We start from the raw sequence: 72,089 nt of genomic DNA on the forward strand, positions 1-72,089 counted from the left end.
AAGTACTTCTTTGTGTCAGAGCAAATTACTCTCTTTGATCTTGGAAGAATGTTTCAGAGGAGAAATGAACATCCCAATGACTACGTGAAAAGATTCAGAGTCCAGGCCCTGGACTGTCATGATCCAAACGTCACGGAGCAACAAATGGTATACTTTTGCATCAACGGCATGATCCCGGTCTACAAAGCTTTATTGGAAAATCTTCGTTTACATACCTTCTCAGAGCTTCATGAAGCGGCAAAGAGATCGGAAACTACTGCACCGCTTTACTGGAAAGAACAAAATCTATAAAGGCTGAAGAACCGCGAGACACTCGATGTAGCTGTAGATGGTGGATTTTAGTTCAAGGCTAAAATTGTAAAACTGAATTTATACGCTGACATCCTACAGAGGATAAAGCTATTAATAAAGTGATGAATACTTCTTCATTTTCCTAATTCACCTAGAATGGAGCATATGGCAACAATCCCAGTATTCTATGAATTTATAACATTATCAATTAATGCATGACCATCCTTGCATTTCCTGTGATGTTCCTGCTGAACTATCATTATTGGTGCGGCATGACGACTGAGTGCTGCTCTCAGCAGAGTAACACGAATCTCCAAGTGTCACTAATGAGGCATGCACGAAATACCCGTACAGGCTACAACTCTCGGTGTGTTATACTAGCCCGATTGAGCATACATCTCTCGGTGTGTTATACTAGCCCGATCGAGCATCTGGACTGTCCATCTCAGTCTCAGAAATAATCACGACCACGCAAGTTGGCCGCATGATTTAACCATCCTAGACGATCCTCAGCAGGAGCAGGCTACCACCTTAATGACCACCAGTGGGCCCGCTTATGCCCTGGTTGGTCGAATACCTACCATGCCTCCCAAACTACCACCGAACACCAGCCTAAAGTTGGACGTCCAGGCTGGTATGGAGCGGCTTGGAGGAGTCGTACGAACAAAGGCCACCTACGACAGTCTCAAATTCATCACGTCCGTCCAACTTCACCAGCATAGTTGGACGGCGTAGATCATCCCATGGACGGTTTGACAAGAGTTGTCCTGCACATCGGCGGGCCCCCTTCATGCCTGCATAATCGATCCTCCCCTGACCTAGCCACATAATCACGTCAGTTGCCCGAAGTTCGGCCAGTGTGAGGTCAAAGGGTCGCAGGAAATTCCACTAAAGGTCTTAAATTGATCACGACCATCCAACTTCACCAGCATGATTAGATGGCTTAGATCAGACCTATAACCGCCAGACATGTATTGGCGTGTTCACCACTGGCCCAATGTGGGTCCCACACGATCGACCTCTTCAGATGAGGAGTGTAGGGTGCAATTTCGGTCGGCCAAACTAGCATGCACGCAACCGGCCGGAAACCCTAATTAGGGTTTGCGACATGCATATGTCGCAAATTGATCGCAAGTGTTTGTTTTTGCCAGCTTGGATGAAGGGTCCAGGAATAGACTAAGCAGGTCCGGAGAGTATCAACATGATCAATGTGGACCCATCTATCTCCATGTCCGACCGACCAAGACAAACCATGGCTAGGTGTCTCGATTCGTGCGCCCAAACTAGACATGGTCGCGCGGTTTTCTGTTGCAAACTGATCCCGACCACTCAACTTTACCGGACAAATTGAGTGGCTTAGATCGCATATCCATGGGACAACGAGGTACGGACGTGTACACCGGAATGCCGTCTACACGCATGACCAATCGGTCTTGCCAAAAACGCGTCCTATACTTTGATTCTACCAAGCTAAAGGTTGATGTTTGAGCACCTCCTAAACCCTAATCCAACGGTCGCAGATGTGGGTCGCAAGTCATCTCGTCCTTCCAACTTCGCCAGCTTGGACGGACATCCTAAGACAGGAGTTAGGCGACCAGTGAGGCATCACCACGATCACCGTCCACCACTCTTCCACACAGAGTAATCGGCCAAGTCAGGGCTTACCTGTAAAGCCTCCAAACGATCACTCGAAGATGGTCGGACGTGATGCTATTTTAAGACGCTTAATCGTGACTTACTCCGTTAAGCCTTAAAATAGTGATGGTGCATACGTGCTGAATATATTCGATGCATTACATGCATAGAATACACACCATATTTCATAAAATATCGACTTCCTAAATAACTTAGTTATTTAATCTAGCATCATATGCTACCTTTTGTGGGTCCCAGGATCCACACACTCGAGACATTAATCATGTCACAAACTGGGGGATACTTACTGGGGTATTGTCCTGGCGGTTTACAGCATGCAGCACACAACGCGCCATCATAAGAACGTGTCAGGAAGTCATGGACGGTTAGTGATGATGGGAGAAGTGGGCTTTACCTGATCGTGTGACAATTACCACGACTCCACTACTCCATCACTCCACTTCCTCCACTTCCCATGAGAAACGTGGGTTAGGCGCAATGAATTGTATAAATAGGTTCTCCTCCCTATTTCCTAACAAGACAACGAGACATAAGCCAAGTGTTGATACAATCGTATTCCAACACCAGAACTGATAGCTTTCATTCTGCAAGCCAGTTCAGCTTTATGATACTAGTCATACACATCCAACACCTTCACAATCTCAACACCTTCTTCGCTTCCCTCTCTAAGATCAACCCCATCTCCTTCACTTTGTGACCGAAGCAAGTCTGGAACGGCCATTTCTTGGTTTAGGACAGAGTTTTACAGATTGATTTCTCGAATCACAAGCACTCCCGTGCAGTGCATTTGTTTAGGGTTTAGATTCATTTCTCATCCACATACCCCAAATTACCAAAACCAGCAGAAATAGTTTTCACCCATAAACAATTGGCGACCACAGTGGGAGATTAATCTCTCGGTTGCAAAACTGAATTCTCAATATTCATTCCAACCTTCTCGATTTTGGGGATAGATCTTGGTTTCGATTCAATCATTAACCTATTCGTTTTCGGTTTTCATCTCGATTTTTATCTCACGATGTATCTTCTCACGCTAGATTCTTCGGAAACCATAAATGATTCAGATATCTTGGGAAGTGTGGCTAGAATGCTGGAGGATGTCCTGGAAAATCAAGCCGGTATCTCTAGAAGGCAGAGCGAAACATTTCGCCTTTTGAACGATATAGCAGCCCAATTACAAGAAGGATCGGCAAGAATTTACCCAGACGGTGCAAGAAACGCTGAATCCTTATCTAGAAGTCATTCCTTTACCAGCGGAGATGCAAAGAGAGCGCGTAGCCACAGGGGACTCAGGAGAGACGAGCAACATGGTCCAGATGGCAACGGAGACTCGAGACAACTCCACAGAAGAAAAGACTTATCTGGTATGCCACAACGTTTGCCAGATAAGAAAAAGAACCTGCAGCTTATGGAGCCTTGCTGGAAGATTTGTACCTCAAGACTCCTGCCGAAGCTCATAAGACTTCCCAATCCACAACGACCTTTCAGCCAAGTGAAGAAATGCTCGAGGATGGAGAAATCAATCAAGGAACACGTGAGTGCAGAGGATGGTAGCGTTCAACTCATTCACCCAGCAATGATATTATGATGCCTTCCGCATTCCGTCATCCAGTCAAGTGAGCCGCAGATATGATGACACACACTGGTTTTCCAACTCTGTCTCCGAAGCGTGCCCCACATCAAATCCACAGAGAGACGTCACAACGTCCGCTAACGCAAGAAAGGCTGGACTCAAAGTATCCTCGTTTCCCGTTCCCAGTGAAGAAGATCTTGGAGCTGTTGGAGGCATGGGTGGGAGACGGAGAGGTACAGCTGCCTCCTGTATGGCGTCAACCGACCGATCAAGAAGTGATAGATCCGAGATATTGCCACTATCTTCATCACCCTACCGGTGAATGCAACACCTTGAAGCGCATTATTCAGGAGAAGCTTAATTCAGAAGAGTTGCCTTCCCTCTCTAGAAATTAATGCGTACGGCTTCCTTGAAGAGATTACTCAGGAAGATTCAGTTTCATGCAAATGAGGTTCCAAAGAGAAAGTAAGTTATATTAAACGATTCTACAAGAAAGATAGTTTTAGAATTTACTGGGGACTTGGCATCCCACACGTGGAGAAAGAAATTCAATGATCAAACACCATGATTATTTTCCTTCATGTTTCCTTTTTTCACACGATATTTGCAATTTCATATGACATATGCAATCATTCATAACCAAGATGCAAATTCCATTTTAGAATAAACTCTTTCGGAAAAATCAATTCACAAAACTATCTCAAAAAATAAACCAGTTCAAAATTCAACCATCTATTAGTTCAAAACCTGAAACCAAATTGTGAAATAAAATCCTCACAATCACTCAAAAAAGCATCTAAAGAAAGAACACAAGTAGGCGACACGAATCCTTCAAGGAAAGTCCTTCAGCAGCAACTCGTCCTTCTGAGAAAGAGCGGCTTTCATCCTTTGGAGCGCGGCATGTTTCAGCTTCAACTTCTTAGACAATTTTTCAACTTCTTCTTCCTGGCGAGCAATACATTCTACAGAAGGAACTTCGCCTTGCAATTTCTAAAGCTCCTGGATTTCAGAAAATCCTTTGAAGAACCAAGGAGCGTTAAAATCGTACTGCACAAACACGTCTCGGTGGCACTTCCAGTCTTCAATCAGCTTCTCAGAAATACTGCGACCGGTTGTGACGCTCATCCCGTGAATGGAGAATAAAGCTTCTTGGACGCGATTGACCAATGGCGACTTTTGAGCTTCATAGTGGTAGCAATGTGGTCGTGCTTCTTCCATATCACCGTGTATAACTCCTCGAACTGAGCCGGCACACTGAATCCCCCAACCAACACATGACCTGCATGAGGGGTATCAAAGGGAGGATCGAAGATAGCCCCATGAACAACAGGTTGCCTTGCCAATATTTCATCATGAACCTTGTCAGCTGCAAGGGGCCTTTCAGAAGAAGTTACCATGACTGCCTTATCAATTGGAACCTTCTCAGGAAGATCTTTAAGGGGAGCCGCCTCAGCATTAGCAGATATTGCCTCTCCTACATTCCTCCGGATGTCCACTTCACTCTGAATGATGATTTCCGTCACGACCTCGTCTACAAGCTTATTAAGGTTACCACTTGGGGAGGCACTCCGTTCAGTCGATCTTGCACCATCTTTGTCATTATCTTGAAGAGGATCAGTATCACCAGACCTCTCCTTAAAAGGATCGCCAGACTTCTCATGAAGACCGGCATCGCCAGACTTCTCATGAAGACCAACATCTCCAGACTTCTCATAAAGACCAGTATCGGCAGACCTCTCGTTATGACTACGATCCAGTCTTGCGAAAGCATTTTCTTTTGAGATTCCCTGATCGCCAACAAAGGATTACCTTTAGTGAAAGTTGCTCAGGAAGAACGAAACCAAGGGATCAAACAGAAAGAAATTTAAATACCCGCATATTGGAGGAATTGAGGATCACCGAACCACATGCCTGCTTCTTAGACCTCACTCCTGCTTGGGGACTGCAGTCGTCAGCTCTGGTTCATTTACCTGGGAGTGGTTTCAATCGAAAATGCTCCTTCAAAACGTCAGAAGATGGTTCGCCGCGGGAATCTATCACAACCTCCTCCGAGAATTTCTGAAAGGTTAACAATTGCTCCCTCCAAAATTCCTTATACCTGTCGGTTACCGCTGGGTTTCTTCCGATTGGCCAGAAAGGAAGACTCTGCACTGACGAAAATGTATCAGCATTAAGAATGTCCGGGAAAAGTTCTTTTGGAGCCTCCAACGGACGAAGAAATGGAAAACCCTAGTCAAATCCCATTTTCCGGGCATCCCTGTCAATATTGTACGGAGTCACGGTGAATGCTTCGTCAAATAAAGATGGGATATATCCCGGAATGCAGCTTCGCAAGTAAATAAATTCCCCAAGACTCGCGGTTTCGGCATCAGTACGCAACACAGCATCAGGAACAGTAGCAAAAGTCTTTGGTTGAACAATGGAAGGGTGGATCGGTCCCCATGGACGGAAATCTATGGATTGCACATTGTCGAAGACATCCACGAGCTTCACACTAGCCCTGGGACGTCTTTTCTGCCAACGAAGTATTATCGAACCACCATACAAATTGTTGAGTGAAGTTGCAGCAACAAGAGCATAGCTTTTTAAATGCTCCCACAAACACGCCTGAAGAAAAGCGATGTGGATATGCGACTCCACCTTCTTATACCCGTTGGAAACATGCATGTCCGCTGCTAAGGCGTCCAGATGAGAATACAGTGATCCAAGGAACAAGGCACCTAGAGGAAGACCTCACCTTTTGCCAGCCTGATAGAAAACCTAACAAGATCACCTCTTATGGTATTCCTTCCAGAGCCGTCATCAAATATGTCCCTGGATAGCCACAAAGAAAGGAATGCAATTAGGCTGAGCTCATCTTCCAACTCCTGATATGGTTTCGGGTCTGCAGGAGACCACTCCGACACCGACCAAGTGTAAAAGCATTGTGTATCCTTCTTCTCCAGGTCATCGAATTATGCCGCCTTTCGAAGTATAGTGTCATAATCGCGACGTTCTGCATCAGAAAACTTGTAAAAGAAGCTTCCAGCGACATGCAGGTTCATCAATGCAGCTACGCTTTCCAGAGTAATGGTCATCTCTCCCCATCTACATATGGATGTATGAGTAGATGGACGCCACCGAGAAATGAAAGTGATCAAGCCTGCAACATCCTTCTTAATCTGAAGAGTGGTGGATGCCATGACTGCATCAAGGATTTGCGCCTTAATCAAATTAGCTTTAATACTCTTATTATTCAGCATGCGTCTCATCCATCCTTCATAAGGACCCAGCGGGGTATGACATATCTTGAAGTCAATAGGTGAAGGTGGATACTCATTTATCCGAAGACAGAATCTCATCACAAGTGTTGAAGAAGCGGATGGATCGGCTTCCATATTTTCTGAACCAGAGAGCAGGACTATCTTGTGAGAAGGATGCTTTATAATGTTCGGAAAAGGCACGGTGAAAAACTCATCATCTATGTTCGGCATATCTTTGAAGCTGTCAACACACCCTGACTTGGCATCATCATTATCCCCAGAAGACATCTTAGCAGGAGCCCTTTTTTTCATTCTACAATAAAGAAGAAGCAGGGGAGTCAGTACTTGTACGCGTATCATGTATAGTCCCGGACGAGAAGGACACACATTCACGTTAAAGTACACCAAGCTGGGCAAAGCAGGCAAGGATGGTATTGGGTCCAAACAAGGATGGTATTGAGGCACGTCAGCAAACGAGGCCGGTGTTGGTAATTCCACGAAACCGTTCGAGATTACAGGGATAATATCCCCAAGCAAGACTGATATCACGTCAGTCAAGCAGGTATTGGGCCACGCAAGAAAGACTGATATCATGTCAGTAGGCTAGTGTTGGGTCACGTCAAGCCGGTATTGGTCAAGGCCGATCAAGGTCACAAGTCTGGTATTGGGCCACGTCAGCAAGTAAAGCCGGTCAGGACCGATCAAGGTCACAAGTCTGGTATGGGCCACGTCAGCAAGCAAAGCCGGTCAGTACCGATCAAGGTCACAAGTTTGGTATTGGGCCACGTCAGCAAACAAGGCCGGTCGAGATCACGAAGCTGGTATAAGGTCGATGTTCAATCAGGCGTACATAGTGGGACTCACGTTCAACCGAGCATATGGTGGGGCCCGTATTCATTTGCACGTATTATAACACGATTTTCTTTATTCATGGGAATTGTGTCAACGAAATTCAAGCCAAGGGTTTTTTAAGCTATAGCCTAAAAGTTAGGTTTTGCATGCAACAATGGAAAAAAGAAGTAAAAACAACATATTCGTGGATTCACAGCTTGTTTTACTAAGCAATCCTAGAAATATTCGCGGTTTTGCTATCAACTTCATCGAAATTAATCCTACGAAGAAGTTTCATCTACGATGGGATGTTTTCATCAAGAGCGGAAGAGGTTTACCTAAGAACTAGGGTTTTACCTTTCAAAAAGAAAAAAAAACGTGAGAGCAAGGAAGAACGGACGAAATACGTACCTCATACACGTGCGGCGGCAGCAACAAAGTCCGGCAGTAACAACAAAGTCCGGCGGCGGCAGCAAGTCCGGCGGCGTTAACGGCAGCGTCGGCGGGGGCGGCAGCAAGGCCGTGGACGGGAGCTGACTAAACAAAAAAAAATATGTGAGAAAAGAAAAGGGGTCGGTCCCTTTTATAGACAAATAATTGGAGAATCCCAATAGAAGAAGGATTCCTCTTTTGATTCGAACGCCCAAGGAAGGAAACCGGTCCCACCCAAAATTTTCATGCTTGTATTGGCAGTTCACATGGACAATTGCTAGTGGCCGGTCAAAGATTCTTCCGGGTAAGATTTCTTTATCTCGTCTTTCTCACACGTATACGTCACCATCTCATGCCTACCCCACAATAGTGCAATCATTATGTGCTAGGCAGGGGACTTAATGTTGATGGTGGATTTTAGTTCAGGGCTAAAATTGTAAAACTGAATTTATATGCTGACATCCTACAGAGGATAAAGACATTAATAAAGTGATGAATACTTCTTCATTTTCCTAATTCACCTAGAATGAAGCATATGGAAACAATCCCAGTATTCTGTGAATTTATAGCATTATCAATTAATGCATGACCAGCCTTGTATTTCCTGTGTTGTTCCTGCCGAACTCTCATTATTGGAGCGGCATGACGACTGAGTGCTTCTCTCAGCAAAATAACACGAATATCCAAGTGTCACTAATGATGCATGCACGAAATGCCCGTACAGTCTACAACTCTCGGTGTGTTATACTAGCCCGATTGAGCATACATCTCTCGGTGTGTTATACTAGCCCGATCGAGCATCTGGACTGTCCATCTCAGTCTCAAAAATAATCAAGACCACGCAAGTTGGCCGCATGATTTAACCATCCTAGACGATCCTCAGCAGGAGCAGGCTACCACCTTAATGACCACCAGTGGGCCCGCTTATGCCCTGGTTGGTCGAATACCTACCATGGCTCCCAAACTACCACCGAACACCAGCCTGAAGTTGGACGTCCAGGATGGTATGGAGCGTCTTGGAGGAGTCATACGAACAAACGCCGCCTACGGCAGTTTCAAATTCATCACGTCCGTCGGTGTAGATCGTCCCATGGACGGTTGGACAAGTGTTGTCCTGCACACCGGCGGGCCCCCTTCACGCCTGCATAATCGATCCTCCCCTGACCTAGCCACATAATCACGTACATTTTCCCGAAGTTCGGCCGGCGTGAGGTTCAAAGGGTCACAGGAAATTCCACTAAAGGTCTTAAATTGATCACGACCATCCAACTTCACCAGCATGATTGGATGGCTTAGATCAGACCTATAACCGCCATACAGGTATTGGCGTGTTCACCACTGTCCTAATGTGGGGCCCAAACGATCGACCTCTCCAGATGAGGAGTGTAGGGTGCAATTTCGGTCGTCCAAACTAGCATGCACGCAACTGGCGGAAACCCGAATTAGGGTTTGCGACATGCATATGTCGCATATTGATCGCGAGCGTCTGTTTTCGCCATCTTGGATGAAGGGTCCATAAATAGACTAAGCAGGTCCGGAGAGTATCAACATGATCAATGTGGACCCATCTATCTCCATGTCCGACCGACCAAGACAAACCATGGCTAGGTGTCTCGATTCGTGGGCCCAAACTAGGCATGGTCGCGCGGTTTTCTATTGCAAACTGATCTCGACCACTCAACGTAACTGGAAAAATTGAGTGGCTTAGATCGCATATCCATGGGACAGCGAGGTACATACATGTACACCGGCATGCCGTCTACACGCATGACCAATCGGTATTGCTAAAAACGCGTCCCATGCTTGGATTCGACCAAGCTAAAGGTTGATGTTTGAGCACCTCCTAAACCCTAATCCAACGGTCGCAGATGTGGGTCGCAAGTCATCTCGTCCGTCCAACTTCGCCAGCTTGGACGGACATCCTAAGACAGGAGTTAGGCGACCAGTGAGGCATCACCACGATCACCGTACACCACTCTTCCACACAGAGTAATCGGCCAAGTCAGGGCTTACCTGTAAAGCCTCCAAACGATCACTCGAAGATGGTCGGACGTGATGCTATTTTAAGACGCTTAATCGTGACTTACTCCGTTAAGCCTTAAAATAGTGATGCTTCATATGTGCTGAATATATTCGATGCATTACGTACATAGAATACACACGATATTTCATAAATATCGACTTCCTAAATAACTTAGTTATTTAATATAGCATCACATGCTACCTTTTGTGGGTCCCACGATCCACACACTCGAGACATTAATTATGTCACAAACTGGGGGATACTTACTGGGGTATTGGTCTGGCGGTTTACAGCGTGCAGCGCACAACGCGCCATCATAAGAACGTGTCAGGAAGTCATGGACGGTTAGTGATGATGGGAGAAGTGGGCTTTACCTGATCGTGTAACAATTACCACGACTCCACTACTCTATCACTCCACTTCCTCCACTTCCCATGAGAAACGTGGGTTAGGCACAATGACTTGTATAAATAGGTTCTCCTCCCTATTTCCGAACAAGACAACGAGACAGAAGCCAAGTGTTGATACAATCGTATTCCAACACCAGAAATGATAACTTTCATTCTGTAAGCCAGTTCAGCTTTCTGATACAAGTCATACATAGCAAACACCTTCACAATCTCAACACCTTCTTCGCTTCCCTCCCTAAGATCAACCCCATCTCATTCACTTTGTGACCGAAGCAAGTATGGAACGACCATTTCTTGGTTTAGTCCAGAGTTGTACAGATTGATTTCTCGAATCACAAGCACTCCCGTGCAGTGCATTTGTTTAGGGTTTAGATTCATTTCTCATCCACACACCCCAAATTACCAAAACCGGCAGAAATAGTTTTCTCCCATAAACAGTAGCAGACGTCTGATTAACAAGGAGTACAACCTCCAGCCTTCCACAAACTTTGTTGCAGAAGGGAGAAAACGGAAATCCGAACCGTCGCTCAAGCATACCTCATCCCAAGGAAGGATAATCAAGATGCACAAGCCTCTGACCAACGCACAGGAGTTCCTAATCAAGAAGCACCTGACTTTCCATTTTCCATTGAAGATGTGATCGAACTCCTGGATGTCTGGATCCAATATGGTCCAATCAAGTTGCCATATATCAAGAAAGAACCAACTGAAGAAGACATGGAAAGTCCTCGTTACTGCCGCTTCCACGGGTTCGTCAATCATCCCACAAGCAACTGTAGAGTTTTGAAACGCATATAGGGAGAAGGTTGAATCAGGAGAGCTTCAACTGGGGACTGAAGGAGTACACAAGAATCCTCTCCCAATAAGAATATTTACACTCTCTGAACAACCTATCAAAGAGGCAGTTCAATCCTTGGTCGAACATGAATTGCTCTATCTGTCGAAGGCACAAAGGAGAGACATGTTCACAACACTGAATAACATCGTGTCAAGAAGTCCATTCCGGAAATACTTCTTGAGCCTCCATCCACAGACCAAGAGATGTACGATTGGGGACTGCTTACCACAGTCAATCTCAGAAGAAACGAATTTGGAAGAACGTTGATCGATGCTGGCACCGCCATCAACAACATTCTACTGAATACCATCGGATCCACAGGCATCACTCGACGAGAAGCTACTCATTCTCCCATATCAATCAGAGACCTGTAAGGAACGCTCGGAAATACTTATGGCTACATCACTCTCAAGGTGAACATAAGTTCAACCTGGACAGAGACCAAGTTTCACATAATCAGGAAGATCCAGGATATGACATGTCCTTCAGACGAGCGTGGATCCGCGCTGAAAAATGGGTACTTACAAAGCGCCTTTGGTTACACATCTCTCCAACGAAGAAAGTTCCGATCCAGAAGATTTGGCGGGCGTTCCATCATCAGAGCACTTGGAGGAATTTCGAACTTTGACAAGGTTGAAACAAGAACCTGCAAAAGATGCATAGACATTCATCAAAAGGTCATGTACTCAGTCAAGTCTCATTCCTCCCATGTCTATGTCATTTATTTCTCACATGCTACTCTAGCATGGGAATTCAACTCTGCTAGCATCTCTGCCATTGCAAGATGCTATAAGTGGGTAATCTCACTTCAGCGATATTTTACCAAGTGGTAGAATCTGACGTTTCTCCGAGAATCTCGCTGAGACATTCATTTCCGAGATGATATTCAAGAACGACAAATAACAATTAGACATTTCCCCATAGCCTTGCAGGAGTGTTCATGTGTGCCACGAAATCATAAAGCTCTGATGTCTGCACAAGTGTTGAATACCACTACCGCGACTGAGGGAATGTTTCATCAACAGAAGATAGTTGGGACCCAAATGATCAAACCTAAGACATGCTCAAGGGATATGACGCTTCAACGCTCAAGCATTTAAGAAGCCTTCAAATTGTACTCCCAATCAAAGAGTACACCTCCTATAACGGCGCATCTAGCTTCAACGCAAATATCTCGACGATGACACACTGATTCAACACTAGCGCAATCAAAGTGTAACTAAATTACAATCGCTAATTCTTAATTATCCCATGATAAGACTCCTGAAGCAGATGCAATATCATTCATTCATGGATGGCACAAACTCCTTCAACATACACTGGGACTTGATCTTATTGGAATTTGCAATCTGATGTGATTCCATGAAACTTCATCAACGGAACCTCTCTACATCACAAGCCTTGCACGACCAAGGAACTTTTCTCCTCACATCCAGAATGGAGACTGCCGATGTTATCTGCCACAACAACATCGATTCCCTGACGAAGCCACTTTACAGTAAAGTCATATTCAGGAGAATTTGGGTTGAAATCCTAGAACATCTTCATCTTAGGAATGCTCAACTCACCAACTAGTTCGTGCATGTAAAGGCTCACTGGATGGAAGAGCAAAGACTATCATTTTCGGTCTCTGGAGGAATTCCAACCATAGTATCGTCATCAACAAGGACATGTGGAAGAACCCCATTCATGGTATCAGCATCAACAAGAATTTCTGGAGGAAATTCAATTGTGATCTCATCAGTCTCAGGCACAACATCCGGCTTCATCAACTATCCATTCTCTGAAGCGTTACTTTATGGATTGTACTTCTTTAATCCCTAAGGATTCATGTCAAAATGTTTAGACCTGAAAACATAAACGCCTTTCCAAAGCTTACACGACAGACGGGAACAAACCAAAGTCTTCTACAAGATGTTCTCATCGCCTCCACAAAAGAGATACAATACATTTCAGGCCATGGGTTTACAAAAACGTACCAATGGTAAGGAATGGGACAATTCTTCCTCAACAAAAGATGTTCGTCTATGTCTCTGCTACAACATACCAAAAGGGCGCATCAATCGTACATACGAGCTGAAAGATACGGTCTTTACCGTCAGGCCTACGAAATCTGAAAAATTTATACGGGATTACAAATTACAAATGTGAACGCTTCGTTGGATGACCTTTACAACTCCAAATTGAGTGATTCTTTTCTCATGTGATAAATCAGTCTCTTAGCTTCAAAAGTTGGGGTCAAGCATCGAATTCCGACGTCGTATGAGGTTCCCACAGTTTCCAGAGCATACAACATGCAAGCAGCAATTCTTAGACGGGATTCATAACTTTTCCACATTCGATCGGTGTCCACCGGGTCATTCCGCTAAGTCCTTCATCAAGGTACCTCCAAATTCTACCACCTAGGTCTTTACATCAATTTTTCTACCTGGGTCCTCTATCTTGATCTTGCCAGAAGAAGGGAAAACAAAAAGAGAGATTTAACAAGATACTGGGGACTGACGGTCCACTGATCATGGCTATCAGTTTCACAGTCCAAGACTCGTGACACCAGACTCTCATGTTCTGGTCCTTCATCATAAAAGGAATGTTTCCACCGAGACATGGAATCAAGTTCATTACATCACCCCCTCTTGAGAGCAACCTCAATAGTGGTCACGTGACCAGGGTTTCAGAAGTGATGTTTCTACGACTGACAGAAACAAGATGGCACTGCAATCACCATGCTCATGTATCAATCAAGGAGTCCTGATCTATATTGAAACAATGACATCAAAATCCTTCATCAACCGTTCAAGACACAAGCAAATGGTCTAAAGACACAACATGGGTGTTTTACAGCAAGCTCGTCTGAGATGATTTTACACTGTCCTGTACAAACCAACGAGCTGGGAGAAACTGGTGAAGAATCTAGGGATGTGTCATATACTATTCTCTTCATATGGATGTCCTATACAACATATCCAAAATTCACAGCAATTTAAGAAATGAGCAAGGAGATGTGGCCAAAACATTGGACAACATACAACCTGAAAAGTTCTGAAAATCTCCTGGAAGTTTACTGTTTCGCCTTTTTCAGGCCCTAAACATGCTCAAAACTCAAAAATCTTCTTTGATAAAGCTTGGAAATTTTCTGAGGATGAAGAAACATTGGTAGATCATGAAAATCCGACATCATACGAAGATTCTACAGCATTTTCAATGAAGACCTGACTTCTAAATTTTCTGATGACGAATTATGACGAAATTCTTCATTCATCTACATCTGAATCAGAAGCTACGCCTTCCGCGCGAGATCAGACTTCATCTTCATCCGCTAGTCTCATTTGCTGCAGCCGGCGGCGTTTTGCTGATAAGATGCAAGCCTTTCATCTTCAGCTTTGCTTTTCAGTAATAACTCATCTCGTCCCTGCTTCTCTTTTGCATCCGCTAAGGCTAAGAAAGTGATGATTCCACCGCGGACGACTCCCAGATGATCGAAAGATATACAATGCATCATCTTTCCAGTGTATATGAAAGGATTGATTCACCTTAGCATGAACATCTGCAGAAGTCTTCATCTTTGACTTGATATTTCTGGAGCGTTCCCCGGAAGGGCTAGAAGAGTGGTTGTAACCAGAGTCACTACTATCTGAGATGGGTATTTATAGCATTCCTAAATTCCTTTCAGATCTTCTAATGCCTTTGTAGATGGTGGATTTTCGACAAGGGTTAAAGTTGTAAAACCCTAATTATACATGCTCCTGATCCGGAAATCGGACGAGTATTGAGACTCATGTCTCTCATTAAAGCGTGAAAGCTCATGCCATAAATCTCTGACTGCGAAGGCTGTCTCTCAGAGTATATGTAGATGTGTAGTCTCCCAGATGAGGCCATGGCACATCTCATGAATACTGAGCAATTTCAGTAATTATTTCTGTATAGAATCGAAAGATTGGGCGGCTCCTAGACAGCATGCCTGCTAGTATAGAGCAACAACGTCTTCAGGATGAAACCAGGTTTTCCCTGACTATATAGGAGAAGTATGACACTCCAGCAAGTTCATATTGCTCAAGTCTCAGATAATTAATGCTCCTAGACAGCATGCCTTCTAGTATAGAGCTATCAATTAATTATCTCTGATCGTAACTGAATATGCAGCTATATTCTACGATTCTTCGAATATTTCGTTACTTCAATTTATGATTCTTCCCAGCAGAGTTCCATGGGTTAGTAATAAATATTCAACGTACAGGCATCTGAGCATCGACTAAGCCCTGACTAAAATGGTGCAAGTGTACTTAGCGATAATGCACAAACCAGCATCTGAATGCACAAATGAGCATTTCAGAACACGAAGGAACGATGAACCTATGCAAAATAGGAAGAAAAACAATAATAATAAAATATTAGCAAAGGCGTCAGCACACTGGGCTCACCATACGTCCAGTCACGCCGTGACCAGTCCCACGCCCAATTTTATATTTTATTATTTTTCCCTGATCTCATGAAAATTCTCTTATTTGAGCGAATCTCCTTCGTTTCAAGGAAACTCCCAGTCCCATGGTGTTTCCACACATCAAGGAAATAATAAAATTAGGAAAAGGTGTCGCGTGACCAAGCCCACTAGCCGGTCGGCCATGCCCTAGTCGTGGCTGGTCCCACACCTCATGGTTCCTTATTATTTTATTATTTTCCTCATCCCATGAAAACTCCCCGATTTCATGATTTTTCCCTAAACCCATGAAAAATATTATAAAATTAGGAAAACCGTGGAACCGGGCTCTAGCCTGCCGGTCATGCCCTAGCCGGTCCTACACGCCCCTTATTTTACTATTATTATTTGTTTTGTTTTCATCATTCCATGAAAACTCTCAGATTTCAACAAAATACCTTGGTTTCAACAAATCTCTTTGATTTTATAAAAATTCCCTAAAATCATGAAAACTATATAAAATTGGGAAGAGTGCTCTGGGACCGTGCCCGTTGGCCGGCCGGCCATGCCACGGCCATTGCCGGTCCCACACTTCATCATTCCCTATTTTATTATTATTTTATTTCTCTAATCCAATGGAAGTTTCCTAATTTCATAAAACTCTTCAGTTTCATGGAATTTCCCTCAATTCAGAGAAGATACAATTGGGAAAAATATTGCGGGACCGAGCTTGCTAGCTGGCCGGTCATGCCCTAGCCATGGTCGGTCCCACACTTTGCAATCTCCTATTTTATTAATTATTTTCATCATTTCATGAAATTTTTCCTAGTTTCAGCAAAACCCTGAATCCTTCATATTTTCTCAAAATGTTGCTCAAATGTGCAGCGGAAAATATCGAAACTCTCAGGACTAAGACAAGGACATTATGGTGGCACGGGCACATCCTCTTGACCGACCAAGGGTGGCCTTGAGACTTGCAAATAGCTGGTCCCACATGTTTTAATTATTTTGACCTAATTTGCTGAATTGCCCGTATTAGGTCCAAATTCTTTTCAAACAATTGAGGGTTTTCTCAAATGACTATCAACTGGTCCCACGATCACCAAGGGCCGGTCTCATGACCTCTTGGTCGGTCCCTCATCTTTTCATGGCCAGGTTTTACCACATGTCGCTCACACGAGCATTATTTTAATAAATGATTAAACCATCATTTAATCATTCTTTCACCTGGTCCTCAAGAGACTTTGGTATTTTGATCATTCGAGCATCTGGGTATTGTTAGATATTTTCAATATTTTTTGCCGCTACGAAGGGGGGGTCCAGGGGGCGTAGCCCCTCCCGGCTGTATTCGACCTGACCTGTCTAGGGGTTTTTTCTGGTTTTGAAATTCAAAACCTAATTCGGTTTCCAAAATTTTCTATAGTCGCGTCTCTTCCCATTAAGGATGACGACCTTTGATAGCGTCTTTTGAAGATGAAACTACATCTCCAAAAGGCATGAAACCCTCTATAAATAGCGAAGGATTCTTCCCATTACAATCATCAAAAAAAAAAAACTCTTTCTCTCTAAGCATCTTCAGAAACAAATACAGTGTGTTCTTGGTTGGGTCAAGGGAGTACAACCTTTGAATCCAACAACGTTGTTAGGGCTTCATTGTATCCTGACAGCAATATTTCGCTGACCGATTTTACTCGCCAATTTATTGGGAAGGGTCGAAATAATTGCTGAAAAGAATCGCAAGGCTTTGAAGCTCCAGTGATACAAAATTCTTTTCGTCCTCTGGTTTTCATCCTCTGTTACCCTGATTTTCCAACAGGTATTACATGGTGGACTCATCATCCCATGTAGTCGGTCCCTGATTCGCTCTGCGGTTGATTTTCAATAAATCATCAATTCTTAAAATTAGGGTTTTGAATCCAGAACTCTGCAAAAAAATGATTCTGAGTAGATTCGAATACTGATAATTTTATGTTGATTCCATGATCAACACTTTTGTTTATTATGCTCGACCCAGCAGTCAGTATCTTAAATTAATATTTTATTTGGTCCTGCTACCAACAATTCATCAGACTAGCAATATTTGTTCAAATCGGCAATATTTGCTCAGATTAAATAATATTGGTACTATCAATATTCAACAATTCAGCAACACGGTTTGCTCAGGTTATCAATGTTTATTTTGTCTCAGCAGGCATGATTCAATCCATGAGTCTCAGAACATTTGCAAGTTATGTTCAACTCAGCAATACAAGGACTCATCGTCCCATAAAGTCAGCAACTGACTCCACAATCACGAGAAATCAGTCGTGTCATATGGGAGGATATTAACTAGGGTTTTGGTCTGGCGGTCTACGGCACGTGTGTCTAAACACACAACGAGAATGTGAGCAAGTCGTGCAATCAGTTGGAAGAGTCAACAAAGTAGTGGGTGGAAAATTAACCAAGTCTCCGCACGATGAGCAACTGGTTTTGACATGATTTCCCACTTCCCCACTATCTGACTCCAGCAACTGTCACGCTTCATGGGATCATGGTTTTTATAATCCCAGCAATATAAATGAGTCTCTGAATCCTGATTGAACGACCAAGAATTTCTCGACAAGTTCATACAGAAAATCTTTCGTCTACACGAACTCATCGTCCGAGCAATCACTCTCAATTGAGTAAAATTCAATCATTCAGAACTTTCCTGCGCTGAATTCACAACACACCTACAATCTCAGATCATCATTGATCCCACACATTTCTCAGCTTCCCTCCTACAGATTAACCCATCCTCTCTTATGACCGAACTGACTCTGGAACGTCCATTGTTCTTGGTTTAGGCCGGTGTCCTACAGATTGATCTCTCGAACTTAAAGCACTCCCTTCTTGCAGTGCATCTGTGTGAGGTTCAACATTTCGCTCAGTTCAAGGAGTCTCCAGACGGACGTCTCCTCAATTCCGTAAAAACCAGCAAATCGTTTTTCCCCATCTACAGCCGTACACGTGTACTTTCTTGACTTCTTCACTACTTCTAGGCGTTGAGACCCTACACTTGTCTTGATGGCAGCTTCCCTCTTCTGGCACCCATCCGCTGGATATTGGGCACACCGTCTGGGCCCACCACTGCTGACGAGTACACTTTGTTGTACTTCTTTTGACCGTTGACCTCTTTCCACAAATCTCCATCTCTGGTTATGCCCATATTGCAATCCCCTTGCACTTATTATAATATTTTATGACTTAGCCTATGACACAGAACCATCACGTGGAACAGTGGTTCTCTGGAGCTCACGGCGGTTGGAGGTCAGTGCCTCAAATCCCACCTTCATCAGTTTTTGGGATTTTATGGATTGCCTCACTGCCTTGGTCATCTCCTTCCCATGGTCCTCACTGTCTTGGTCGTTGCCTCACTTGTGGTCGCACTTCTGGTCATTGCCTCCTTCTCGTCATTTTCAAGGTAAATTCCCATTTTTTTTTCCTTCTATCAATTTTGGGGTATCTACAAACACACACACAAGTAATTAGGTTTCTTACTTTTTCTGCAAGAGGTGTTAGCTCTACCCCACTGTAGAGCTGTGCATCCATCATTATTCGGATTTTAGATAGAGTGAAAATAAGGACAATGCAAATGAAAGAATAGACACATTTACATTCATATATGCTTTTGTTTTTATCTTTTGAAAACTGTTATCTTCAGCTGCTGATTGATATTATTATGTATTGTTCTTGCAAAAAAATACCAATTGTTTTAGACTTTTAGTAATACTTATTGTTTCGTATAAGATTTTGTCGTCTGCCTTATTTATTATGCGGATGACAATCATCTGATGCATGGTTTTTAAAAGCGTACGCTTCACGCTTCGAAGCGCAGCTCTAAAGCGGAACACCCAAAAAGCGTAATTTTGATTTTTCTTGAAGCGTTGACTAAGTCAATCACTTGAAAATCAAAAATGTAAACTAAAAAAAATATAAAGAGCATGCTAAGGATCGAGCCTAAGAGCTCCTCCTGCTCCCCAAAGAACACCCTATACGACTGTATAGTACAATACTAATTTTTGATGTTAAAAGTGAACATAGTTTTTTTTGGACAAATAATCATAAATTAAATATGGATTTCTTATATAATTCAATGATATTTATAGGCGTATATTTTAAAATATAGCGCTTCAATAACAAATCATGAAGCGTCGCTTCACGCTTCAACATACGATTCGCTTCTTAAAAATTAAAAACGCTTCACACTTTAAAAACCTTGATATGATGGCTGAATTCTTGAATGACACTATAGCCAAGAATTCTTTTTAGTGGATGTGCCAGTGAATGATCTTAGAATTGTAGGCTAACTTGGGCACAAAAAGTCCAGCACTAGTAGTTACAGTGTGAACATTAACTGTTGAGTATAAGTTTTCACTGACTGTGTTGCACCACTCTAACGAGTTCAATCAATCCTGTTTTAGAGCATGGTTGTGTAAGATATTGACCTAAAAATGAAAATCCTTTTTAAAAAAATACTTTGGGGTCCTTGATTATTCTTGTGATCTAAAAAATTACCTAGTTGTGAAGGTAGGGAAATAATTCTTATATATGACCTACCCGTTGGGAAAAATTGACAAATATGCCTTAATTATCTGTTTTCAGGTGTGGTTCCTTAAGATATCTTCGGCTTGTATCCTGCGACAAAGTTAGCGACGATGCACTGATTAACGTTGCCAAGAAAGCTGTCATGCTGGAGGAACTTGAAATATGCCACTGTTCTTTCTCAGAGGATATGATTAAAACTGTTGGGAAAGCATGCCCTCAGCTAACATCGTTCCGGCTCAATTGTCGAGGCTTCAGGCTGCCACGCTTAGAGAGTGATGAGGAGGCACTAGCCATTGCAGAGAACATGCCTCAGCTGCGTCATCTTCATCTTTTCGGGAATAAATTGACCAATGTGGGCTTGAGGGCCATTCTCGATGGCTGCCTGCACCTTGAATCTATCGACCTCCGTCAATGCTTCAACGTTAATCTAGAAGGAGATCTACTGAAGAGTTGTGAAGATAGGCTTATTACAGTAAGGCTGCCGAATGACTCCACAGATGACTATGAATTTGATGATGCCATGGATGAATCCTCTGGAGGACAAGTGCTACTATGATTATCCTCACCACCCGGAGTAATGTTCAGAATGGGTTTCTTCTGGCAAAATGGTCGTGATTTTTTTTGGATTACTGTCTCTTGTTTATCTCTTGATATACTTTTGTTTCATTTTATCAAGTAGTGTTATGGGTTTTGCCAGTTTTGAAGTACTTTTTCTTGGGCTAGTGTAGTAACTCTAAAAAAAAGGGAAATTGTAATTTCTCTAGGACGTAATTAGAACTTCCTGATCACCTTTGAATGAAATATCTGTTGAACTGAATCCAGATTAAAATGTTTGCCGCTAGTGATCTAGTGTGCATTTTATAACATTTTCGAAACAATTTGTGAAGCAAAGCTGTAGTGGCATTTCTCTCCATCTCTACTACATATGTAAAAGAATACAGAGGGAATTTTAACGTTTTTAATTGATTTAAACAGACAACAGACAATGATAGAATTATAAGAAGAGTACTGCAAGGGAGTTCCAGGTTCTAGATATTCGAACAGAATCCATATTTAGAAATACAATACTGGAAGAAGAAGCAAGATCTATCAAATAGTACTTTAAAACTGAAAACACTATTTGATAGATCAAGAAAAAAGAAAAGTCTACCTAAGAGATGAGAAAGACACATCAGAGTACACCAAATTACTCAGTCATTCATCAAAACTTGGTGTGATAATCTTTGGACAAATCAAAAGTCGTCACAGTGGCAGTAGTATTCACCAGAAGTCATAGTAGGCGAATGCATCATCATCATCACATTCGAATTCGGAGATATAGCTGCCTCCAGAAAATTCATAAAGTCCATCGTCAGATAAGAAGTCAATGTCAGAAAATCCAGAGGGGTAATCTTCATCATATGATCCACCATCGATTGAAGCATCAAACTCATAGTCATCAGTGGAGTCATTTGGCAGCCTTAGTTTTATAAGTCTCTCTCTGCAGCTCTTCAGTAGATCCCCTTCAAGATTAAGGTTGAAGCATTGACGGAGATCGAGCGATTCAAGGTGCGGGCAGCCATCAAGAATTCCCCTCAAGCCTGCATTAGTCAATTTATTCCCAAACAGATGAAGATGACGCAGCTGAGGCATGTTCTCTGCAATGGCTAGTGCCTCCTCATCAGATTCTATGTGTGGCCGCCTGTAGCCTCGACAATTGAGTCGGAACGATTTTAGCTGAGGGCAGACTTTCCCAACAGTTTTAAGCACATCCGCTGAGAAAGAACAGAGGCAGATTTCAAGTTCCTCCAGCATGACAGCTTTCTTGGCCATGTCTATCAGTGCATCGTCGCTAATTCGATAACAAGATACAAGCCGGAGACATCTCAAGGAACCAGACCTGAAAACAGATAGTTAACACTAAGGAGTCACAATAATGTTGTCAGGCATACAAACAAGTCAATGTTTCCCAACGTGGGTTCTTAATTATAATAATTCCATGACTTGGTATACTATTATGTCACAAAATGAAATTTCTCAATTCATCTGCAGTTAGACAACAACAGGGTACTTTTTTATATCATCAGATTATCAAGACCCCAAAGTATTTTATTTTGTTTAAAGGGTTTGATATGCAAGAGTAGTATCTTACACAATGGATAATAAGCGTTAAAATAGGATTTATCAAACTCGGAAAAGTGGTGCACTACAATCAACGAAAACATATAGTTAACAGGCAAAGTTCACACTGTGATTTTTTGAACTCAAGTTAGTCCACGATTCTAAGAGCATCAAATGACTGACTGAACGCACTGCACTGGCTCATCCACAGATAGAATTCTTTGCTATAATGTTATTCATTTGCTTTAAAATGTAGAGTGAAAAATAATGGACCGTAATCTAGCAACAAAGAATCCAGATGGAAGACTGCGTGCATATTTTATATACTGCTTGTCCTCTTTTCCATTTTGCAATGTCAGTAACCTTTATCAATCATCTGATGGTTTGTCATCTTCAAAATATAATACGCAAATGGCGAAATTTTCTAAGAATCAATAACAAGTACTATAATGTGTATATTTGCAAGAACAAATGCATACATAATAACATCAACTGGTAGAGGATGACAACAGTATTCAGAAGAGCAAAAGAACAGCATATACACGAATGTGAGTGTCATTACAAATGTTTGGTTTTAATTCCAAATATTTTTTTTCAACACAGTTATGCAGGTTCTATTGTATTGTCCATAAATCTACTTAAAAGCTGAATGATAATGACATTTCATGGAGCAATTCTACAATGGGGTAGAGCTAACACCTCTTGCAGAAACGGTAAGCAACCTAATGATTCATGTATGTGTTCTAAATCAGTCAACAGTTTAGCGGAAACATCATTATCCTTAGCAAGCCATAGACCGGACATAATACTTAACAGTTAACAGAACATTTATAAAACACTCAAATGAACAACTCGAAAATCATAATATTAATAAGAAGCAAATTGAGGGATATGATTGACTTACTTATCAGCAATATACTCTAAAAGCTCATCGGTACCAAAATGTTCCATAGAGAATTCAACCAACTGTCCACAACTCCTATCCACAGCTTCTCTTGCCATCTTTTCCATATCATAGAATTCATCATCGAACAAATCCCACCTATTCCTCATATCTACGGAACGAAACAGTAGAGGTTCTTTGGAAACTTTTCGCCACACAGAACATACAGATTGTGCCCTAAACAAGATATCAACTCCCCCCAATTTAAGAAATATATGAGCAAGAACATCATGAGGTAATTCAGCCCAATTTCTAAATTCTTCTGATAAACTTGATTCTTCCGTTGAAATCGGAGTTTGATTCTCCATAATACACTCCATCCCTTCAAAATTTTAGACCCTAGCTAGAAGAAATCACAAAAGAGAATACATCAAGAAATGATTATCTGAATCTCTGAGGTTTTAATTTGGGATTTCTAATAACTTGAACCCTTTTTAAGAAATGGAGATTCAGAGAAATGGTGCTGGTGGCGCTGTTGGTACCGTTTTATAAAAGGAACATTATTTAAATACCCTGGTATAGGGCTCCTTCCAAAATATCTTTATCATCTTTGCAAATACTTCCAAAATATCCTTATCATCTTTACAAATACGGCTAGGTATGAAAAAGCCCAAACCCAAATTAGAAGATTACCAAAATAACCTTCAAATAAATATAAAGATTCAGGAGAAAACAAGTAACGGTCGGCCATTAATTCATTTCTCTTCTTATCTTCTTCTCTCACCCACTTTCCTTTCACATTCCAGATAAAAAAAAATAAAAAAATTCAAAAAAAAAAAACTGCAAAAAAACTGCAACGAATTGACTACAAAACTAGACAAAAACTGAAACAAAACCAATCAATTGTTACAGAAAACAACAAACTAGATCAAGGAGTAGATTAGTTCAGAGATTTTGCAAAAAAAAAGAAGCAACATATAAAAAAAAACTTCAAAATCTAACGGCAACATCATTTTCAGAAGAACAAACGAATGTAATCAAAGATTCTGTGTTTGAATTAAGTTTGAATTTCACTTGATTTCAATTTTTAGGGTTTAATACATGATTTATCTTCAAAAAAGAGTTTGATTCATTTGATTTCAGTTTTGAAAATGTTCGTTACTGATATCTGCTAGATTCGAACTAATTTTCTTTGATTTTGTTGCATGTAATGAAAGACAACAAAATCAACTGATTATTGTTATTGATACTAATTTTATTCAATTTGATGTTGCATGTGATGAAAAGACAAATCGAACTGCTTTTGTTGGTGTTTAAGGAATCGAATGCTTCTGCTGGTGAAAAGAAATCAGTAAAGGTAAGAAACCTGCTGGTGATACTAATTTCATTCGATTTACTTTGTTCTACTTCATAGTTACTTTGTTCCATTATGTTGAATTAGAATTGTAGTTTATTTTGAATCGCTGCAATCATTCTATAAGAAAAAGGTATTCTAAAATCATTCTATAGGAAAAAGGTATTTTACTACAGATTTGGAAGCAACTGATAGTAGTTGTTCCCATATTTGGAAGCAACTGGTAGTAGTTGCGTTCACATTTTACTATTGGTTTTCAACTAATGCTAGTTGTTCATATATTTTGAAGCAACTGGTAATAGTTGCCTTCATATTTTGAGTCAGTTGTGCATCTATGCCTTATAAGTTGAAAACTAGTACTTGTTGTATGCCTTTGGAATGCCTTATGAATACGATGGAACATGTTAAATGGTTCTGAAGACATCATGTACTATTTTTTACTGGACTTATGCTAGTTGCTCCCATTATGTTCTGAAATGAATTGTGCTTTTGGAAACAACTGGTATTAGTTGCCTTCTATTTTGGAGGCAACTTATGCTAGTTGTTCCCAGTCTTTGTGATGGTACTTCTTCTATGCTTTAATATTTTAATTAAACTTGTTTTTAATTCAGTTAGGGTGTTGAATTTAGTTGTCTATTTTGTTTCTGATTCAAAGAACAGTAGTTATTTATGTTGATGAATTAGTACTAATTTATGTAGAGGGTTTGATGGTTTGTGTGAGTGTTTGGTTTTAATCTATAATTTTTTAGACTTCAAAAGCACAGTAAGTGTCACAGAACATGTAAAATTAGTACTTGCACATGGTAATGATGTCAAAGAAATTAGCACATGTTATTTGTCAATTCTCTGAGTTCTAAACATGTTTGTAGTCCATTTTGCTGGTTAATTATGCTTTTATGATAGTTGTTCCCATTATATTCTGAAAATAATTGTGCTTTTGGAAGCAACTGGTACTAGTTGCCTCTGTATTTTGGAGGAAACTTATGCTAGTTGTTCTCAGTCTTTGTGATTCTACTTCTTCTATGCTTTTATATTTCTAGAGGCAACTTAAGGTAGTTTATCTCAATTTCCTAAGACAACTTAAGATATTGGAGTCAGATTTTGGTAGTTTCTCATATATATGGAGACAACTTGAATTAGTTAGATCTATTGAGATTTCATTCTAACTATTTCTATTCTCTGAACAACACTAGTATGAAGAAGACATCACCAAGATTGAAGGCAATGGCAACCAACTCTGCAGATAATGCTCCCAGCAACAAAGCAACAAAAACTGCTGATAAAGTTCCACTCGGAAAAGGCATGAAAAGAAAACTTATAAATCTTCTTTTAATTAGCTGTCTGTATTTGTGTAATAGATGTTAATTGGATAGCTTGCATGATTGCAGGTAAAAAGAAGAAGATAGAAACAACATTAACATATAAATCTGGATTATTACCATTGTTAGATATCAGTTACTACTTGCATAAAGTATTGAAAGACAAGCCAGACCATGTGAAAGCCTTAAGAGAGTCTCTGTATTGGGGTTTTATTGAACCATTCTTTAAAGAAAAACCAGAAAACAAGCCTCCAAAAGACGTAACGGCTGAAAGAGATGTATACACTAAGATTCCTCAAGCTATAGAGATGCTTCTCAGTTCCCATGATAGCGTAGTAGTAATGCAGTTTTTACAAGTAGTAAGTAGAAGGTTCGATTCTCGGACTTTTAAAAAGGTTGGTTTAAGACAAATAAAAGAAAATACTAACTAAATGTGATTTTTGTTACCAATGAGATGGAGAACTAGGGTTGGGATTCCACTATTTTGATGTTGCAATTCACTAATTAAGACTTCTACACAATACTCCAAATTACTCAAGGCAGTTTTGAACTCAATCTCATGCCTTGGAGGATAAAACGTTACAAGCTCTATATTTATGACTCTATCATTAATCTTAGGCCTAAATCTCCTTCGCCTATAAAAAATCTATAGATAAACTATTCAAAACAATTTAAATGAGGCATGCAAAGAAGAGAGAATTTTTAAGGAATTATTAGCACAAAATAGGAGTAAATATGACAAAGAAAATAATTATTTAAATAAACTCATCAGAAAATAGCTTCCTCCCAACCCTAGAAAAGAAACTTAGCTACCCATGAATCGAACAATGGAGAAATATTGATTTTTCATTGTATTCAAAAAGTAATTAAAATAGCTTACAATGATTTCCAGTCGCTAAATATATCAACCACTACACAGTTGCAATTGTTCAGCAGCAAAAGACCTAATGCAACTAAAGGGTAAACGATACAGCGCTTGTGTGGTTATAAAACGATAAGTTTCTGCGACTGTCTGTAAAAGGTGTATGTTCTTCGTGTTCTTGAGTTTGCAACAGCAGGTAACTTTCTGGAACTCCCAATTTCTCTCGATTCTAAGCACTACTTTCTTCCCAATCTCTCCGTAACTCTTATTCATGTCCCAACAGGCCCTTATATACTCATAGCAACATTAACTCTTCATAATATATCGCCTTTCATTCATTATTCTTCACGGAATATTTTTTCTTTGTTTTACAATATCCTGCGATTTTCTTTCCTTCTGTTCCTCTTTCACGTATCTGTGGTACACAGAATTGCTCCAACATGTTGCCATCACCTTCCAGGTCGTCTCGAATTCCTCCAGCCACACGCAGTCTTCCCAAGTTTAGAAAACCATGCCCGATAAAACTCTTCTTCCCTGTTTTGCTTAAAGTACGTGGAAACTTCCCTTTTTTTCGAATCTAAAACTCGTACCAACCCTGTTTGATCCTAACATGCTTAATTAAACCCAGGTCCATGAGAAAATCCGATAAAATCACGGCCAAACCAATCCAGAAACTCGGTAACACATATCCTCCCCTGTTTTCTTCTCCGGGATTATTTAGCCCAACTGGATCAAATCCGTCAAGTACATCAAGCCTGTTAGGCCCTAAAGAAGATACCCAATTCTCAAACCCTAATTCTCTGTTTTGATAATACTTCTTCCCGCCAAATTCCAGGATTTGAATTGTTGAAGATGGTTGCCCCCTATCCGAGCTGCTGGGTTGCCGATAGCAATCAGGGTCCCCTTAGTAATTTGGGTGCCCCTTATCCATTTTTAAGTACCTTTAGCTATTTTTCGAGCCGATTTCTCCAAAAATGTTTCTTTTCCGAAAACACCTACAAAGACATAAAACACCATAATAAGTACAAAAATGAGCACTAACAATATAGAAAATAGTGGACAATTCAGACACATAAATGTGTCTATCAAGTAATGAGGAAGAAGGTGGAAGTTGGATTTCTTTTTAATAGAAAGGTTTATGTTCCAAAAGCAGATGACTTTGTTGTTTTCTTCAATGTGCAAATGAGGCCTGAAGATGCTGAATTGGAGAAGAAATTGAGTAAAGTAACTAAAGAGTACATAAGATTCTTGCATAAACATTTCCCTCAATAGAAGGCAAAGACTACAAAGTTACAAGGCAATAAATTGATACGATGTTAAGAGAAGAAGCTGAAAATGGAAAGGACCCTGCGTTGTTTCTGATTTTCTTTGGCATGTGGTTGTGCACCGTGTTCTTTTTCACATATACTAGTGGAGGTTACTTTACCCAGAGATGGTTACCATACTTGTTCTTCATGCATAGAGTGTCGTGGCCAGACCACATAGTGAAATATTTGATGGATAATATAAAGAAACCAAAAGGAAAAGATGGTCTTAAACGTGTACCTGGGTGCACACTATTTTTTTTGATAAAAAAGAAATGAAAAATTGTTGACAAGTTAATCTTGATCTAAAATTTTTTGAGAAACTTAACTAACATTTTAAATGTTTTTTGCAGTATTGGTTTTTGGAGCATAGCAACTACCTCCCAAAGCGACAAGGATTTGAACATTCAACTCCGAGATTCACTAGGTGGCACCAACTGGAATTGTGCAATAAGTTGACGGTAGAAAGTAAAGATAAAGACGGGAATATGGTGTTCCCAGATGGATTTACTGTAAGTAAAAATTCTTATGCTACTTTAGTCATTACTGTTTACTTTAGGCTTTATTTCCTAGTGTTATGAAATAACATATGTGGAAGCAACTTGCTCAAGTTGTCTCCATAAAATGAAAGCAACTTGATCAAGTTTGCTCCATAAATGAAAGCAACTTGATCTAGTTGGTTTCAGAAGTTGAAGCAGAAAGTTTTCTCTATTTTAGTTGTATATTAACTTGCCACTGATTTTGAAGAAAAAAATGCTAACTAATTTGGAACTTTTCTGTTTACAGATGGCATTCGAGACGAACTGTCACCACATGAGCAAGGACTAACTTACTTGAAAGAATTGGAAGAAGAATTAGAAATAGAAAAAGCTTTCAACAACCTATTATACGATTTACTTGCAGAAGAGAGGCTCAATGGCGCATTCCTTGAAGCCGAAAACGTTGCACTCCAAGAGGTCTTCTATAGGATTGAAGGGAGAGATCAATTCTTGAGGAAGTTCATTGTTGACAACTACTTCCTTGGAAGCATTTATGAAGATAACAAGGATAAGATTAATTTGAGAGCTGATCAACAGAAACACATGGCTGACATGTACAAGAACTTGCAAGATTGGGAGGATTTGAAGAACACAGCAGAAAACCTCTCAAGGGAGCAGAAGTACAAGGAGTGGAGCACAATGTTTCATGATAAAACAACCAACCAACAGTCCTCCGAACATGAATCTAAAGAAGATGATGTGTAAGTAAGTGAAACTGAGGAAGGAGATAATGTAGGTGACAATAAATCAACAGAAAATGTAGGTGATGAGGAAGTCGGTGAAACTGATGAAAAAGATAATGCAGGTGACAATAAAGCAACAAAAAATATAGGTGATGAGGAAGTCGGTGAAACTGAGAAAGAAGATAATGTAGGTGACAATAAAGCAACAGAGAATGAGGGAGGCAATCTAAATGCCGATGATACAATGGAGGTGAGCGAAGAAGAAATCTCTATTATTGAAGAGGCAACACCATTAATTGCAGTCAAGGAGCCGATTGAAAGGAAAGATTCAGCCGAGGTAGATATGCCAGATAGTTATGATGAGTTGATGCAGGAAGTGGACATTGATGGTATAACTGGCAAATATTTCTCTAACATAGCGGAAGTAAAAGGCAATATACAAGAAGAAACAAAGGAAAGTCCAGATGCGCCAGTGGAGAAAGAACCAGTTGCAATGGAGGAAGAGCAAGAAAAGGAAAGTCCAGTTGCGCCAATCGAGGAAGAGCAGAAAAAGACAACTCCATTTGCAATGGAGGAAGAGCAGGATGAAAGACCAAGTGCAGTTGCAATGGATGAAGAAACAGTTAGAGACGAGAAAGAAAACACAACTCCAGTTGATGAAGAAGATGCATCAGAAAGGTAAAAATCATTCATTTACTTAGTAGACTGCTAAACTTAATAGTAAATAATTCTTGGATGGAAGCAACTTGCATCAAGTTGTCTCCATATGTGGAAGCAACTTGCTCAAGTTGTCTCCGTATGTAGAAGCAACTTTCTCAAGTTGTCTCCATATGTTTAGGAAGCAACTTGCCTCAAGTTGTCTCCATATGTGGAAGCAACTTCCTCAAATTTGTCTCTTCTACTTGTTTTCAGTGTGCTGTTGTTTTTAATGATTTTTTTCCTCCCTCCGTGATTTGCTGAAATTGCAGACAAGTAGCATATTCTACACAAGAGAATGAGGATGAAAAGAAAAAAGCAGATAAAATGGTTGTTGTTCTACACACTCCAAGAAGCAATAACGAAGCATGTGTGCAAACCCAATCCTTTGAAGGTCCATCTTTTGATTTGAATTTTGAGTCTCCGGCAGCACCAGTCCCAGCTTCTCAAAAAATGAACAACCAAAAGCAGACGAAGAGAGTGACTTATCAGAAACTAGAGAGCAAGGAATTGAGGAGAAAGCAAAATATGTTATTGATTCTATTATTAGAAGAGTCAAGAATGAAGGGATTGGAAGACGGATTCACTGGAACAGGTTTACACGCAAAGAAGAACAAAAAACAACAGGGGAGTGAAGTTATTGATTTGGAAGCAATAGAGTACATCGATCCAACACCTCCTCAACCAAAACCACTCAAGCGTCCACAAAGTCTTGAGCTTTGGGATAAGTGCAGCGAAGATCAACAAAAAATACTCCAAGACTTCTACGAGGACGCCACAGAAGGGTAAAAAACACTAAACGTTTTATTTTCAGATAATGCATTAAGTTACTTCATTAATACTCCAAAACAAAACTAGGAAGGAACCTGCTTCAATTGACTAAATAACTTTCTGGTCCGAATAATGATGTTTGTTGTGTTGTTGGATTATGAAGGGAAATGGCTTATACTAGGCCGAATAATGAATTTCATATTCAGAAAAAGTTCATCCAAGATCTGTTGGATGATCTTTATATTGATAGTGACATCGTAGACTTCTACATCAGTATTCTAAATATCGAAGATGGAAAAGGGTTCTGCTGAAAATGCATACACCAAGCATGTAATAGTAAATACCAATCTTTTGGTAAGTAAATTTTTCATATGATAAATTACACACTAGTTAGTATTACAACATTGCATATTAGTTTGAATTGTAAAAACTTTTTGCAAAAGTAAAATGTCTTTTTCTTTTTGATTTTTAAAAACTTTTACAACGATGCAGAGGTACGTACAATTAGCCATGGAAAACGGAGACGAGAATGCAATAAAAACAAGTTGCGTAGCAGATTATGTGAGGCCTAATTAAAAGTTGGATGCCAATAAGAAAATGTTGATGTTTCCACTGTGCGTGAACTCCCACTGGGTGTTGCTGGTATTACATGAAGGAGTATGGAAGATATGCAACTCTATGTGGCAGAGTTCAGTGTTGTCAGGTCAGTTGCATACACTTACAAAGCCACTAAGAAAATTTTTAAATGAGATTGGATATCGAGACAAAGACGGTGGAGAAATCGTTTATACATTGAAGGTTCCAAAGGTACTTCAACAACAAGAACACCCTGATTGCACAATTTTTGTGTGCGTTTTTATGAAGATGTTGGTGAAATACCAAGAATGGCGTATGATGGCAGGAGGAGTAAAGAAACATTATATTGACAAGTTTAACAAAAAGAGGGTCAAGATGGCGTTCCGTATACAGGATGCAACTGTGAATGGAAGAAACAGAAAGGAACAAATTCAAGTCATATTGTAATATATTCCCAGTAGTACTGAATGACAGCGACAACTTGTTGGTATTATCTAGAGTTATCTAATTATCTAGTATTAGTATTATTCTGATTGAACAACAGATTATTATTGGTTGTAAACATTATATTGGTATTATCTAATTAAAGTACATTTCTTAATATTGTCTAGTTAAAGTTTGAATGGTTTTATTATTTCTCTTTGATTATATTCAGTGTTGCAATATTTCTATATGGTTGCAGGTATGCATAGGTAAAAGAGCAGATGGATAAAAAATACAGACAGACACTTGCACAAGTTGTGTACTTAAATGGAAGCAACTTGCTTCAAGTTTGTACCAAAATTGGAAGCAACAAATAAAAGTTGTCACCAAAAAAATCATGCAGGAACTGAAATGGAAGCAACTAGAGAAAAGATGTCTTCATAAATGGAAGAAACTTGCAGAAGTTGTTCCCAACATGGAATCAACTAGCAAAAGTTGTCTCCATAAAAACAGAAACAACTAGTAAAAGTTTCCTCCAACTAGAACAACTTTCCTTCAAATCTGTAGCCATAAAAACATAATTTCCATGAAAAAAAAACATTACAGACCTTGCAGCAAACTGAAGAACAAAAAATGATTTCATAACAACCGCAGCATAACAAGTTGAACAAAAAGAGTGTACCATTATCAATTAAAGACAAACCAAGTTCACATAAACATAAAATCAGAAGTTCAGAAAAACATGAAAGAAAGGTTCATAAAAACATAAAACAAACTGGAACAAATGAAAAAAGTCTAATATGGTTGAGAGATTCATAAAATCATAGGAACATCATCATGTACAACCTTCCAATCCTAGACTGATTCTTGAATATTGGTGGGCGAGGGGCCAATGGAGCACTATGACATGTTCTACGATTATGGTATACAAGCATTCCACAACGGCCGCACTTTCTCTTCTTGCAAAATTTCTCACGGTAACTGCGTTTACGAACAATGTTTGGTCTTCCAACTTGTGGTCCAACAGGGGGAGGCATGACATATTTGGTCTGAGAAATCTCATCCAACTTGTCTCCGTCAGGAATGGGATAAATAGGTTTTGCATACAGACATCTGTAGTATTCGACAGTGTATCAAGGTATGATGTGTTTGTATACCTCGTCCTCACCAATCTTCACCATAGCTTTCACGGAATGACTGTAGGGGAAGCTGTGTTTTTGCCACCACTGACAAGTGCAGGCCTGGGAGTCTAAGTCGACAGTATTTTTCCCGGTATTAGTTATGATCTCAAATACTTTCTCACTGGCTCGACGCACCTTGTATCTATGACAGTGATGAGTCCTAAAAAGTGCATATTTCTATATATTTTTCTTGGCATTTAACTCATCTTTTGTGCATTAATTCTACATTTTATCCCATATTCTGTATTTTCTTTGTTTTCAAGAATAAATATTTTTCTTACTTAATTTTGCATTTTTAGGTAATAAATAAAGTTTGGATGAATAGCAGAGCGGAAAAGAGCAGAAAAGTAGTGAAAAGCCGGGAGAAATTACGCAAGGAAGCCGCGAAGAATGTTGTGCACAAGACCAAAAGGCTAGCAATGGGCTTAACAAGGAAGAGATTGTTCTCACAAGAAGAAATGGGCTCAGAATTATCCCAAGCCCAACTTATCTCCCAAGCCAAATAACAAGACCCAAAGCCCATTCTCCTGTAGCCGTCAGATTGGATCCATCTACATCCAATGGTCGCAGCATCGTCAGTGCATCGAGGTCTGAAGATCCTGCTTCACACTACAGCACCTAACTCCATATGGTGCCGTTAAATTCGTTGTATCTCGCAATCCAACGGTCGCTTAATCCAGTATCCTTGACGCCGTTCGATTCCTTCCAAATTCCACCATCCACCGCTCAGCTTCGCCGAACATCGAACTCGATGATCTCGCTACACACCATAGTGACCGAACCCTATGACCTAGCCAAACAGCCCCTTCTTCCCATTCTATCGACTTCCTCCTTCTTCTCCATCCCTCTGCAGAGAAACTACCACCACCACCATACCTCACCTGCTACTTCCATCATCCATCGCTCCTGTCACCACCATTTCTACCACCAACTCCTCTGTCTCAATCACCTATACATCCCCCTACTCTCTAGCCATCTATTACATCAGCCCATCACCCCTCTTTCTCGCTGGAACCCTAGGCGTGAAGAGTTGATGAGATAGATGAGGCTATAGATTGAAATTGAGGGCAGAGAAGGATCGAGAGAGAAGAGAAGAGGCATGGGTCACCACCAATTCAGCGGATTTGGTGAGTAAATTTCGGATTTTCAAAACCCTAATTTCAAAATTAGGGTTCACAAAAATTGGGTATTTTGTATGTTATAAATAGAGAGTGTGTAGAGCAATTTAAGGGTGTTCTTGGACTAGCCAAGTAACCACCCAATTTGGGTTAGGTTCACTTTTAATTTCAGTTCTTAAATTTCAGATTAATTTCAATTTAGGGTTTCAATTTTAATTCCCTGTTATGTTTCAATTTTAATTTCCTGTTAGTGTTAAATGTTAATTCCATGTTAATGTCTACTCTTAATTTCTTTTGATTTTCAATTTCACTGTCTTTATCAATTTCACTGCCTAGGTTTGTTCACTTTAGGTTAATTTTCAAATGTTATGTTAGTATCCTGTTTAGGTTAATTTTGTTCATTGTTATTGTTTGTCCCCTGTTAATGATAATTCTGTTAATGTATCTGTTGCTTCAACTCACTGTTAAATAATGGAATGTTAGATTAAAACTTTGATGCATTGTGTTGATTGAGTAGTGGGGAGAAACTAGTGCTCACTAGTGACAATGAGCAAGCTAGTTCTCTTCCCACTCTAGAAGAATGCCTTAGTTTTGCTCCATTTCAGTTTCACTATCATCCCTGCCCTTGGCTTAGGCCTTGGTTCATCTTGCATTATTCTTTGCTTTTGCCCTGTGTTGCCCTGTGTAGCTTTTGTTTGCTATTTTCTCCTGCTGTGCATTTTCTTCCTTGCTTGTGCTACTGCTGCTGTTGTTTCTCTTGCACTTGCATTGCACTGCTGCATTGCACTGTTTTCTTCCCCTGCACTGCACTGTGCACTTGCAGTGCTGCTGCTTTCCTTCCTCTTTGCTGCTTTCTTTGCTCTGCTGCTGCTGCTTCCTCTCCAAAGCCCAGCTTTCAAAGCTCAAGTTCAGTTCCTCAAAGGCCCAAAGGCCCAGATCCTTGACTGAATCCAAAGCCCAATTCACAGTTGAACTGTTGAGCCTAATTTCAGTTCACTGAGCCCAAGCCTAAGTTTAAGGCCAAAGCCCATTTACACTTCAAAGACTAACTGAGCCCAAGCTCAGTTCATTTTATTGTTATCAAACCCATTAGTACTCAAAGCCCAATTTAAGCCAAAAGGCTTCATAGCCCAATAGCAATTTAGGAACCCAAATAGTTAGAACACTACAAAACACACCCGATCTCTGTGGATCAACCCGTACTTGCACGAGCTACAACCGACGACCGTGCACTTGCGGTATTACTGTAGGCCCGCGTTTTCATTGCGCTTAATTTTATACATATCTCCGGGCCCACCAAGTTTTTGGCCGGGGATAATTTTTACACCTCTTTGAGGCCTGCCAAGTTTTTGGCGCCGTTGCCGGGGATTGGTGCTGTGTTTTTCGTGTGTTTTATTAGCTATTTTTGCATTCCACTGCATAGCATTTGCATCTGCATCTGCTTCACTTCATTTGCTGTTGGACCTGCTGTTCTGAACCTGTTTTTCCTCTGCTGGGACGCCACCAAGGAAAAGAACCAAAGCCCAACTGGGTTTTTGCAACAATATCAGAGCAGCTGGGCTGTGCTAAAAAGGTAAGCCTAAACCCATTCCATTGAGAGAACCCAACCTGTGGGCTTCCAAATTTCTTTAATTGTGGGCTTGTAATAATTAACCCAATTTTTTGGGCTTTTTATTTTTCTATTTTGGGTTTGTAACTAATTATTTTTGGGCTTGTTGTTTAATTTGTGGGCTTGTATTTAATTTTTGTGAGCTTGTTTAATTTGGACTTGTATTTTGTATTCTGGGTTTTTAAACCCAGCTGAGCTTGTAACCGATCACGCTAGTTGAACTCGTTAGTGGGCCGAGCACCCAAATTCTAGGCCGAGATTTTGGACTCAGTTCCACCAAAAGTTTTCAACCAAGCGGAGCCAAAGCAAATACAAAACAAACAGTGGGCTTGCTCCCATTCAAAAACCAAATTTTATTTTCTTTTTCCAAAAAAAAAAAAAAAAAAAAAAAAAATTACTTTACTTTTCTCCCATTCAAAAAAAAAAAATAAAATAAAATAAAATAAAAAAAAAAAAAAAAAAAACCAAAAATTTCTTTTGCTCCCAATTTTAAAACCAAATTTCTACTGTGCTCCCATTTTTAAACCAAATTTTGTTTTTCTTTTATATCCCATCAAAACCAAAATTTTCCCATAAAAAACCAAATTTTTAAAACCCATTAAAACCAAATAGTGGGCTTTGTGTCATTTCAAAATGGGCCAACCTCGTGCTCTCCATGAATACATGTATCCGTCAATAAAAATTCCATTATCATGTATTGTATTACCTAAAACCAATAACCCTTTTAAAATAAATGCAAGCATGATACAAATACTTCCTATATTTCGAGGGTTCGATTCTGAGAACCCCTATACTCATGTAAGAGAGTTTGAACAAATTTGTCGGACTATGCAACCTGATCATATGTCCGAAGACTCTCTGAAATTGCGTTTGTTTACATTTTCTTTAAAGGAAAGGGCCAAAACATGGTTTTACGGTTTGAGACCACAATCAATCAACACTTGGGACCAACTCAGAGATCTATTTTTCAAAAAATTCTTTCCACATCATAGGACCATCGCTATTCGTCAAAGTATCAATTGTTTTGTCCAATTGGATGAGGAAACTGTTTTTCACTATTTTGAACGTTTTAATGATTTGTTGAGTGAATGTCCGCACCATGGAATTGAGAAGTGGAGACTTGTCGTCATCCTCTATGAGGGACTAGACTTTAAATCTCGAACCATGGTTGAGTCTATGTGTAATGGTGAGTTTATTGATAAATCTGTGGATGATGCATGGAATTTTTTAGCCGAGATTGCAGAGAAAACCCATCAATGGGAATCCGTTAGGGAAACAGGAACAACACCACATGATATGAGTCACCCCCATGAATTAGAGTTTTATTCTTGTAATAGCTCCGACCTTAGGATTGAAAATTATCCTAGATTGCAAAATTCCTATCATGATGATGATGATGATTATGATGTTATGTTAGAAGAACATGTCTATACTGAAAATGTTATGAAACCTGTGGGTTCAAATACATTAGGCTTCTCTGCCCCGACCTTAATGCATGATATTTCTTCTAGTATTCCATGTGATGTTTCCCCTGATGTGCCGATACACGAGAATCAATCTGTTGATGATGTTGAGGATTCTGATTGTGATCTTGCTAAATTGATTGACGATTGTGAGCATGATGTGACACGTGTAGAAGACTTAGGAGATTTTGATTTGATTGATAATGATGAGCCGATCGTCCTACCTAAGTCACAATCTGATGGCCTTCCACCCAACCTAGATTTGGTTTGTAACAAAAATTTTAAACCAACTTTTCTGAAAATTCCTAATCTAGGATTGGAACTGTGTGCCTCCCAAGTCCTCTTGGACTATTTTGCTTCAAAATATAACACTTTTAAAGAGCCACAGTTGGAAATTGCATGTTTGCCCATCCCGAAAACAGTCCATTTTGAGTTAGACCTTTTGAATCCTGAACCCCTAAAATTGTTAGATTTTGTGCTTAAAAGTGAACCTGTTGAAAAATTTTGGTTTAGGGGTAATTCATTCGGTTTTTCACTCTCACTCCCATTTAAGTCCAATTTTAGTGTTTTGAAACTTTCTATGTCTCTATACTTTTTCTTTTGGGTTGATCCTCAACTCTTTAGATTGTTAGTGTATGGTGAATTTTTTGTATATAATCCAGTAGATAAAATTTCTTAAAAACCCTTTTGTTCTTTTTGTATATATTTTACTAATCCAATATGATCTCGGCTGAAATATGTTGGATTTTTTGCCTTGAATAACGGAGTTTTAAGTCTGCTTTCGCCGAAATCGGGTATTCTCTCTCCTTTTACTCTACTCAGCATGTCCCTTTCCATATGTTGCATTTTAATTCTTTCCATATTTTGAAACATTGAGGACAATGTTTAGTTTAGGTTTGGGGGTATAGAGTAGATACCATGATAATTTGCCATAATTGAAAACGAACTCCTTCTTCTTTTTGAAAAAATTGAAAAATTCCAAAAAAATTGAAAAATCAAAATTGAAAAAAATTAAAAAATGAAAAAATCATAAAAAATGGAGCTCATTTACCTTGAAATGTTGACTCTTGTGCAAATATGTAATTTTTAGGAGTCTTAGTCTAGATATTTAGGCACTCTGATTCTAGCACAATTCACATAGTGATAAGAAATTTGCACGCGCACGATCTACCAATACATGTATGGCCTCGATCTTCAAGGTGTTTGACAGGAAGTTACGATTGCCAATCACTTTAGAATACTGAACGAAACTTGACTAGCTTGTTCTTTGGTTGGTTGGGATAGAAGGTGGAGGTTACATTAAGAAAGACAACCATCGAATTTAACTGGGTGCATCAAAAAGGGCTACCTCTTGCAAAGTGTCATGTAATCTTTTGTTTCCTTTTGTATATGTATCAAAAGTGTTTCCGTAGTAAAAAAAAAAAAAAAAAAAAAAAAAAAAAAAAAAAATCAAGTATTTATCAATTCCATCATCTCTTGTTCCAAAAATAAAAAGAGATTTGTCAATGTAAATAAGAGTCATGTAAATAGTCATCTTTTGTGTTTTTGTGTTGTAAGCAAGGAGGGTGTATGCCATTGATGTACAACGCGAGTAATTGTGAAATACCTCCAACTCATTCACAATTCTCGTAAAGTCCGGACAGCTAGCTAGATTTCGACCTCAGTTCTTAGCCTGAGAAACTATCTCTTGGTGATTAGTAGTCATGACTTCAGATCTTTCTTTACACATGTGTAGATACACTTTACACTCTTATCACATGTCCTTATTTGTTATCAGTGCTAGGATTGTGCCTTCGATAGCTAGATTGACATCTCCATTTTGCTGTTAGCTTAAACTGTTTTGCACATGTCACGTTTGATGGAATCTGAGCTTATATTTTGACCTAGAACTTTGTAGGTACGTTCTAAGCAAACCTTCACGAGACTTCAACTCGTCCACTAGGGACACTTAGTGGTTTAAAAGGCTTAGTGCATACGCTAAATGCATTCGAGAGACCAGCGACAGTGGTATAGTTAGGATTTCCTTAGTTTTGTTTTACTTGAGGACAAGTAAAATTCAGGTTTGAGGGTATTTGATGAGTGCCAAATATTGTATATATTTATCCCTTTTTGTTGGCATTTAACTCATCTTTTGATCATTAATTCTACATTTTATCCCATATTCTGTATTTTCATTGTTTTCAAGAATAAATATTTTTCTTACTTAATTTTGCATTTTTAGGTAATAAATAAAGTTTGGATGAATAGCAGAGCGGAAAAGAGCAGAAAAGTAGTGAAAAGCCGGGAGAAATTACGCAAGGAAGCCGCGAAGAATGTTGTGCACAAGACCAAAAGGCTAGCAATGGGCTTAACAAGGAAGAGATTGTTCTCACAAGAAGAAATGGGCTCAGAATTACCCCAAGCCCAACTTATCTCCCAAGCCAAATAACAAGACCCAAAGCCCATTCTCCTGTAGCCGTCAGATTGGATCCATCTACATCCAATGGTCGCAGCATCGTCAGTGCATCGAGGTCTGAAGATCCTGCTTCACACTACAGCACCTAACTCCATCTGGTGCCGTTAAATTCGTTGTATCTCGCAATCCAACGGTCTCTTAATCCAGTATCCTTGACGCCGTTCGATTCCTTCCAAATTCCACCATCCACCGCTCAGCTTCGCCGAACATCGAACTCGATGATCTCGCTACACACCATAGTGACCGAACCCTATGACCTAGCCAAACAGCCCCTTCTTCCCATTCTATCGACTTCCTCCTTCTTCTCCATCCCTCTGCAGAGAAACTACCACCACCACCATACCTCACCTGCTACTTCCATCATCCATCGCTCCTGTCACCACCATTTCTACCACCAACTCCTCTGTCTCAATCACCTATACATCCCCCTACTCTCTATCCATCTATTACATCAGCCCATCACCCCTCTTTCTCGCTGGAACCCTAGGCGTGAAGAGTTGATGAGATAGATGAGGCTATAGATTGAAATTGAGGGCAGAGAAGGATCGAGAGAGAAGAGAAGAGGCATGGGTCACCACCAATTCAGCGGATTTGGTGAGTAAATTTCGGATTTTCAAAACCCTAATTTCAAAATTAGGGTTCACAAAAATTGGGTATTTTGTATGTTATAAATAGAGAGTGTGTAGAGCAATTTAAGGGTGTTCTGGGGCTAGCCGAGATACCCCCAAAATTGGGTTAGTTTAGGTTTAATTTCAGTTCTTAAATTTCAATTAGATTTCAATTTAGGGTTTCAATTTTAATTCCCTGTTATGTTTCAATTTTAATTTCCTGTTAGTGTTAAATGTTAATTCCATGTTAATGTCTACTCTTAATTTCTTTTGATTTTCAATTTCACTGTCTTTATCAATTTCACTGCCTAGGTTTGTTCACTTTAGGTTAATTTTCAAATGTTATGTTAGTATCCATGTTATGTTAGTATCCTGTTTAGGTTAATTTTGTTCATTGTTATTGTTTGTCCCCTGTCAATGATAATTCTGTTAATGTATCTGTTGCTTCAACTCACTGTTAAATAATGGAATGTTAGATTAAAACTTTGATGCATTGTGTTGATTGAGTAGTGGGGAGAAACTAGTGCTCACTAGTGACAATGAGCAAGCTAGTTCTCTTCCCACTCTAGAAGAATGCCTTAGTTTTGCTTCATTTCAGTTTCACTATCATCCCTGCCCTTGGCTTAGGCCTTGGTTCATCTTGCATTATTCTTTGCTTTTGCCCTGTGTTGCCCTGTGTAGCTTTTGTTTGCTATTTTCTCCTGCTGTGCATTTTCTTCCTTGCTTGTGCTACTGCTGCTGTTGTTTCTCTTGCACTTGCATTGCACTGTTTTCTTCCCCTGCACTGCACTGTGCACTTGCAGTGCTGCTGCTTTCCTTCCTCTTTGCTGCTTTCTTTGCTCTGCTGCTGCTGCTTCCTCTCCAAAGCCCAGCTTTCAAAGCTCAAGTTCAGTTCCTCAAAGGCCCAAAGGCCCAGATCCTTGACTGAATCCAAAGCCCAATTCACAGTTGAACTGTTGAGCCTAATTTCAGTTCACTGAGCCCAAGCCTAAGTTTAAGGCCAAAGCCCATTTACACTTCAAAGACTAACTGAGCCCAAGCTCAGTTCATTTTATTGTTATCAAACCCATTAGTACTCAAAGCCCAATTTAAGCCAAAAGGCTTCATAGCCCAATAGCAATTTAGGAACCCAAATAGTTAGAACACTACAAAACACACCCGATCTCTGTGGATCGACCCGTACTTGCACGAGCTACAACCGACGACCGTGCACTTGCGGTATTACTGTAGGCCCGCGTTTTCATTGCGCTTAATTTTATACATATCTCCGGGCCCACCAAGTTTTTGGCCGGGGATAATTTTTACACCTCTTTGAGGCCTGCCAGACAGTCAGTTATCCTCTTGTCTAACCTAGTTTGCATCTTAGGGGTAAGTCTTATAGTCCACTTGCTAGCTGCGAGCTTCCTCTTCCACATTGTCTCCATTGTCCTAGCACGAATACATTCAATCAACTCAATAGCTTGTAGTCGCTTTTCGTGCTTAATCAAGCTGTTGAAGCTTTCAGCTATATTAGATGTAAGCTCTCCAAACCTTTCCCCTTAAAACTCATGAGCAACCCAATTCTTCAGTGGGATCTTCTTCATCCACTCAATGACAGAGAACAACTTCAGATTGTGCATGCTTGAAACTGCCTTAAAAAATTGCTCCTTGGTGACAGCAGTGTAGCATTGCTCAAACAACTTCACTGTAGTTTGTCTACTCTTTCCCTTGCTAACTAGAATATTGCCTTTCATATGGTACGAGCAATATGAGTGAAAAGCATTCGGAAATACCTCAAGAACATTGTTCAAAAGTCCAGTTCCACGATCAGATATGATGGTCAACGGACGATCATCATCGACAATTCCCTTCAAATTTTCCAGAAACCAGCGCCAATTATCATCATTTTCCGCAGAAACAAGCCCAAATGCAAGTGGAAATATCTCTACAAAGAAAAAGAAACAAAAAAAATTAAAACAGAAAATGGGCAGCATGTTTCGAATTACACAGTGGAAGAAACCACTAGAACAAGTTGTCTCCAGAAAAATGGAACCAACTTGGTCAAGTTGTCTCCAGAATATGGAACCAACTTGTTCAAGTTATTGAGGTTGTTCACAAAAATATAAACCTAAAAGGTTTGTTGAGGTTGTGCAATTACGTACAGTTGGCTACAAAGTTTTCTACCAAAAAGGTTTGTCATAAAAAAAACACATCATAAAAAGAGAAGAGTAAAGAAAATGCATAATACCTTGGTTGCCAGTTTTCCCACAAGCTACCATAAGACCACCCCTGAACTTTCCAGTAAGAAACGTAGCATCAATTATCAGCATAGGACGGAAATACTTGTTGAACCCTGTGATGCAAGCTTCAAAAGAAATAAAAAACCTCTCGAACTGTCGGTTTTCAGCATTAAACTCAAATTTAATGACACTTCCGGGATTATGACGCTTGACAGCTTCTTCATACCACAAGAAGTCAGAATACGACTTTATATCATCTCCCCAAATACATTCTTTGCAAAATTTTAGTCCACGATATGCTTGATGGTAGGTGAGGTCAACTTGATACTCTCTGAAAAACAAATCTTGAATGTCCGCAGATGATTTCTGCTTACTTGAAACTCTAATATCGTCTTTTATGATGTTCTTGATAAAAGTCTTCGTCATTCGAAGCTTTGAAGCATCAGAGCACGCCAAACCACAAGAATGCTCCGATATAAAAGTCTTGCACTTAAAATCACGGTTGTTTGGGAATGCCAAAGATGAGTGGAACCTCGACTTACATCCTTTTTCTTCTTTGAAAAGGAAACAAACAGTATAACGCTTCCGACCAGTCTTCAAAGTTTTTACTTTGTACCCACTCTCCACTTGATACTTCATCATGACATCACAGACTTCCTCTTTCTCTCCATCAAACATCTGACCAACACGGGTAAGAATTCCATCCCAAGCATCACACTTTTTTGGTTCTCATATGGATAATTGATTAATTGAAACATCATCAGTCGTGTCTTCAACAAAAGCCAAATTGTCAGTTGAAACACAACTTGAAGAAGATGAAGAAGAAGCAACTCATGAAGAAGAAGAAGAAGAAGAAAGAGTTTCGAATTGAACATTGGACTTCAAAACTTCTATTCCCTTAGCTTGGCAGTATATAACATGAAAATTCAAATCTAAATCAGACCGAACGATTTGAAGTACCCCATTAACATCAGAAAGAATGACAAAAGAAACTTTGGAAAGAATACTCCAAGAATGTAACACAACACTTTGCATCTCCTTAAAGGTAGTTGCTTCGGAAATAACATGAGAGATGCTTAAGTTGTAAAAGTTAATCTCTGCGACAACCATATTTACCTGACAAAATAAAAAAAAGGACTTAGTAAATTGCAAAGGATTATAAGATACATGTTAATCTCTGCAACAACAAAGTAGTGTTTGGAGAAAATATTAAAAGCAACCAACCAAAGTTATTTCCACAACCAGAAGCAACTACCACAGGTTGCTTGGAGAAAAAATTGAAAGCAACCAACCCAACTTGTTTCCACAACTAGAAGAAACTACCACAAGTTGTTTTCAGAATTAGAAAAAACTTGGACAAGTTGTCCTAGGATTCAATATGTATTTTTAGTAACAATGACATTCAATATAAACAGCTTGACAAGCTACATTGCTTGTATTCACTAACATAATGTAATCATGTTGAACTACTACATTATAACCTACAGCATGTCCTAAGATTGAATATGTGATTCAGCATGTCCTGTAGCTTAAAATCTGGTCATGACGCAAATCACTCGGGGCTGCGCCCCTCGTGAGAAGTATATTCAGGGTAATCAGTGGAAAAAGATGAAGTATACACATTATAAACTACATTGTTGTTAGTGAATATGTGATTCAGCATTTAACATGTTCAACAACTACATTGGAACACCAACAATACACATCAAAAACTAATAATATGACCTAATGTTCAATTTCAGAAACAGTATGACCTGAAACTACATGGGATTTGTTTATTAACAATTTATGAATAATTGTTATCAATTTCATTGTGATTCAAAATGATAATCATAGACTGAAAAACGATTTATTCATTCAAAAGGTACAACAAAATAATTTCACGGTATGAACACAACAAAAAAAAATTGTAAATTACATTATTCAGAACAAAATGTTAAAACAAAAAAAAGATTATAGCAAAAAAAAAAAAGTAAATCTTACCTGTTAACGAGATTGAACTTGAATTATGATAAGAAATCAAAATCGTTGTTTACTGAAGTAGACCTCTGCAATCGATGATTCAATCAAACTCAAATAATGAAAGAAGCTTACTGAAGTAGATCTTCCGACTCAAATAATCGGACTCAAATAATCGATGATGCAATTGAAAAGTGAAGTAAATCTTCAGATTCGATGATTTGGTTTATGCAAACAACTCTGATTTCAGTTGAATTGAACAACAATTATCAGAAACTTCTTCTTCAATGGAGAATAAACCAAATCTTACTCTGAAACTTCTTCACCGATTTCGATTGATTTAAACTAGATTCAAGATTCAATGGAGATTAAACTGCATGTTTATTCAAGATTGATCTCGATTAATTCAATGGAGATTCAATGGAGATTCAGTTCTCATCTCTCTCTGATCTGAGCTCTCTCTGCAACTTCTCTTTCAAAATTTTCTCTCTGAATTTTTTTTTAATTTTCGAGAAAACAGAATAAGCGAAAGCTATTTAATCTCCGACATAATAAATGTTGTGGAGGTTAAAACCGGACTTTAAGACGTTGATGGATATTCAGCCCGTTGGAAAGATGCCCCTGAAGGGTGTTCGTGCAAAGCCCATGGATACTAGGGGCATAAATAACATTCCCACTTTTATAAACTAGGCCAGCTAGGCTATTGCCGAGAGAGCCTCATATTGTTAGGGCCCAAAATTTTAATTTTTTTAATCGATTTTTTTTTGAAGCATTCTGTAAATAGCGTTTACTGTTTTCCAATTCCATCTAGCTATCTACTTTTGTACACTTTTGCGTATGAACATTAGAACTTAATGGATTAGATTTCTTTCCGGTAAATTCATATAAAATTTGATGAATATCATCACTATGCCACTAGAAAAAGATCAAATTTTGATCAAATCCACTTTTCTTTTTTGAAGTGTGTTATATCGATTTAAACTAAAAAGAAATTACTCTTATAAGCGACAAGCCATGGAGTCATAAATTACATATAATCGTAAAAATCAAGGCCTCCGTACTCCCAAAAGTTAGTTTCAAAAAATCTCCGCTGACTTATTCTGCCGCTTGATTTGCTAGTGCACAATGCCTGGTTCGCCTCTCTATAAATGATGTGAATTGTATGATGCGGAATGCATCGCAGTAGACCTTTGATTTGTTAATCATATCTCACAAGTACGTTGGTGTCTCGATATAGATTGTGGGATGAAATAAATGAGGCTTGTGAGTTAGATTTTAAGCTAACTTTTCAGACCGCCATAAGCATGGCTCATGTTTCTTCCACTAAAAACCATGGTTATTCCTAGAAGTTGTGTCATTGCTACTATTGTGGTAGTTGAGGAATTTTTGCGAAAAATCCCACCATAAGTTTGATGTTACAATTAATGGAAAAGTACATTACAACAAAAATCATCAAACTGGAAAGACAAAAAAATCAAGTATCAATTATTTGAAATTAAGATACATGTTAGCGCAACGCTCGGTTAAACACACAAGTATTGGTATGTCACCCTTGTTGTTAATGTTATATGACCAAAACTATATCTTGATTCATAGTATACCAAAGTCGGTATCAGACTAGGATTAGAGCATGGAAGTTGAGTATCAGAAATCACCGGATATCCTGGAAGATTGAAAACTGAAGAACAATGAAGACATGTGCGATAACTTCATCAACAAGGGTATGCGAAGACTGACTATCCTATTTACTCATTATTTCCATCATTCTATCTTATGAAACAATATCGTATGACATAAGTATATAATAAATCATAAAGAAGAAGTTTCGAGTTCAAGCTTGTACTTGAAACACCAACTCAAGCACTGGATGTTCATAGATCTTATCACTTTTGAGGCTGAGAATAAATTTTATTGTTCAAAAAACTATGTATGTGAAATATAAGCCTAAACGTCAAATTGTATTTTTGTTCACAAACTGATTCTTTTGTTCGCGAGCTATGCAACTTATTGATATTAATGAATTCGTATGTGCACAAGTGTTCACAAACTTATTTTTCAGTTTGCGAACTATGTAATTTCAAGGTGTTCCTGGACACATTTTGAATTTTGCTTTTGTGTTCATGAACTGATTTTTTAGTTTGCAAACTATGTAATTTTGGATATGTTCCTTGAAACTTCAAACACATTGAGTTTGATAACCACTTTTATTAATTCACTAACTATTCTTTTTTCGGGTGTTACTGAACTCCAACATTGCTTGATGGTTCACGAACCATAATTGGTTATTCGTGAGCTAACTTTTATGCACGGTTCTTTAATCGACAAATATGGGGGGTGCATATTCTTATTTGTGTTACAAAGAAAACTTCTCACATGCTTACATGGTTTCGATCCTTTATAAATAGTCTATGTGAGTAATTTAGTTTGCTTGTTATCAAAGTAATTCTTAAAATGAAAATTAGTTCACGAGTTTGCTTTGATCATAAGAGAAAATGGCTTGAACCTTAAGCAATCTAGCATGTTTCGTTATTATAAATAGAAGACTCTCTACAAGGTATAATCTCAATATGTACATTGTAATCCTGTGAACTTGTCTATTATGTCGTGTAAATTGTGAAATAAAAATATATCACAGAGTTAGTGCCTAGATTTGACTAGTGAATCGATTCTAGATTATTTTAATATTATGTAACATACATCGATCTAACCTTGTGTCTCTGGTACTACATCATTATCATGTTTTATTTCCATTACGACGCCGGTTTATTGTTATTGTCGACCATATTTGCTTCTAAGGATTGTATTGAAGGCTTTTCGGTTTATTTTATTCTGGTACAAAGTTTGATTTTCATCTAAGATTATGTGGAAATGTGAATTGAGATTGATATTTGTATTTGGATTATATGTATGATTATTTCTACAAAGACAATACATTTTTTAATTTAATTTAGTGGTCTTCCATTCTCAAAACTGTAATTCAATTATAAGTGGTTTAAGAAGTTTTTGTGATTTGATATTCACTTGCAACGGTGCCGTCTTTTATTTCCAGTGTTCTCCTTTTGATACAAATTTAACAGCACATGATGCTTTTATTGTTGTTGGGTTTAGAAATTGGAAAAGAGTTAATTGTGGTGGTGATTGTTCATTTGTTGGGCATAACGATACATGTAAATCCCCACATTCTACAATAATCGGGTTTGTCAGTGACTTAATATTTTTTTTGAAGCATGATTTATTTAAAACAAACTAGGAAGCAATTACACGTGGGTATGTAATACCCATAACATCATTTAGTACAATTTGATTAATAAAACTTGGGATTGCCTGGTCCCAGATTGATGTTGATAGGTTTCATGTCTGACTTCCATCTGCTGCATGATTGGTTAGACCATCCGCTGCTTGGTTCCCTTCCCTGTAGTTATGTTGTATGGTGCAATGTGGTATGCGGGCTTTTCTTTCTTTTATTTCTGCGATCATTCCGGAAACATATCAGGGTGGTGATTAGGGGAGGTTAAGAATCTCAAGATATTCTATGAATATGTTTCGAAGATTAGTTTTGGCAATCTTCTTTCTGTCGCGGTTCTGGAAGCGGGTAGAATGGACCAGGTTTCAGTCGTCAGAGAAGTTGTAATTTCCAGTGGTTGTGCTAGAGCCATCACCGTTCTTGCATCTGGATCCCTGCAGATGAACCCTGCGCCGGCGAGTCCTGGGTGTCCCCTAGAAACTTCATCTATATTACCAACCCACCGAGATGACTATTGTTGTTCTTGTTCCGAGATGACTATTGTCAGTGACTTAATGAATCAACGTCGACATATATCTTGCAGTAATGTTTATATACAACCCATAAAATAATCTTTTATTTTATTTTTGGATATTCAGCTAGAAAATCAACTATATTGTCATGATATGGAGTTGAAGACATGCAATGTAGAATCCCTTTGTTACTAATTAAATTGTGAAAGAAGTACTGTAACAATATTGACACAAAAAGTAAATTACTAATCAGTTTCATTTTGGATTGCATCTGCATTGTTCCATGGTTCTCTATATCTATACTAGATTGAGTGATGTTTTTGTGGCTTGTCCATTAATTTACTAAGAGACTAAAACAGATGTTAAACTAATTAATATCATTGTGTGGACAAACTTGATTTAATGGATTGTGCTTCAAGCGAAAGTCAGTGTGTTGCGCGTTGTTCTTTTTTTTAATGGAAAAATTAGAATAATATTAATCAAGCGATGTAGTACAATAAACAAGTAATTTCTTGCTCATTAAAGTTATTACAATTGATGTTAGATTTTTGGACTTTTAAATTAACTACTTGGACATATGATGAATCTTCTGTATTCTTGCTTCTTTAGCTATAAACTCTGTTGTTGCATTTTGTTTCCTATAGATATATTGTACTCGAGCTTGCGGATGATTTTTAAGGATATTTTTCGCCTCTTCAATTGTGTTCTCCGCCTTCCATGTAATTTCCATAATTCCATTATTAATTATATTTGCTAGTTTTTTGCAGTCAGTAACTATGGATATTGTAGATAAAATATTATCCTTTAACCATTTACCTTTTTTGAGTAAGGCTTTCGCCTCTGCATGCATTGTCGAAGTCGCTCTGTCCCAACCATCCGTATGTGCATTAAAGATTCTTGGTCCATAAAGAATAGAATGAAAGTGTATACCATTGTAAAATCATCTTCTTTAAATGAAGCATCTATAAATATTATCCAATCCAAATTTATCATAGACCAAGAAGAGCTGGTATATTGATTAGGACTTTGCCTTGATCTTTGAAACTGCTTAGTAAGGAGGTATGGATTGGATAAAATTTCTAATTTGGTTTATCAAGTTTATCGGATCTGGTGTAATTTTTTCAAAGACTACTTCCCATCTGTGTTTCCATATAAACTTATTCTACTAATAATGTTCTGGTCTTAATTAGATGAAATCAAGTCTTTAACCCAAATGATTATCGTATCTGACTTGAATTTGGATGTGATTTAGTCTAAAGAGGATATGAACCAAATTTCTCTTGCAAAAGCACATTGATGGAAAATATGTCATCCTGTCTCTTGAGCTTGAGAATTACAAATTTGACATACTGGAGATAATTCAAGTACGTGTTGCCAATCTGTTTGAGGTGGGGGGAGCTTTCTGGACCAGTTTCAATAGAAAGAGTCTAATTCTCGGAATGACTGGACTTTTCCATATCATATACCATAGGAAATCTAATTATTCTATTTCACTTAGATTTATCAAGTAATTGTATATATTCTTTACCGAGAACCGACCCGATGAGTGATGCTTCCATCTGATTTTATCTGGAATCTGTATTTGGGGAGTGATTTCTAGGATCAATTTTTTTTTTCTGGACTGAAAAGGGAATCTAATTTGGTATTATCCCACGATCCTTCTGGAGAAATCAAATCCTTGACTAGTTGTGGTAATGGTTCCTCCTTATCCGAGGATTTAAGAATAATATCTGCGTTGGGAAACCACTTGTCTTCCCAGATTTTTTTGGAGGCTCCATTCTTTACTTGCCAGACAAAATTATGAATGCGAAATTGGGGGATAAAACACATAATTGGGGGATATAAGAAAAGGACAAAAACTGGTTCCAGATATCAATTCGGGGTCACCCCTTATCTAAGTATTTTACGTATTACCGAATCTACCCCTCACTAATCAGGATTAGTGATTATTAATAATTAGTAAAATCATAATATTTTTGATAAATGATTAGTGTGTGTTTTATTTGAATTTGGGTGAGTGAGGTGAGAGTAGAAGGAGGGAAAAATATTTTTGAGTGGAATTTTTTTGTGAAAATGGAAGATGATTGTGAGGAGAGAATTGCAGCTGCTGAATCTTTAGCTCAACTACAACAAGGAGCTAACGACAACAACTCTCAATTGCAACTCTTTGTTAAGCCAACACCCTTGAATGATGATTTTGACGAGTATGGAGAGTTTTTCGAAGAAGCTACACAAGAAAGTAAACTTGCACAACATGCAAGCATCCCCAATACACAGGTAAAGCTGCTAGGAGGTTGAAAAATCGATTTTTTTCTTTAAACCCGCCATTTTTTCAACTGTAAAACCTCGGTGCCGACATGGAAATGGCATGAATACCATGCCGGCGGACCCATTACCGGCATGGTATTCATACTACGACCATGCCGGTAGAGTGATATCCCCCATTTTGAATATTAATCCGGCATAGTATTCTACCAGAAAACTATGCCGGTACGCAGTTAACTTTTTTACCTACCAAGGAATATGTAGTTGCAGGAAATCCTACACTACACCCCTCATATGATTTCATTAACATTCAACTCATTTTAGATTAACAATCTTAATTTTATTGATGAATCTTCGAACAATCTTATAAGAAAAGATAAAGGAATTGAGAATAACCACTGCTGTAGATTTTCTCTCTCCTATTTACTTGTTTCTTACTCAAAAAATGATCTCTCCCTTCCTTTACAACTGAACGACTATTTATAGGGAAGTACATAGTGGATGACAGCTAATCTGTCCTTTACTTTCGGATATGTCTTGCGACATTCTCGCAACCTTACAAATATTAATCTCGCAAACTCTCTTATTTTCGCAGAACCATCAGATTTTTCTCATGATTTTAGCTGACGTCGTTTATTATGTCATTTCTGAAATTGTTCTGCGACGTTGTTGTGTTGTTGATAATTTCGATGAGGCATTATTGCTGCGAGATTCTGATCCTACATCTTGCCTCTTCTCATATATTCTCTGCAAAGTAGAGAATGATGTGAGAAATGCCGCAGCTGTCCATCTCTTCATATTCTGCATTTATCACACGTATTCTTTCTTCCATTTGTTTCTTGACACGTCTTCTGTAACCGCTGCTTTTCAACCGCTCACGTCTTTTCGCCTTAATGGTGTTTATTTCTTCGAGTAAAAAAAAATCTTCTTTATATATTCTTCTTACTCTTCTTTCCATTTTCTTTTTACTTTCTCTTCTATTTTTATTCTCTCATCTCTGCATCTCTATTGTTCTTCCGTAAGTTCTGCTACCGTAATTCTTCCCTCTTCAATCTTATTACTTTTTGTTCATTCCCATACTCTATATTCAAGTATGCCTCCAAGTGGCCATAAACATGAGAAAAACTTAAAAGACGTCCAAAAAGATCTTGCTGAGAAAGGTTTCACACTTTCTACCATTCCTGGTGAAAGTGCCAAGTCAATTCTTTCTATCAAATTTTTCTCTGATCAATATTATGATGATCAATCAATCATAATTTCGCTAGGTAAAATTCTCGCAGGTCTCCCCATTCCTCTTTATGACCCAGATATTCCTTTGTTCTATGAAATTCTCGCTCACTCGGGATTTTCGCGAGCTATCTTCCAATTGAGTGGGGATTGCATCCGTCTGACGTTAGAGTTCGTTAATCGTGGTGCTGGTAAAGGATATTTGTACTCCAAAGAACTTAGGGATCCTAAATTCGCAGACTTGGAGATAATTGCTGAGAAATACACAGTAGCGAGTTTCTTTGAAAATTATGAATTGATCTCCATGAAGAAAAAGAATACTCGCTGGGGTATTCGTTTGAAAAGGAAAGATAACATTGATGAAGATAAAATACTCATGCAAGACATTGATTGGCATTCTGGTAAGAACACAACTCCTCGCCAATCCAAAGATGATAAATGGTGTGTTTTCCCCTTGATGCTAAAAGGACCTTACATTGCTGGGTCAAATGTTCTTCCTGAGAATCTCGATACCTATCAACCTTGGGTATTCTCTTGTCCCGAGAAAGAGAAAGAAGTATGTTTCTTCCAGTTTCGCTCACTTTATATTTCTTTATTTGTCTTTATTCTTTTGTTCGCTGACTCTTGCGACATTCTACAGATCCAAAAACTGAAAGATAGTTATAACAGGACTGGGAAGACTAGTACCTTGTTAGCTCTTCGTTCATACATAGATGAGGTAAGAAATATTCTCTTATGATTTTAAAAAATATATTGTTGCTTCCATTTCATATTTCTATCTATGTGTGAAGATTATTGCGGAAATAGAAGAACCTGCCAATGTTGTGAAGACTGGTGGTAAAAGCAAAGGTGTTCTTCGCAGGGAAAAACCAACTGCTCCTCCTTTAAAGAAAAAGAAAAGTCTGTTCTTCCTCTCCTTCAAATATACCTTCTCATGAAAACTCCGAGAATGATGAGGATAACGATGACCTTGCTGCAAACGTTGATTCTCCATCTGAATCTTCTATGGCTAAGCTCTCTGGCCTCTTTTCTGATTCTTTGCAAGGAATGGGAGATAGTCAATTCGCTAACACCTGTAAAGCTCTCGCTACAATTTGCGATGTTCCTTTGTTGGATGGTGATAATTCTCTTCGTGGAGTTTCTAGATCAGTGACTCCCAATTTCCTGCATTCTCTTAATAGTCTGGTATGCTTTCATCCTTTTACTTCTTCATTGTTGTAACTCAAAATCTCTTTCTATTTTAATACTTTTTATATTTCTCGCAGGCTGGAAAAGCTTCTTTCGTGTTGCCTCAGATCTGAGAGGAGACGCGAAATCTTGAAAAGAAGAATCTTCAATTTCGCACAAAGAATGAGGAACTGGAAGCTGAAGTCAAATGTCTTCGCGAGAAAAACACAACTAGAAATTGATTCTTCTTCGTATAAGAACAAAATCTCTAGTCTTCAGCAAGCTAATCAACTCTATGGTATGTTACTTTTCTCCTTTCCTTCATTCATTCATCCTGTTGTTTTATCTTATTTAATTGATCCTTTTTGCAGACATTTATGGTCTTTCTGATGAAGCTACCATTCTTCGTTCATTTCCTAATGCCTTGGATAATGATACCCTTCTTGAGCGTCTTAATAAATCTTTAAATAGTTTCTCAAATGATAAAATTTCATCTCTTTCTCTGAATGAACTAAGATCCAAATTTCGCCTCTTAGAAATTGACCATAGATCTAGTTTAGGCTTAGCCAACCGATTTAAGCGTCTCTTCTTAATTCTAAAGAGAAAATCAATGAGTAAGAACCAAAATTAGCGGTCTCATAGATGATAAGGATCGCATCTCTGATCAAGGTGCTAAGGCTTTGGCGAAATTCCAAGAGACCCTTCTTGAAGTTCAACTTGAACGAGATGAAGCTAACCGCAAGAATACCGAGCTCTGCGAAAGAGAAAACCAAATTCGTTCTCGTCTTCTTATAAGTAATGAGGATGAATTCGCTTGGGCTGCGAAAATCTTAGACGATGCCAGAAAAGATTTAGGTGTAAATGTTAGTCTCCAAGTTGAGCATACAGCCTTGATTAGAGATATGATTTCTGACAGAGAAGGTTATTAACTGTTCTTCTACTAATCTTTTGTTTCTTATGAATTTTCATCAAGTTATTAATTGATTGCCTTTTGCTCGCAGATTCTGAAAGTAGATATCGCAAAGAATTGAGGAACTTGAAGCTGAAAAAGGGAACTCGCAAAGAATCTTTCTTCTCGCAACGACAAGTATTCTAGATTAAAGAATCAAATCAAGATCACTGTTGCGAACTTTAAGAATGATGCTATGCATTTTCGCAATCAAACTATTCAAATGGTTTGTGATGACCATAGTATTCCTCATTCTGATTATCCTTGTCTCTTGGAGGAGATCCCAAAGAACATTCCCAGTCTGATTATTTCTGATAGCGAAGCTGATGATGAAGAATCTGATGGTGATGAAGGTTCTGATGGAGATGAAAATTCTGATGCAGACGAAGAAGGGAACAAGTCTGATCAACTAAGAAGTAGTCCTTGTTTCTTTCTTTAATCTTCTGTAATACTTGTACATTTATTCCTCCTTTCTGTATATTTGCGAATTCTTTTGGTTTTCCATATTCCTTAATATATGAGTTTCTTTCATTTTGACCTGCATTCATTAAAACAATTCTTCCTTGCAATATGGTTAATCAATATAATCATTAATTTTTTAATTTTTGTATAAATCTATCATGTGGAGACAAATAACATTTTCTAATTTCATTCATTCCCATTCTTGCCTCTGATATTTGTATCCAAATGAGAGATTTTGCAGATTTTTCTTATTTTGTGCCTCAACTTCGAAGTTGTTTATTTATAATTTCGCAATCTTATGCAAAGTGAATTTTGATTCTTTTCAAAATCTCATTCCTGTGTGGTCTTATTTTGCCTTCCTAATTAAAGGTCTTATTATGCCACCTCTTGTCATTGCGACAAAATCGCAGGACGTTCTTGCACTTTCATGCAAAAACCCATTGATCTTGCCTTAACTTTTTTTTTGTATTATGGCCTCTTCAGGAATGTTGCGACAATATAGGCCTAAATATTCTTGCGAAAATAAAGCCCCATGACATTGCCGTCTTGCGACGAAATCGCAGGACGTCTTCGCACTTTCATGCGAAAACCCATTGATCTCGTCTTATCTTTTTCTTTTGTATTATTGCCTCTTCAGGATTGTTGCACAAATATGACAAGCCTTAATACCCTTGCGAGTAAAAAGCCTCATGACATTTGCGTCTTAAGACACTTATCAGCTCCCTAATGGAGGGTGGCCCTTATCTTCCCCCTGGTTGCCCCTTCAAGGAGGCGTACCTCTACCATACAAGGTTTGATCCTCCCATCCGGTCTTAACAACAACCAGTTGTTTTCGCAGCCTCTTATCACTTTTACCTATAGGGTTTATGGTTACGAGACTGCACCCTAAGTGCGGTTTTCTTCGGGCCGAGTACAGTATAAGCCAAGACTTGTCAAGAATGGCAAGATACGCTTCAAACACCCCTGGAAATCTTGACTCAACCGTGTACCTCGGCGCCTTGATCAGATTCTGCACTCCTTGGGAGAGTCCTTATTACCTTAGTCGCCCAACCTAAGTCATATGCTTAAGCTGAGAATCCAAGGTGCCTCTCCCGGATGGGATTTATTGACCCCAAATCTCCATGACTCAGGTTCCGGTGGCGGTGTAGCCTTTCCCTGAGCCATGCAACAGGTACCCCCTTATATGACGTACTTTAGGTCTTACATTTGCCTCTTGCGAAATTGTATTCGCGAACTAGGGTGTACGCCATAAAGGTTCGCCCCTTTCTCTTTTGTCATTGTTCTCTGATTGTCTTTTGTAGAATTCATTATCTCTGCGAGATTCTCGCATCATCATATTGTATTTGCATTTCGCAATCTCAATTTTGTCATTCAATAAAATGTATTTTTGAGAATTTTATTTATTGCGAGAGTGTCGCAACAAATCAATCATTCATACATTACCTTTGTATCCTCTGCTTCTTTGTTATTTTCTGCTACTGCTTTCCTTGGTAGTGGTATGTTCACCATTTTTTATTCTGAGCTAGCATTAGTTTCGCAACATCTCTTCTTCTTTTCTTTCGATTGCATCCACCATCAACCTCTCACTTCTTTGTGTCTCTTTGATTTTTGTCGCCAATTTTCCTTCTTGTTTGCTCTTCCTTCGCAAGATTCTATCTCAGTTTCGTAACACCTCTTTCCTTCAACCCAATCTCCCTTTATGATTCCTACACCGCTGGGGTGAGGGAATTTGATGCACTGGTGGAAAGTTGAAGCTACACCTAGAATCCCATGTAGCCAAGGTCGACCAATTAATGCATTGTAGGGTGATTCTACATCAACGACACAGAATAGGATTTCAGAAGATATTCCCTTCAATGGAATTCGCATAGTAACCTCCCCTTTAGGCTTGTTGGCAGTACCATTAAAACCATATATCTTATATGTTGATGGTATAAGATCATCATCTCTTCCTCCCATAGTTTTATAAGTATGATAAAATAAGATGTTCACAGAGCTTCCAGTATCGATTAGAATCCTATTAATTGCCCATGAATCTTCAGCTTCATCATCCTCATCTTCTTTCGGTTTTGGATTAATTTCTAATTTTACTACCAATGGATTATCATGTACCTCTTCACCTTCGGGGATTTCTTCTGCGGTAAAAGAAATAATCTGTTTCTGCCATTCCTCTAGTGAGATTTTCGCAATATTCATAATTTCTCTTCCATCATTATCTCTTGCGAACACTCTACTCAAAACATTGTCATGAAAATCTTCAATTGTCTTGTATGAATGTACGATAGAGTGACAGAATAGATTCTTTGCTTTTGCACCAACTTCTATGAAGAATGTTTCCTTCTTTTTCATCGTGTTTACTTTGTGATGTCTTGGTGGTGGTGGCAATGGTTGAGATTGTGGGTGCCCTACCAAAAAGTGGTTTAGTTTTCCTTGATCTATCATTCTCAGAATAATTCTTTTTACATTTCTGCAATCATTTGTAGTATGTCCATGAAAATGATGATAAGAACAAAACTCATGACTTCTGTGGTTTGGAGGTGGTTCCGTTCCCATGTTCCATGGTGTTGGTATATTCTCCATCAAAATTATAGCTTCCCATATTTTCTCCACACTTGCATTTAGAGGTGGCATCTTGATTTCTTCCCATACTACCTTGTGACCTCCTTGTCCTCTATTATAGTTTTGTCTTTGACCTCCATAAGTTTCTTGTGGTGATCGAGTCTTTGAATCTTGTTATTTCCACCACGATTGTAGAAATTTCTTTCTCTTCATACTCCTCTTGATCTCGGCTTCCCATAGCCACCAGTTTCTGTTGATTGTTACCCGTCACTTCTCTTGTTGTACTTGCGAAGTTTCGCCACTGTGTTTATTAGTTGGGTAATAAGCTTGCATTCGCTGTTTGTGAACTGGTGTTCGCAACTGGGTATGATTCCATTTCATTTTGCCTTTCCTCTAGAGCAATATATTCTTCTTGAAGTTCTCGCAATTCAGTCATTGTGATCGTATTCTTGACTCTGAAAATTTGGATATACAATAGGTTGGTTGCAAACATAGCATTGATAAATGATATATAAGATATCTCTCATCTACACGGCCAGCCATTTCGCTACACATAGTCCTCCATCTTTTAGTTAGGTGCTTCAAACTTTCGCCAATCCTTTGTTTTAATCCAAACACGTCTTCAATACCAGGTCGCGAAGAATTATTACTTATATATGCCCCCAGGAATGTAGTCTGCAAATGATTGAAGGATGTTATTGTATTCTTTGGTAGACCTTCGAACCATTTTAACGCCTCCCCTGTTAAGCTGGATGCGAAATACTTGCATAATACATCATGATTTTCCCATTGCAACATGCACCTCACGTAGGCTTTAATGTGTTGAATTGCACAAGTTGTTCCATCAAAAATGCTGGTTAATGCGGGAAAATTGCATTTCGGTGGTATTCCTCCTAGTTGTACTTCCCTTGTAAATGGAGTTTTCGCAGCTTCTTCTATAGCTTCATCCAATTGTCTTCTGCCTACTTCTCCTCTATTATTTAGCATTCCTCTCATTTCTTCTAATCTTTCAAGATTTGTTTATTTACACCTGAATTTTGATCCATTGGTCTTTTTAATTTCGCCTCCCTTCTTCTGCGTTCATGTCTTTCTTCTCTCGCGAAATTTTGCATTTCTTCTTCATTATCCTCATCTCGTCTTCTTCTGCGAGTCTCTTCTTCATCTCTATCTTGAATTCGCATATGATGATGTCTCTCATTTTCCCCTTCATGATTTTGTTCATTTCTTATTAATTCCATTCTGTCTTTCAGCCATCCTCTGTATTATCATACTCTTCATTGATATTACCGTTATTCCGGTTTTGTGTACGCCTTCTTTCTCGATTGTCGTGATTGTTCTGGCGAATTGTCTCCTGAAGCTCTTGTTCTTCCATTTCCGCTCTCAATCTTTCACGTTCGCAAATTAAACGTGCTTGTTCAGCATAATGTCTTTCAATTTCTTCTTCAATCGTTTGTTGATTTCTTTGAGTTTCTCTTCATGTAAAATTCTCCTTCCTTCCTCTCGATTCCTTCGCCATCTTGATCATTTCGTCCCTGACGTTGTCCATTCTCTTGATTTCTACAATTTTGCCTATCATCAAAAGTTTCATTTTGTGGAACGTAACGATCATCAGTTCTTTCTCTATTTTCGCGATATTCTTCATTAGGATTTGATATTTCTTCTTGAATATTGTTTCCACATTAATTGTGGGTGAGTTTCGCCTCATTCTCTTCTAGTCGATCTTGAATATGATTTTGTAATACTTCTCGATCTTCTACTCTGTAGTCTCATATTTTCCATCCTCAATTCGTGATTTTGCCTTGTTAATTCGCACGTTCTTCTGCCTCAGCTCTTCTTTCTTCATGTATTCTTCGTCTCAACGTTTCTAACGCTCCAATTTCCTCATCTCCATGAATTATTCCTTCATCTGCTTCTTGATTTCTCTCTACCTGTCTATGGTTTCTGGTTTGTTGCTCTTCTTCTACTTCTTCTGCTGAATTTGATTGCCAAGTGTGTATACTCACCCTATCATAATCTGTATTCCTCCTTGTACTAGTGTTTGTTGAACTGGTGGTTGAATTTGATTTTCTCCATTATTTCTCATTCTAGTAGATTCTCCCATTTCACTTCTTTCCTTCCAGCAATTCTCTTGCTTCTTCTAACAGTAGTTGGTTGTTCTGATGTATTTCTTCTTCTAGCCATTTCTTCAATGTTAACGAATTGCAAGAAATTATGTAAAATTCTTAATCAATCACTCCAAATCTTCACAAATCTCAATATTAATCTTCAATTTTTTCTAGAATAATCTTCAATGTTCCCTGTTTCTAGCGCCATTATGTAGTTGCAGGAAATCCTACACTACACCCCTCCAAGATTTCATTAACATTCAACTCATTTTAGATTAACAATCTTAATTTTATTGATGAATCTTTGAACAATCTTACAAGAAAAGATAAAGGAATCAAGAATAACCACTGCTCTAGATTTTCTCTCTCCTATTTACTTGTTTCACTCAAAAAATGATATCTCCCTTCCTTTACAACTGAACGACTATTTATAGGGAAGTACATAGTGGATGACTGCTAATCTGTCCTTTATTTTCGGATATGTCTTGCGACATTCTCGCAACCTTACAAATGTTAATCTCGCAAACTCTCTTATTTTCGCAGAACCATCACATTTTTCACATGATTTTAGCTGACGTCGTTTATTATGTCATTTCTGAAATTGTTATGCGACGCTGTTGTGTTGTGTTGTTGATAATTTTGCTGAGGCATTATTGCTGCGAGATTCTGATCCTACAGAATATACTACGGAATATTCAACCGAAATGGTTTCATTGATAGGTTACCATGCCGGAACTGCATGAAAAACATACAGGAAACATTTCCATCTAAAACCAAATACCGGCATGGTAAATTAATAAACATCAATGCCGGAACCCTGTACCGGCGTGGTTTCATCAATATCAAGAATGCCGGCAGCGCAACCGGCGTTGTTAGGTTTCAAATTTACAATGCTGGTACCTATCAAAAAACATACAGGAATAAATGTTTTCCAAAGCTAAATACCGGCATTACATATCAATTATTTTTAATATCGGAAGCGTGTACCGGCTTGGGACAATAAATTACGAGAATGCCGGCACCTTTGCTTCCGGCGTTGCTGTCTAATGAATCTTTTATGCCGGAATATGTTTCAAATTTGGTCTTCAGTTTTGGTTAAGTTCGACTATGCCGGAACATTGGTCGAGCATGCCGGTACGGGTTTCCGGCATAGTGTTTTAATTTCGTTTGGAACTAATTTTCGTTCGATCCTTAGGTGGTGACATATATTGATCCAACAAATGCAAAGCCGCTTCATCGGGATACGTCGGAATACTATAAAATACCTCCGGTATGTGACCAAAGAATACTTTTCACCTAGTATCTTGAACTTTACTAATGGATTGCTAGTAATGAACCTTCTAATGAACGTGAAATTGATCTTATGTAGGGAATAATAGATCGAAATGAAGCAATCTCTTGGGCTAAAGAGACGGCTCTTAAGAACATGTGTGTGTTGGTGAGGAATACCGAAGGGTTCAAAGAGGCGTTTTGAGATGGCTTGCGAGAGAAGTGGGAAATACAAGGAGAAGAATAGCCACAAGAGAAAGGATTATGTATATCCAAAGAATACTAATAGGGTATACAAGAGAAGGGAATAATTTCCCGTTTAAGCTTGTATTCCGTTTAAATGACATGAACAATTAGGATTGTGAGGTTTTGTGTGGCTGTCATAACCACCGGGATCCGAAAGTTTTTGTTGGTCACTCCCTAGTTGTGAAGATAAAACCTCATGAGTTCGAGGATGTAAATACATTGACCAAAGCACTTATCAAACCGATACAAATTCTCAGAGGCTTCAAGGAAAAGGATGAGTCTAACGTGTCTTCTCTACATACAATTTATAGCGCACAAGCAACTATTAGAAGGATGGAATGGGAAGGGAGGTCCGTTATGCAAGAATTTGAGAAGATAGCTTGGGATTACAACTACACAAGTATCATTAAAAGAGGGCCGGATGAGAAGCCCCTTCAAATATTCATTTCACATCCTTTGCTTTCACAAAATACATGTTGTGGTGTTCTTTTGATGGATTGTACCTACAAGACAAACAAATACAATATGTCGTTGTTCAACATCGTGGGGCAAACCTCGGACAAGGTAACATTCACATTGGCTTGGTGTTTAATGGAAAACGAGAGGGACTATAATTATCATTGGGCATTACGACAATTGAAATTATTCTTCCGGGAAAATCAACTTCCGAGGGTCATCGTAACCGATCAAGATGACGCATTAATGAAAGAAATATCCGACGTCTTCCCGGACGCACAAAATTTCCTATGTACATATCATATACGTCAAAATATCATAAAAACTTTCCATGCCTTGTTTGAACCCACTAAGGCGGATATTAAAAAGTGAATGATTGTTCAACTAGAGGAAGATGTTCGAAAGAACAAACTATCCCCCGAAGAAGAAGAAGATGAGAGAGGCAAGATAAATGAGCGAGCGGACAAAGAACATGCGGAAAATCATAAAAAGTGGTTGGAATTTCTAAGAGATTGGGAGAAAGTTTATTGGTCTCTTACCGAGGTTATGTACGAAAATAGATTGGAGAAGTTTATTGCCGTTTGGAATGAAGTTTATCCGACTGTCGTCTGGTATTGTCGGACTCAACGGTTGAATAAGTTCAAGGAAAAATTTGTGTGTGCATGGACAAACCGGAATAGACACTTCAAGAGTGAAGCAACTAGTGCAGCGGAGTTCGCTCATGGGAGATTTAAAGTTATCATCCAGTCTGGTCAAGGAAATGTGGTTACGGTCACCGAGGCAATGGAGCAATACTTTAAGGCTGATATCAATAGGATCAAGGAGGCTTTTGAGAAAATCTCAATGGAAAGGATGACTCAATTTCTTCGTTATGGTAAGTTTCTCCAAGGAATAGAACTCAACGTCTCTCATTGGGCAATAAAACATATGATGAGACAAATAGAATATGAGAAAAATTACGGAAAACCGGGTGATGTATGTATTTGTCCCGACATGTCTTCATTGGGGCTTCCGTGTCGTCATATGCTTGTGAAGTATGAAGAAATGATACCTATTGAGGTTATTGATCCGTTTTGGAAGCAACTATCTTTCGACCCTCCCCCTTCGAGAGATCCCGCGCAATCTCCATGTGATACGAACGAAGCAAAGGAATTCTTCGAAGCTTACTCACATGGAAACTCGATAAGCGGACAAGTCTTGTTGAGCCAACTAAGGCTAATTACTCGTCCATGGATCACACAAAGCGAAGATCCAAGAAAGGGAGATCCAATACGTAGACCAAAAACTAAAACGTCAAGGAGAAAACAAAAGGTAGAATTGAAAGAAATGACTCAACGTGAAGAAGAACGCGTGGCAAGTAAGAAACGAGATCTAACCGCATGTGAGATTTTGGAACAAAGGTTCGTGGAAGCGCAGGTTCCAAACAAAAGAGGTAGGCCGAGGAAGGAACCGCTATCAAGTCAACAACAAACGAAGGATTCTGTATCCACACCAATATCCAACTCATCGGAGGTTCCAATGAAGAGGGGTAGGCCGCCAAAAGTATCAACATCAAGTTACAAAGAATAACAAGGTGAGCATTCCGAAGCCATACCCATAGCCGATCTAGCGGAGGTTCCAAGGAAAAGGGTAGGCCTCCAAAGGTATCAACATCAAGTGACAAAGAACAAAAAGGTGAGCATTCCGAAGCCATACCCATAGTCGATCTAGCGGAGGTTCCAAGGAAAAGGGGTAGGCCTCCAAAGGTATCAACATCAAGTGACATAGAACAACAAGGTGAGAATTCCGAAGCCATACCTATAGTCGATCTAGCGGAGGTTCCAAGGAAAAGGGGTAGGCCTCCAAAGGTATCAACATCAAGTGACATAGAACAACAAGATGAGCATTCCGAAGCCATACCCATAGTCGATCTAGTGGAGGTTCCAAGGAAAAGGGGTAGGCCTCCAAAGGTATCAACATCAAGTGACATAGAACAACAAGGTGAGCATTCCGAAGCATACCCATAGTTGATCTAGCGGAAGTTCCAAGGAAAAGAGGTAGGCCTCCAAAGGTATCAACATCAAGTGACATAGAAAAATAAGGTGACGAGGCAAAGTTGTTGAAAAACCCAAGTGATAGCAAAGTTGATGTAGTTTTAGTTCCAAGGCCAAGGAAGTACGTACTCCCATCACATATCGAAGACAGTGCAAGTGTAGAGATTGCAGAGGATGGTTTGGATATAATCAAGTTAGAAAAGGGTAATATGAAGATGTATAAATATCCCATAACAGGTAGGACAATTATAAGTTATCATACCAAGATATAGTCTTACATAGACCAACTTCCTGAGGTTATTCACGAGTATATTGTATATACAGATGATGTCGATGGAGATGGAAATTGTGGCTATCATGTTGTGACAGAACAATTAGGAATCTTTGACACGGCGGTTAGTAGAGGTATGACACCATGTCGATATGCTAGAACGAGGATGGTCGTGTAGTTGCAGGAAATCCTACAACACACCCCTTGTATTATCATGACTATGATTTCTAGATCTAAACTTATTTGATATGAAAATAAAGATAAAAATAATGAAAATAGAAAATAAGACACAAGATTTACGTGGTTCGATCAATTTGATCTACTTCCACAAAGTTAGGTTTCACTATGATTGTTTGTAATTACATATGGATTACAATTGAGACTCCATTAATGAGTATTTGGAGCTCTCTCTCTCTCTGGTTTTTGGGGAAGAATAAAAAGATAATAATAATACAAGTTACTTTTCTCTCTCCTACCTTTCTCTTTATATAGATATTTACATAGTGGATGACAGCTCATATGTGGTGGGATACAGCTAACATTTCCCCTAATTTCGGAATCACCGTGCGATGTTCTCGCAGGCTCACGTTGGATCTTAATTTTCACACATGCTACGTTCTCTCGCAAGATTCCCTACATTCTCGCGAGATCTTAATATTGTGCGATATTTGTATCCTACATCTTGCCTCTTTTTTCTTGAATATTGCTTGAAGAGCAATCTTTAAGGAAAAATCCGTCTTGTTGAAGTTGTCGGAGTAGTCTTTAATCTTTGTTGATGAAGGAACGAGCGAAAGAATACTGGATTTGAAAAGTAAGTACATGCCTCTATTCTTTAGTGAAGTTCCGGAATGTTGCGAAATAAATAAGAAGTATCATCTTTTGAAGTATGCGAAGTATGAAGTATCCTTGAAGAAGTATAAGAAGCATGAAGTATCCTTGATGAAGTATAAGAAATATTCAATTCTCGAAATGTAAGAAGTATCCGTCCTTGAATGAGAATAATAAGTATTGCCTCTATTCATGCGAAATTATTACTCCATTTTTGGTGATTCTTGCCGAGAAGATAAAGAACATAAAATATTTTCTTGGTAATCCATAGTTGCCTCTGTTCTTTATCTATGAGGGTAGAATCTTTGAGAAAACGTTGAATGTGCGAATTGTTTCTTCATTCTCATCTTTCCTCTGTCTCATGTTTTGTGCTCATGCGATAGTATAATCTCTTCAAGTTGCTCATAATTGTGCGAAATAATTGAGCGAAATGATCATATCGTTCGGAATAATCACATTCTGCGAAATAATCACATTCTGAATAATCCTGCGAAATTCTGACACATTCTGCGAAATTTTGAAAAATTCTGCGAAATTATGAATAATTCTGCGAAATTATGAATAATTCTGCGAAATTCTGACACATTCTGCGAAATTCTGACACATCCTGCGAAATTCTGAAAGATTCTGCGAAATTCTGAATAATTCTGCCAAATTCTGCGATATTATTGCGAAGTTTTGCAATATTATTCCGTACAGTTTTGTAAAGTAATTGTGTGAATATAATGCTTATGTGATGATTATGTTATGAAATGTGTATGCGATGTTTATGCTATGAAATGCTTATGCAATGCTTTTATGATGCGAGTATGATGTTTGTATGATTAGAATGCTTATCTATTACAATGTATAGCTAATGTTTGCGTTACTTAGCTCATTTTGCACGCTAAAATTGATGTAGCTTTAAATTGCCTCCATTCTCCATTTCTCTGGCTTTTTCTTTAGTGTATGCATTCCTCTTCGTGTAGTTATTGTTTCTCACAAGTTCTTACTTGTGTTTTATCTTTCATTATTCCTGCACTACTAGTATCTCATAATAGTATGATCATAATATCAAGTCTGCGGCATTTTCACTGCCTCAGTTTCATTTCCATGTATATATTCGCAAGCTTGTTTGATTACATATAATCATTCTCGCAAGCTTACTTGCTTACTCATTTTCTTATGTGGTCTTATTTTGCCTTCCTAGTTAAAGGTCTTATTTTTCCACCTCTTGTCATTGCGACAAAATCGCAGGACGTCTTTGAACTTTCATGCAAAAACCCATTGATCTTGCCTTAACTTTTTCTTTTGTACTATTGCCTCTTCAGGATTGTTGCGACAATATGACATTCCTAAATATTCTTGCGAAAATAAAGCCCCATGACATTGTCGTCTTGCGACGAAATCGCAGGACGTCTTCACACTTTCATGTAATGACCCATTGATCTCGTCTTATCTTTTTCTATAGTATTATTGCCTTTTCAGGATTGTTTCACAAATATGACAAGCCTTAATACCCTTTCGAGTAAAAAGCCTCATGACATTTGCGTCTTAAGACACTTATCAGCTCTCTAATGGAGGGTGCCGCCCTTATCTCCCCCCTGGTTGCCCCTTCAAGGAGGCGTACTTCTACCATACAAGGTTAGCTCCTCCCATCCGGTCTTAACAACAACCAGTTGTTTTCGCAGTCTCTTATCCCTTTTACCTATAGGGCTTATGGTTACGAGACTGCACCCTAAGTGGGGTTTTCTTCGGGCCGAGTGCAGTATAAGCCAAGACTTGTCAAGAATGGCAAGGACGCTTCAAACGCCCCTGGCACTCTTGACTCAACCGTGTACCTCGGCGCCTTGATCATATTATGCACTCCTTTGGAGAGTCCTTATTACCTTAGTCGCCCAACCTAAGTCATATGCTTTGGCTGAGAATCCAAGGTGCCTCTCCCGGATGGGCTTTATTGACCCCAAATCTCCATGACTCAGGTTCCAGGGGCGGTGTAACCTTTTCCTTGAGTCATGCTTCAGCTACCCCCTTCTATGACGTACTTTAGGTCTTATATTTGCCTCTTGCGAAATTTTATTCGCGAACTAGGGTGTACGCCATAAAGGTTCGCCCCATTCTAATCTTAGATTTTTATGGATCTTAGATTGTCTCTTGCGAAATTTTCGCGTTTCTTTGTTCTTTTATTCTTTCATTCATTCTTTCATTCTCATAATATCATATCATTTGAAGCAAAGTAAATATTCAAGAGAAATTCTAATACATTATAATTCTGAAATTTTTGTAATTGTGAAATCTTTGTAATTCTGCGATTGTTTCGCATTTTGTAAATCAAATGAAATTTTTTTTTATTCTCTGTAAAAGAAATATTCTAGAGAAACATATAAATTAAATTTTCTCAGTTTTCTGTAATTTTGAAATCTCGCAATCTTTGTAATTTTGAAGTCTTTGTAATCTTGAAATCTTAGTAATCTTTATAATATTTGAAATCTTGAAATCTTTGTAATCGTGTAATTGAATCGTTTTTTTGTAAATCAAATCAAAAATCTTTTTATTCGTTCTTAGTATAAAGTAAAATGTTCAAGGAAGTGGTACTTATCTTTAATGTGAGTCGCTGTTGTTGTAAAAGAAGTGAATAAATGCCTTGAAATGTATGAATTTCGCGCAACAAAAAGAAGTATGAGAAGTGAGACTTGAACCCTTGATCTGCTTCTTGGATTTTCTTGCACCATACCAACTGTGTTAAGCCTCTTTTGCGAAATAATCAAAGTTCTTGGGAAGTAATCAAATTCCAACTGTGTAAGAGGCAATTATGTATCATGCCTCCTGACCAACTGTGCTAACCCTCTCTTGCGAAATAATCAAAGACTGTGTGAAGTAATCAAATATCAACTCTGCGAAATGAATATTTGCGAAGCAAAAATTATTTGGTCGCAGGGAGAATCGAACCCATGTCCTCTAGTTTGCATACTCCTTCTCTGACCATCTGCGCTACTTGTTGCTTGCGAAAGAAACTCACAATGCTGTACTTTATTCCATTTCTTCGCCTTTAGGATTTCAAAAATGTGCGAAAAATTAAGCTTGATGAGGGATTCGAACTCGAGTCTTACAACTCACTCTAGCGAAGCTTGGCCAATTGTGCTACCTCTTGTTTGCGAACTAATGAAACAATATTGCGAAATTATTCATTTTTTCGCTATCTGTAAAAAGAAGAAAACTATGCTCACAGGGAAGTTCGAACTTGCGACCACGAACGTACATATTGTTCTCTTGACCAACTGTTCAAAAATCTCTTTGTGAAATAAACGCACAATGTTTTTCTCTTATTCTTTTATTCTCCCATGCAAATGAGAAGAAAATGAAAAATATGTGTCTCTGCGAAATTCGAACCCGTGACCTATCGCTTACTCGCTCCAGCTCAAACCATCTATGCGAATTTCTGTTTGTGATAGTAATTGCAGCATCTGCCTCTTATCTTTTCTTCGTCCTTCCTTAACTTCTTTCACATTTGCCTTCTTCTCCTGAACATGAAAATCTTCCACTGAAACTTCCATTTTCTCCTTAAATTTCACCACAACAACTAATTTTTTCTCTCACTTTTTTCATGTCTTTGAATTGTTGATGATGTTTACTCCCTGAAAGTGTGATTTCTTCCATAAAATTTCCATTTTTGAACCTAAATTTTGTAGATCTAGAAAAATATGAACAATAGCTAATCTTCATGAAAATTTCTTGAATCAACAAGTTACAGGAAGGATAAATCCTTTACTCATTCCATGTTTCTAGCGCCATTATGTAGTTGCAGGAAATCCTACAACACACCCCTTGTATTATCATGACTATAATTTCTAGATCTAAACTTATTTGATATGAAAATAAAGATAAAAATAATGAAAATAGAAAACAAGACACAATATTTACGTGGTTCGATCAATTTTATCTACATCCACGAAGTTAGGTTTCACTATGATTGTTTGTAATTACATATGGATTACAATTGAGACTCCATTAATGAGTATTTGGAGCTCTCTCTCTCTGGTTTTTGGGGAAGAATAAAAAGATAGTAATAATACAAGTTACTTTTCTCTCTCCTACCTTTCTCTTTATATAGATATTTACATAGTGGATGACAACTCATATGTGGTGGGATACAACTAACATTTCCCCTAATTTCGGAATCACCGTGCGATGTTATTGCAGGCTCACGTTGGATCTTAATTTGCACACATGCTAGGTTCTCTCGCAATCTTCCCTACATTCTCGCGAGATCTTATTATTGTGCGATATTTGGATCCTACAGACCGAACAACTTGTGAAGAAAAGGAGATTTTATGAGCAATTGCTTGGTGTAGGCGAGGGGTTTGATGATATGCATGCTCAAGTATTAGGGCCCGAGCAAGAGATGAACTTTCTTCCTTCTCAATATTGGATGAGAATGCCGCTTTGTGAGCATCTAGTGGCGGATACATTTAGATGTGTTGTTCATTATTTTACCCCCACCGTAGAAGTAACATTTACCCCAAAGTGGCAAAAATGCGAAGGATCCCTTAAGAAGAGAAGATTTATTTTGGCATTCGTGAACGGTAATTATTTCGTTATTCCAAAACTCAAGGACAATTGTCCATTGCCACCTGTTTGTGGGATGGTAAAAAATAAGGATCTAGATCCCAATATCTGGAAGGGATGGATGGCATTGTATGAGGAGAATCACCAATTTTGGGATGCGTTGGCCTTATCAAAGAAACCTCTTCAAGAGGAGGAGATTCAAGTTAATACATGTGGAAGCGATGATGAGTAATTTCGTTATATGTGGTTCACTAATACACAACCTTTTGTTTTTTTGGAAGTTTGAATTATAAACATTAAATCATATTTTGATGCTTTTGCCGGTATAGTTGTGTTTTATAATTATCACGCCGGAACTTTGGTGCCGGCGTAGATTGTTGTTTTGAAATCATGCCGGAAATACAGAAAAAACATCCAGAGAGTAAATTCGCCAGCATAGAAGTTAACATCATAACAGTGCCGTTTTTTTGTCAAAAACATATTTTCCAAGGAGATTGCAGACAACCGGCATAATATCCAAACACATTTGAATGCCGGAACTGTTTCATTTAGAAACCGGCATTGATTTTACTTTTTTCGAGCATACCGGTAATGGAGAAAACTTAGAAATTTATGTGATCTTGCCACATTCAAACTCTGTAAAAGAGGTAATTTGACACAAGTTTATCAACATAATAAATATAATAACAATACTAGATTGTATACCAGAACAAACTCCAAAGTTATGTGGTTCCAAACCGAAAACAAATCAAACATAAACCAAGTCAAGCAAAGAGTTTAGAAAAACACACAAACAAACATAAACCAACACTAGATTGTTCAAACCAAACTAATACTATAGAAGAAACACACGATCACTCGGTTCTTGGCTTCTTGTGTACCCTCTTCTTCCTTTCGCCCCACAAGTCTTTTGCCTCTGGATCTTCAAATTTGTCTATCTTTTGCTCAACGTTCTCCATTTCTTTCTGGGTCAGCACCTCTCCTTTCTTGTTCTTTTTCTTAAAGAACTTTGACAAATTTCCAATCTGCTGACGTTGGTAAGGAAATTTTAAACATGTACTTAGTATGTACGATTGTATAAGTTCATAGATATACATTAAAAGAATAGTAATGAACAATACGTACGTACCAACAACGTAACGAGCTGTAGAAGTGCGGATACAGTTTCCGGAGTTGTGGAGGGACGTGTTGGTGGTGGAGGAACATCTACAATATCCGTGCGTACAACATAAGGATGCGAGAACTTCCGATGGCCTCTTAGGAAGGTTGGTTCACTCTCATAACCGTTCTCAGCCAATTCCCAATCAGCCCTATTCAACACAAGTCATTGTTCTTCCCTTTCACTCCAATGTGCAAGAATAGGTTTAGGGTCGTAAACTATGACAGTATGGTTCTTATTTGATTGTCATTGAGGAAAGTCATGAGAGAATTTCTGATAAGATGTATCCGTGAGATCTTTCTGCTTGTACCCAAGTTGGCGCAATACACGGCGAGGGTTGTGCATAAAAAATCATTTGGATGAAATAACGGTCCATTGTAAAATGAAACATTGTCACGCCTTTGCAAGTAAACTCCTCTGGCATTCCTGTATGGGTCAAACACAACATCTTGGACAGCCACCAAGTCCAAAGCCAATCTCATTGCACATAACTGTTTCTTGTTATTAGGCCTCGGGGTATTGTCGAAGAAGTATTTCTTACCTAGAGGCCTATTTTGTTGATATTCAGTGAAAGCACTCAATCCTTTATACCGTATGAACAATTTTGGAAAGTGTTCATAATCCCACACGTATGCCAATGAAAGATCATTCCAATGAAATGTATAAGAAAATAAATAATTGGAAACTAACAAATTTAATGAAAATGATCACAAAATAACTAGTTCACTATACCTGAATTACAGTGAAATTCCCATTAAATTGACGGGCATTCGCCTTAGAAGCTCGACGCATTTCTGCCAAAAAATGTGCCAAGAAAGCAGTGCCCCATGAATACTCATGAACCTTTTCCAACGGATCCAAGTATTGTAGGTTGTTCATATGCACCCTGTTACCATTAGCGTCAGGGAATATAGCGGTTCCCAAGATGAACAACATATAAGCAGCGGCAGTTTGCTGAACTTGTTCGGGATTCAATTCCTTGTTCTTCGTATTCCCAAACAATTCAATGAGTTTGACAAATGTGATAGTCTTTGTCTGGGAACGGAATGTCTTGTACATATTTGCCAAAGTGGTTTCTTTGTCCCATCAAAACAACTTTTTAGTCAGCTCATAGATCTTGTCCCATCCTAGGTCCTTAGAGTCATCTCCTACCTTAACGGCTTTCCCAAGAACCTCAAGACCTATTATCCTTTGGACATCTTCAGGGATAATGGTCATCTCGCCAAAATGAAAATGCATGGTTTCAGTTTCACCAAAAAACCTCTCCAAAAAACAGTTTGTGTGACGGTATCAGTGGCCACATAATGTTTTATCGCGGGATACAACCTAGATGCTCTGACTACTACTTTAACAACATCACACTCAAGCTTCAAAGGCCATACATCCGATTGTTGATGGCGGCTAACACGGAAGGCTTTCTTGTGGTCCTATAAAAACACACCAAACTTGATTAAATTCACTCGATCACAGATAAATAATATAATAAGAAGATGCAAACGTCTTACATAAGTTTGATATATCCAACGAGCCCAAGAGTGTTTGTAAGCAAATAAGAGTTGCGGGTTTATCGGGTCACCCCAATGTTTTCCATCATCGCGGTCTAGAATCATGTCATATTTATCAAGAAGGTTGGTTGGGGGTGCCTTTTCATAATCTTTAGGGGCTTCAACTCCGACACCAGTTTTTCCTAAGCCACCTGCTTGTGAGGATGAGCCACCTGCTAGTTCCGGTACAGGTAATTGTTCCCACTCATCATCATCATCACTGCTGGTTGAGTCGCTTATAGGTTGATCCCTAATTGTGACCTTAGCAGTAGCTGGATCAGGACGGCTACGTAGAGAAGACTTACGTTTTGCTTCTACAACAGGTTTGTCTTTTCCTTTGTTCTTTTGTTCTGCTGTAGACCTATGTTCCAATATGTAAATTGAGTTAAATAATCACAGCCGGCATATATATTGAACATAACATTAATGCCGGGATCTGAGCCGGTATTGTAAATAATTAAAAGTCCATGCCGGTTGTTTTGAATTTTAGACAGAAAATTAACAATTTTTGGTAAATAAAACCGGCATAGTAAGTTCACATATAGACATCGCCGGAACAGATGCCGGCATTGTAATATAGATATTGTGTATGCCAGAACTATGTAATTTTAGTACATAGATTTAACAAAAGAGGCTAATGAAAACGGCATAGTATTGATCAAATATACAACGCCGACAACTACAAACGGCATGGTATTCAATTAAATATTCATGCCGGCAGGCTCATGCAATAAAATAGGGATTCAAGATATATAATCTGGCATGATTTTCAAATTGAATTCTACCGTGAATCAAACATGTAACTGAACTTCAAATTTCGATTTCAAATTTTACTTCTAGTGTAGTAGAA

At 38.7% G+C, this 72,089-nt stretch overlaps 3 protein-coding genes across 3 annotated transcripts; 1 reads left to right on the top strand and 2 right to left on the bottom strand.

The window, feature by feature from the left end:
* Positions 1–18,942: 18,942 nt before the first annotated feature.
* Positions 18,943–20,832, top strand: LOC113300280 (putative F-box/LRR-repeat protein 23). Its single transcript, XM_026549518.1, has 2 exons — positions 18,943–18,998; positions 20,334–20,832. The coding sequence occupies exons 1-2, from the start codon at positions 18,943–18,945 to the stop codon at positions 20,830–20,832; spliced, it is 555 nt and encodes a 184-aa protein (XP_026405303.1).
* A 396-nt stretch (positions 20,833–21,228) lies between these two features.
* Positions 21,229–23,814, bottom strand: LOC113285232 (putative F-box/LRR-repeat protein 23). The gene is made up of 2 exons (XM_026534211.1): positions 23,281–23,814; positions 21,229–22,155 (listed from the first exon to the last, which is right to left on the bottom strand). The coding sequence occupies exons 1-2, from the start codon at positions 23,637–23,639 to the stop codon at positions 21,537–21,539; spliced, it is 978 nt and encodes a 325-aa protein (XP_026389996.1). The 5' UTR covers positions 23,640–23,814; the 3' UTR covers positions 21,229–21,536.
* A 17,944-nt stretch (positions 23,815–41,758) lies between these two features.
* On the bottom strand, positions 41,759–43,117 carry LOC113300354. Its single transcript, XM_026549597.1, has 2 exons — positions 42,448–43,117; positions 41,759–42,144 (listed from the first exon to the last, which is right to left on the bottom strand). Exons 1-2 carry the CDS (start codon positions 43,115–43,117, stop codon positions 41,759–41,761), a joined length of 1,056 nt encoding a protein of 351 aa, XP_026405382.1.
* Positions 43,118–72,089: the final 28,972 nt, after the last annotated feature.

The sequence above is a fragment of the Papaver somniferum genome, chromosome 1 (genome assembly GCF_003573695.1).
Source record: "Papaver somniferum cultivar HN1 chromosome 1, ASM357369v1, whole genome shotgun sequence".
NCBI classification, from domain to species: domain Eukaryota; kingdom Viridiplantae; phylum Streptophyta; class Magnoliopsida; order Ranunculales; family Papaveraceae; genus Papaver; species Papaver somniferum.

What these genes read in the sequence shown, in the direction of transcription:
- LOC113300280 (XM_026549518.1), top strand. Translation starts at nt 18,943, where the DNA reads ATGACACAGAACCATCACGTGGAACAGTGGTTCTCTGGAGCTCACGGC. An exon ending in GGAGCTCACGGCGGTTGGAG is followed by an intron (nt 18,999 to 20,333) that starts GTCAGTGCCTCA and finishes ATCTGTTTTCAG; the next exon opens with GTGTGGTTCCTTAAGATATC.
- LOC113285232 (XM_026534211.1), bottom strand. Translation starts at nt 23,639, where the DNA reads ATGGAGTGTATTATGGAGAATCAAACTCCGATTTCAACGGAAGAATCA. An exon ending in TTAGAGTATATTGCTGATAA is followed by an intron (nt 22,156 to 23,280) that starts GTAAGTCAATCA and finishes ATCTGTTTTCAG; the next exon opens with GTCTGGTTCCTTGAGATGTC.
- LOC113300354 (XM_026549597.1), bottom strand. Translation starts at nt 43,117, where the DNA reads ATGTTTGATGGAGAGAAAGAGGAAGTCTGTGATGTCATGATGAAGTAT. An exon ending in TGGGAAAACTGGCAACCAAG is followed by an intron (nt 42,145 to 42,447) that starts GTATTATGCATT and finishes TTTTCTTTGTAG; the next exon opens with AGATATTTCCACTTGCATTT.